This window comes from Phragmites australis, chromosome 5, assembly GCF_958298935.1.
Source record: "Phragmites australis chromosome 5, lpPhrAust1.1, whole genome shotgun sequence".
Lineage (NCBI taxonomy): Eukaryota > Viridiplantae > Streptophyta > Magnoliopsida > Poales > Poaceae > Phragmites > Phragmites australis.
The window spans coordinates 10,213,767-10,285,855 of record NC_084925.1 but is presented as its reverse complement, the minus strand read 5'-3'; the positions used below and the strand labels follow the sequence as shown (position 1 = coordinate 10,285,855).

Below are 72,089 nucleotides of genomic sequence, written 5' to 3'. Positions count from 1 at the left end.
CTTCTCGATGATCTTCTAGAATGACCATGGACTCACCCGTGATCCTTGGAATGATATTCCAACGTTCGGTGAAACACCGGATGAAGTCCCATCATGACTAACCCTGTCGTTGCTTGATCTAATACAAGTCATCCTTGACACATGGCCGGGCGTAGGTCCCCTCGAAGTTGGCAACAAATTGGTCGCACAAGTCCTCCTAGAAGTGAACCGACCCACGGGGAAGCTAATAAGCCAAGACTAGGCTAAGCCGGTCAAGGCAGTTGGGAAATAGTTGGCCATGACTTTCCTGTGGCCTCCCACAGCCTACATCATGGTATTATAAATTTGTAGGAACTCCTTAGGATTGGTCGAGCCATCATATTTTTTGGCTAGAACCGGTCGGAACTTATCCAGCCAGTGCACCTCTCAGAGCCGAGAGGATAGGGTGTTGCACCCTGTCCCATAACGGGGGTTGTTTGCTGATGGGCGACGGCACGTGCTTGGGGAGTGAGATGGTGGTCTCGCGGCCTAGGCGACAGGTTAGAGGAATTTGACGCCTACCTACAAGGGGAAGGTGAGTGGTAGGATTGCTTGCCCTTTTCCAGCTCACGCCGATTGCGATCTCCCTACTCTCGGTCAGCCCTTTGACCCTAGATCACACCACGAAGGTCACGTTGGCGAAGTGAGTCGCACAGGTCGGTGGGTTGGCTATCTCAACGTGACAGGGTCTCCGAGCATTTCCTGCCGTGGAGGGAGCAAGGGATCTTTCCTGCCGCGGGGCATACTGCAAGTCGTGGTGATCATGACCTTCTCCAGCCCTTGCGACGGGTGTGGTGTTTGTCACCACGGTTTGGCGTCGGGAGGTCTCAACTAGGAGTGCGAGGTCGCACAGCCAGGGGCCTACTGGCGAATCTTCCGGTACTGCAACTGGCGGGTAGCTAAGAAGCATTCACACGGTCTATAGATTTTGTGCAGGTGTCATGGCCGAGTGCGGAGTGGCAACATGGTGTGATGGCCTAGGTGATGACACCGCGACAGACTACGCCCTATGCGGGAGTTCCTCTAGACGGCACTATAGTTGCTGGGGCTGTATCGGAGCACCTCCCTGTTCAGTGTCCGACCGGTTTCCCTCTGGCCACAAGGCTTGGGGCTCATTAATAGTACCCGGAGCACGAGGGCCTCCACTACCCCCTACTGCATGGTTAGCTATGCATACTTCACATTGAGTCTCGTAACCTTCAGACTCTTATCCAATGTCCCATGCTTGGAGCACACCGGGCTCATCTGGATCGTACCCTATGATGAACACCTCGCGGCGTCCGGAGTCCTCAGAGCGGGACTTAGCAGTTGCTGTGGATCTGGCCATGGGTAGCCCAATCAAGTTATCAGCACTTACCAAAAATGCGAAAATACGCCCCCTACCTAGCGTGCCAACTGTCAAGAGTTAATCCCTAACAATACTTCTGGGGTATACTGAATGATGGGTGTGTGATCAATGTGTCCGGTGTATGTATGAACTCAAGAACACTAGGGTTATCTAGTTTTAGGCCTCCCATGGCATAACAGCCCTACGTTCTATGTATTCTTTTATGGATAGTATAAAACTGTCTACAGATATGGTCCTCTCTTCTTACAAGCTCGGTCCTCTCCTATTTATATAGCGAGAGTGGTGTACATACAAACAGACTGTGCCAATAATGTGACTAGTCCAACCCTGACGAAATCAACTACCCCTAACTAAGGTAGGTATGTAGACCGTACACTAGTCGAGTGGCCTGCCTTGTCCCATCACCCCACACCACATGCCTGCCTACGTCTTTGTCCTATCTACCGTGCAGCACCACACCTATTTGTAATGCCATCCCATAGTATTTAATGCTATAGGATAGGACACTGCCCATCTGCGCCAACCAAGACTTTGTTGGCTAGAGGAGGTGCCTGGGGAAGAAAAACACTTGAGCAGATAGCATTTAATGCAACTTGATAGGTTAAAATGAAATATCTATCCTGCGACGAGTGAGGCTAGTCGCAAGGCTTACCTTCGCGATCAGGGGGCTGGTCGCAAGAGCCTTGCCTGGTTGCGTAATAGGGCCACAATCTTTGAAAAAATATCTATCGCCAGCTTGCACTCCCTAGTGCGGACTCCCCCTGACAGGGGCCCTCTTATTCTATACACCGACACCCTCCGTGGCTCGCATTCCTCTCCTAGCTCCCTCTGCGGGCGAGCTCGCTGAGGGCTCAAGAGGAGAAGAAGCAGGCAGGGGAGGGAGGCACCCAGTCCGTGTGGGCGCAAGCACTTATATATAATAAAGAGATGACTCGGGCGTGGGCCCGCAATATTAACCCTTGGGCCCATGTAGCCTGCCTATAGATTGCGTGTTGTGCTGAAAAATTGTTGCGCATTTTTCTTCCCTGGGACATGACCAATCAATGGATGGAACATCTACTAGGGTTATTATGGTGGAACTTGTCCGTTTGGGTTTGAGTTCTAGATTTAGCACGGGTGCTCGTATTTTCTTGAGATTAAATTCCGAGATAAATAATAGTCAAAGTATGTGCTCATGCTACGTGAGGTTATGCCTCCAACTTTGTTTAGACATGTGCTAAAACGTACCCATGTGGGTATATGTGGTGTAAGTGTGGTGTAATTGTATATGTGTCCAACTTGTAAAAAAAGGACGGATCATCTAAAAAGAAATCAGTGGGCGGAGCAGGGACCAGCAATGCATTTGGGCCGTCCAGTCCACCCCATGCGGAAGAGTCGTAAGGCAATGGACACCAATGAAAACAGAAATTTAAGTTTATGCCATCATGTCAATTGTAGTTTGAGTTTTTACTATCACTTTTGTGATATTTAGAATTATGCCACTGATTTAAAAATTTATTAGTCTCATGTCACTGATTGGATCAAACTAGTGGCATAAATCGAACAAGGTTCTGATCTAACCGTGCCAACTAGTGGCAAGGACCGAACTAGTTTTCAAAATAAGTGGCACGGATCGAGTAATTACAAAAGAAATGGCAAAAGTTGATTTTACAATCAACACGATGAAATAAACCTGAAATTTTCCCCACTGAAAATGAGCCATGTGCTTAGCACGTCTACCTCTTCTAGTCACTTTCGGGGCGCCCACTACTACCCGCTGCATATGATCGTGACCCCATATGCTGTGCTAATTTTCTCTACCAACAAGCATGCTAGATGACAAATTAAAGAAAATTTAGTAAAGTAAAGCCCAGAATGCGAACAGGTCAGTGAGGCAGGGCCAAGGTTAAGGTTACCGAGCTTCGGCGGTAACCGAAATCTCGTGATAACCGTGGTTACCGGTCAAAAATTCAAAAAATTCGGAGAAAATTCATTCAGCAAAATTTGAAATTTAGTGAAAAAATTGAGTTTTGCCCGATCGTGGACCGGTTACCGAGCGGTTTGCTCGATAAATCAAGCAGTTTGGGCGGTAACCGACGGATCGAAAACCGACCGAATTGATGCGATAACCGAACAATTTTAAGCGATTATCGAGATGTGTGGACGCATTATCAATAATTAAGTAGAAAAATCATAATAAACAAAAAATTGACCACTAAATCATGGGGAAAATAGTATAGAACCATGGTATGTTTTTTAATATCTTCTAAAATTTTGGCATGACCTTTGCTATATTTTTGAAGTTTCGAAGGCAACAAACAGATAGTATTAGCAATTCAAGCACGAAGATATAATTATTGATTCGAATATATGCGTATATTACATATACAGCGTCTGAAATTAATAAATATATATGGAATTGTCGGTAGTAAAGCTAAAAACGCCATTACATCTCATCCTTAGTACTTACCATGGTATCCATGCAATGTGCAGCCTACGGGATGGAAAAAATTAGTGTAACAACATGGTATGAAAATGAAGTAGTTGCAAAAAGTAAATGTGCATCACCTTTAGAACCACCAGCTTGGGGGCCGATTACATTCGGCCATATTGTACTTATCGGTGGACATTAGCATTAGCCGTTGTGTTGATAGCAACTCTGCTTTAAACTCAGCCCCATGTTTGCCCTATCTATGCAGAAGTGGTTGACCATTGTCCTTGCAAAATGGCATAAAACTCAGGGTCTTGCCACTCATAGACCCACTGAATATGAGGTTCTAACTGAGCATCGGGGACATGATAGTGGTACGGATACGATCCAGAACTACTCTCCATGCCATAGCTGCTGGAATAGCTCGCACTATCTTGTGGTCCATCGTGGCCACCATGTATTTTATGCCTTGGTCAGGATGGAGCACCGTGGTCCTGATCCTGCGTGGCATGCTAAAACTGACTCTCACCAGTGAATTGCATAGGAGGAACGATAGATGATTGGCATGGATGAGCATCACCGCCCTGACCATCATCATCACCGCTGTCAGTCTTTGAGCTGCTGTCATTCGATTCTTGGTAAGTTGGGCTCTTTGGATCACTATTTGTGCTCTCATCGCTTTGCACTTGTCTTTTGCCCTTGCCATTAGTCCTCTTGCTCTTCTTTGTATGTGTCATTTGCTTCTTCCTCTTTCCTGTGTGTGTGTCACCAACCACTGTAGCAGCCCATTGTTGCAAGTCAGGTGTGTTCGCTGTGTCTGTCACCAGGTGAGTAGGCAGGGGTACGTCGCTATATGTGTCCTCCTCGTCAAGCTCAGGGGCTGCATTTGATCTCCCGGTCTCCATCCAGTCCCGGAACGGATTGTTATCCTCATTCAATGTGAGCTCCATAAGCCGCTGAAATGGATCATCATCAACAGTTGACCTGATACATGCATCCAAGTTGTTCTGTATTCTCAGGTTGTAGTTGACATATACCAACTTATGGAGCTTCTTGTAGCTTAATCGGTTGCGAACTTTGGTGTGGATGAAAGCAAATGTACTCCAGTTCCTCTCACACCCACTAGATGACGCGCACTGTGACACTAGGTGTCTAGCAAGTATTGATAGTGTAGGTGTAGATGAACCAAACATAGACCACCATTGCGCTGCAAGTAGGTATAATAAAATGACGCATCAGATAGATATGTAAAAAATTTTGTACCAGGATGAAACCTGCCATCACAAGCCATCCGTGCAGCTAGAGGACCTGAGAATAAGAGAGACTTTGTCCGATATGTTTCAGCCTCAATAAGTGCTTCCGTGGCAGTAGTAACATCAGTCATCCTCTCAAATGCCTCACGGAGATCTTCGAACAAGGTTGGACCTGTGCCATACGCGTAATGCGTGCGGGGGTTCAAAGTGGCCGATGCAAGTTGATGATCGAAACATTAGTACTAAAAGCATTAGAAGCACAAACATCAGAAAAGTAAGGTAGCAAGTGGTAGGAGTGTATTACCGGTATTCATGTATGTCCCATTGGCTAGATCATGCATTCTGCGATCGATAATTGCCATGTACTTATCCAAAGAATCTCTATCATTCCGATACAACGCTTCATACTCATGCTTCACAATGGTGTATCTCAAGAGCACCTCACTCAATGTTGGCACTTTGTCCTGATCCGCAAAATGGAGGAATGCATACAATGGCTGGACGAAATCGACAACCATTTTTAGATTGTCCCACTATGGTAAGCTGGATAGGCAACTATGTGCATATCTCCCAATATCAGAACTAATGTATCGAGGCTGCTGGAGCTCACTAGATGCCATCCATTGCATAAACTTATCCTTTCATCGTAGAAAGCTATCAAGAAATAGGTAGTTAGTTCCAAATCTTGTGGCATTCCACCTCACCAACTCTCCACCAATCGCGGCCTTCATCATTTCATGTAGTTTCGAATGATTGTATAGTCATCGTGATATGGCCCTTACACTTTGGATGACAATGTCGTGTTCTCTAAAATCACCAACCGATTTTAACATTAAATTTATTGTGTGCGCCACACAAGGCTGCCACGCGATAGCAAGATATTCCCTTCTCAGAACCTGACATGCCTTCTTGTAGTTGGACCCGTTATCAGTCACAATCTGCACAATATTTTGTGGGCCCAAATCAGTTACCACTACTCTTATCTCCTGCATAAAAGAATGAACCAAATAAATATGCAACATTTTAAATAGTATGTTAGCAACTGAGGAAAATAATGTACATTGTTCAAATATTTTGCATCTTGACTGTAGCTGGTCGCATCTACAGACTTGTGAAAAAATATACGACCATTGCAATATAAGAGGAAATTAATATTACTCATGTGCGTCGGTCCCGTCCACGAATCGCACATTATGGTAACACCATATTCTGGCCATTCTAGCTTCCACTTGTCAAATATTTTCTTTAAAGCATTTTCGTTCTCGTCCAAATACTTACCATTTATATCCCGGCCTGTTGGAGATGTTACACCCTCGCCAGTTACGGAACAAATGATCAGACCTCAAAAAGAAAGAAGTATGACAATAATAAATTCATTACAAAGTTAATCACTCACCCCATTTCTGTGTTTCTTTAACTGCAGTAATAAAGAATACATCATCCGCCCTTCTGCCAGGAATGCCTGAAGTGTGGAAAAATTTGGACCATGCCACACCAATAGCTTCCTTCGCTTTCTTTCCTTTAGCACTCCATGACCCGGTGTCAATCCTCGGTTGCATAGGGGATTTTGCTAAAGGAACATTGTAATCCCGGACACTTGGCGGTGGCTCCCTTGTTGACGATGCTCTCCTAAGTATCCTCTTTAACACAGAGCCCCCTCTATCAGTACCACTACCACCTCCATGCTCGTAGGACTCGTCTGCCCTCCTCCTAAACTCTTCCTCATCCCTCGATTGACCTATGGCACGCTACACCTGTTCCTCTTCCGTGTCCTCATTGTCGCTTGTCAAATCTACTTGAACTCTAGCTGATTCTTGCCTCCGAACCCTCTCGTCTGCCTTTCCCTTCCTCTTATCTCTTGCCCTATCCATCTCACATCTGAAATAATCATGTACATCTGGAGGCACCCTATCACAGTGTACAATATTTGATCCGCCTCCTGCCAAATGTTCTTTCAACCTTGTGGCACCACCGCCTCTCTTCTCCTTATTGCAATAATTACACCTAAAATCCGGGGCCAAATTGTCCCCATGCTGCCACACCACATCTTTATCTGTCATTGATTAGTTTGCAATTTCTCTATAGGAAGAAGAAATCTCGATGGTTAGGCTACTAATACATATGCCCACATGTGTTCAAATCGTTACTCAACTCAATTGAACAAAAATTATCAATTCTTACCCAACTAATAAACTTATTTGACCGAATATTAGCACCATATACACCTAAATAGCCGATTATCTAGCACGAATATTACCATCATTCGCATGTACACGGACTATTCAATGTAATAAAGTCTATAACCCAACGAATCAACCGAACTCATCACCGAACAATGCATTTTACACAAAAAAAAAACTACTACACAGTTCACAACCGAACTCATAATGCAATGCATCATCGAAATAACACGAAATCTATCACTACCGACCGTATTACAATGATTACCGACCGTTAAAATCACAAAATCGAGCTAATAGTAGAGGTTACCGAGGAGCTAGCGACAGTTACTGAGCTTGCGCCATTGTCTGTCGATGAGCTGGGGCCGCTGATCGGTTACCAAAGAAAGGCGGTTGGTAACCGAGCTGCAGACCGCGATAACCGACGAAGCACTGCCGGATTTGCGCCGGACTTCAGCGGATTAGCTCGGGAAGTCGCTGGTGCCGCTCGTGGACCTGCTGGAGTTGCAGTGGGGAAAGTGTTGCGCTGCCAGCAAGCTCCAATCTGACGCCACCTTATCCACTGGCCGTGGGCTACAAACGGGCCGAAAGCGACTGTTCATTCGGCCCAGAACACAGATGAGCCCATTACAAATATATCCAAAGTTTGCCCGTCAATTTGGATGTCCAAACGATATTTGTTTCAAGTTTGGTTTTCACAGATACTCTTGAAATTATCTCTAGTTTTTTATCAGATTTTTTTGGATTTTTTTGGATTTTTTTCAAAATCAGTTTGAATTTTTTGAATTCAAATTCAGTAACCGCTCGACTTTTGAAACCGAGCCGCACCGAGAAGTTTGGTAATCGCGATTTTTGGGCGGTTACCGTCGCATTTGTGAACCGTGGGCAGGGCTCCGCCAGCCAGAAGGGGCAGAGGACAACTAGTGGAAGGTGAAGAAGTGGTCCAATGCTGATCTAGTGGCTAGAGATGGTCGATTGTAAGCAAGTTGATTTTCTTTTTTTTTGTGGGGGGGGGGGGGGGGCTACTAGTACACCACTTCTTTGGTTTCATGGTGTTTCGCGCGAGGGAACGAGCACTTGACGGTTTCATTTAAAGTAAAGTAAAGTGTGGAGGACCTATGTTAACTTGTTGAACTTGTCGACAGATCATATCGATCATGAATATAGAGTTAACTTGTTGGCTATTGATGTGAACTTGTGGTCAAGCTTGGCAGGCAATGAAGGTTAATGAGGGTGCCGGTTCTGGGCGATTTGGCTCAGTTACCATTTTTTTCGCCCCTCCTAAACTTTGGGAGACTAAAAATGATGGATTTCACAGTCAATGGTGATTCGATGAGGTTAGTGGTAGGGGTTTAGCTTCCGAGTGGTTTTTCTGGTGCCAGGTTTAGAGGGATGTCCTTGGATGGTAGCTGGACCGATGGTAGTGGCAGAAGGCGATCGGGGTGGCGAGACAGGGCTTCGCCAACCACGGATGATGGAGGACAACTGGCGGGCATGGTCACCAGCAGAGGAGGCGAAGAAGCTACCGATGCTGATCTAGTGGCTGGAGACGGTCCACTATAAGCAAGTTGATTTCCTTTTTCTTTTGGGCACTACTAGTAAACCATTTCATTTGTTTCATGGTGTTTCACGCGAGGGAAATGAGCCTCAACGGTGTTTCGCTTAAAGTAAAGTGCAGACATGCCAATATACTCACAGTATAAAAAGTCAAGAGACAAGAATATAAAGGAAAGCACTGATCTTTATTCATTCATTTGAATTCATAAAGTACAAGTTTTTCGATTACATTTCATATGCCACATGACACGCGCATATCTGACTACATCTCTGACGACTGCGTCTTCTGGTTCCCTAGGCTTCATTAAGTCCTCCAGTTAATTATGTCTATCTTCATGAACTGCCTCCAATTAAGTTGTGCTAAGATGGTTATTGTATTTGATGAGGACATCACTCCCTCGGATACATACAATGATCCTCCATTGAACTTTCAAGGTCCAATCACAAGGGCTCGCGCACGACAATTAAATTTAGAGTTGAGCTCGTTCCTAAGCAACTCTTTATATAATTTTGAAAATAGATTACTACCTAATGATTATGTGTTGTTTAGGAATCATAGAGAGGACAAGGAGACACATAGAGGAAGGCTTGGAGGCGTGGAGGAGCATCTAGGACGTCCAACAACAGCAGGAGGTCCAGTCCAACTCGAGTCCGAATCAGCCTCGACCTCCAGGACCAGCGAGCAGTAAAACGGATGCCCAGGACGCATCCGGACTCCGTTTTCGACGATTCACATATGGTTGGAAAGATAATTTCATAAGGAAACCAATGGCGTTGGTTTGAGGTCCAAATTCCTTCTGAGTCAACGGGAAACGTCGAAACAAGTCAGCGTCCAGAATCTGTCCCGGTGCTGCGTCACCGTTTTTGGTCCGTTGGGCCATGTATGGTGTTGGAGTCCATTAGGGACGCGTCCAGGGGTCCTTGGCCGACCCTAATCCTTTATATACAGTAGCCGCCGCCCTAATTAGGGTTGAGTTTTGCTTAGATTATTCTGTCAAGAATAGTTTCGTCGTTTCGTCGGTTTGTGAGACCCCAACTCGTGAGATTAATCATTCATCTGCAATTTGGTTGCATTCTTCCTTGTTCTTGCTTGTGTTCTTCGATTCGCAGGCAAGGATTTTAGCCTTCTTGGCGAGGTCAACCGTGCAACGCCGGTTGATAACCAGAGGAGACGTGGTGCTGCGATTGCGGGGTTTCGGATCGTGTTGTTCGGAAGCCGGATCGACTTGTGTCTCGTTTCCACCAAATCGAGAGTTACCAGAACCTTTCGGAAGATCGGGAACCCTTGTTCATATTAAGTGGTATTCAGAGCTTCAGGTATACCGTCAGGTTCATATCTACCCTTAGTTTCGAGTGTTTTCGCCTTCGTTCCATAGTCCACTGCCATATCATTTTTTTTTCCTATCCTACAACCCTTCCGCGCCTTTAGCTTTTGCATATTTCAGTTTCAGAGTTCGTCTTGTTGAGTTTGTGTCCTGGTCAAGGTCTTGTTGCTGGTTAGGTCGTGTTAGAGTCCAGTTCGTGTGTTTTTCCCCACCGTTTCCATCAAACCCTAGCCTCCGTCGCATATTTTCCCCACTTTCTTCCCGTTTTGTCCTCTAATTCGGAGTCGTTTCTTAAATCGGGCATAACTTTCGCGTACGAACTCCGTTTTCAGAAAAGTCACAGAGTTTTTCGCATTGAAACGGTGTTTCGGATCCGTTCGTCCCCGGCTTTGCCGGGTTCGGCGAAATCAGAATTCCCGAATTCGCCTCCGAAGTTTGAGTTTTCAATTTCCAAATATTTTTCTCATTTTCCGGCTGAACTTCAGAAAATTCTACAGGCCACGTCTTTCACTTGTTTAAGCTCAAATTTTCTGTGGTTCCCTCTTGTGTGCTCCTAAGTGAAAAAAAAATATCAAAAAAATAAAAAGAAAAAGTCGAATTTTCCCAAAAAAACAACGACAGCCCAAAAAAATAGAAAAAAGAGAGGGGCAAAAGAGGAACAATATCTAGAGGAGCACATAGAGAAGGGCAAAGTGAGCTGTGTTAGCGTGTGCTGTTTAGTTCTTTGTTTCTGTTGCTCTTGCTATCCATCATACTTGTTTCTCCACCTTATTTATCACACATACTTGGTACTTGCAACACTTTAGGCCAGCAGCGAGAACAAGTACTTGGGACTATAATTCAGCATTACTATCTGTTTCTGATTTGTGTTCCACATATACATATTTGTTCTCTTTGTGTGCCTTCCAAGCTCCACAGATTCTTCTGGACAGCACTGGTTTGCATCCCTGCAATCGCTCGCACGCCTTCCAGGTATCCTTTGCTTTGCTGGTAAGAACCCTGGTAAGAGCTTGGTAAGGTGTCTACCTATGCTGATCTTGATTGAGAGGCACCACTCCACCTTTGTAGTACGATTATTAGGGATAACCTTCACTGTTTGTTGTTGTGTTTTTTTTCCACAATGTCAGTTGAAGGAGATAAAACGCCAAAGGACTTCAAGGAGTGTGTCAGCCAAGAGCAGCTACAAGCTGTTGTAGACAATGCTCAGAAGGAGATGAAGGAGACAGTCATCAAGGCTGTCACTGAAGCGATAATTGAGATGAAACTCGCAAACGCGGTTGAGCGGGTGGACAAACGGTTATCTGAGCTCACTGACAGGGTAAATGCTTTGGAAAACCGTCCTGGGCACAACGAAGATGTGAATGGAAGCAACACCGGTGATGAGTTGTATGATGATGATGTTAATGTTGATCCAGCGGCGACATTGCAAAACAGATTACGGCGTCGTCTTCGCACTAACACCACAGGTATGGGTGGCGTTCCACATCACCACCACCATCGAGGTATGTATAATCGAGCTCCTGAAGATCCTTATGCTAAGGTTAAATTTACTATACCTTCTTTTTCGGGACATTATGATGCTGAGGGATATCTTGATTAGGAGATGACAGTAGAGCAAAAATTTAGTGCCCACCAAGTACTTGAACAACATAGAGTTAGACAAGCCACTAGTGAGTTTAAAGATTTTGCTATTATTTGGTGGACTGGTTTAGCTGCAGATGGTGCCACACCTCGTACATGGGAAGAGCTTAAGGTTGCTATGCGTGATAGATTTGTTCCCCCATCTTATCATAGAGACCTGCGTAAGAAATTGATGCGCTTAGAATAGGGAGATAAATCTGTGCAGGATTATTATGGTGAGCTTCAAAAGGGCTTGATGCGTTGTGGCATAGTAGAGGGAAACGAAGATTCTATTTGTCGATTTTATTCGGGTTTGAGACGTGAAATCCAGGATATTATTGATTATAAAGAATTTAACAATGTCAACCATTTGTTTCAGTTTGCTATGCTTGCAGAGAAGGAGTTGCAGGGGCGTGAGCAGCAGGGCAAGTACAAGGCCAGCACCACATACACGCCGCGCACAGGACCATCCTTTGGGCTGTCCAAACCATCCACTTATAGGGCTCCCTCACCAGCGAGCAAGCAACAAGCAGCTACGGCACCAAATCCGGTCACTACACGACCTTCAGGCTCAGGTAAAAATTCTGTTTTGCAGGGACCTTCCAAGAGTGCTTCCTCTGTTGCATCAACGGGACGCACCTCTGGCATTCAGTGCCGTCGCTGCCATGGATTCGATCATGTGCAGAAGGATTGCCCAAGTCAGCGGGCATACATTGCAACGGAAGATGGGTACATCAGCGCCTCTGACATTGAGGAAGAAGAAGAAGAAGAACCAGTTGTTGAGGAGAGCAACGAAATCTTGGGCAGTGATGACACAGTGACCTATAGGAGCATCATTGTGCAGCGGGCGCTCAGCACAAAGGTACAACAACCAGAGAAGCTGCAACGCCATAACTTGTTCCAGATTTTCTTCGTCATCCAAAATCGGCGAGCACGTGTCATCATCGATGGAGGTAGTTGTAATAATTTGGTGAGTTCAGATTTGGTCAAGAAGCTTGGCTTGACCACACGCCAACACCCCCATCCATATAACCTTCAGTGGTTTAATGATGCTGGAAAAGCTAAGGTAACACAAACTTGCAGAGTTTCTTTTTCCATTGGTTCCTATGCTGATTATGTTGACTGTGATGTGGTACCTATGGAAGCTTGCTCACTTTTATTGGGTCGACCTTGGGAATTTGATAATGATGCTATACACCATGGTAGAAGTAATACATATACTTTTATGAATAAAGGAAAGAAAATTACTTTGGTTCCTATGACCCCTGCTGAAATTGTATAAGCTGATAAAGAACGAGCTGCTAATTTGCGTGATACTAAATCTGAAAATCAGCAAGTTGCTAATTCTCTTTACCCACCTAAAAAGGATAAGTCTGCACCTAGTTCTAAGGTAGAGGGCATAAAATTGAAGGGTGGTGTTATGCTTGCACTAAAAAGTGACCTTGCTGAAATTTCTAATAATGATATTTGCTGCACCTTGGTTTGCAAACGAGTTTTGTATTCGCTTGATGATGTTATTAGTTCGATACCTCCTGCTGCCACTAACCTTTTGCAGGAGTATGAGGATGTTTTCCCAGCTGAGATACCCCCGGGACTGCCACCTATGAGAGGGATAGAGCATCAAATCGATTTGATCCCGGGAGCAACATTGCCAAATCGTGCTGCGTATCGAGCCAATCCCGAGGAGACTAAGGAAATTCAGCGGTAAGTCCAAGAGCTTTTGGACCGCGGGTATGTACGTGAGAGCCTTAGTCCTTGTGTTGTTCCTGTGATTTTGGTTCCTAAGAAAGATGGTACTTGGCGTATGTGTGTTGATTGTAGAGCCATCAATAACATTACTATTCGATATCGCCATCCTATTCCTAGACTTGATGATATGCTTGATGAGTTGTGTGGCTCTGTAATTTTTACAAAGATCGACTTGCGTAGTGGTTACCACCAAATTAGAATGAAACTTGGAGATGAATGGAAAACAGCTTTCAAAACTAAATTCGGATTATATGAGTGGTTAGTAATGCCTTTTGGTTTAACTAATGCACCTAGCACTTTCATGCGTTTGATGAATGAGGTTTTAAGAGCTTTTATTGGACGATTTGTGGTGGTTTACTTTGATGATATATTGATTTATAGCAAGTCTTTGGATGAACATATGGATCACTTACGTGCTGTTTTTAATGCTTTACGTGATGCACGTTTATTTGGTAACCTTGAGAAGTGCATCTTTTGCACGGATCGAGTCTCTTTTCTTGGCTATGTTATTACTCCACAGGGAATTGAGGTGGATGAGATGAAAATTGAAGCCATAAAGAGTTGGCCGGTGCCCCAAACCATCAAACAGGTGAGAAGTTTTCTTGGACTTGCAGGTTTTTATCGTCGTTTCGTGAAGGATTTCAGCGCCATTGCTGCCCCCTTACACGAGTTGACAAAGAAAGGTGTGGTGTTCCATTGGGGTAAGGCACAAGAGGAGTCCTTTGACACTTTGAAGGACAAGCTTACGCACGCGCCATTGCTGCAACTTCCAAATTTTGGTAAGACCTTTGAGCTAGAATGTGATGCTAGTGGAGTTGGTATTGGAGGTGTTTTGATGCAAGAAGGTAAGCCCGTTGCATACTTTAGCGAAAAATTGCATGGCCCTGTTCTTAATTACTCTACGTATGATAAGGAATTGTATGCACTTGTACGTTCTTTAGAGACGTGGCGTCATTATTTGTGGCCTAAAGAATTTGTTATACATTCAGATCATGAATCGCTTAAGTATCTTCGTTCTCAACATAATCTGAATCGTAGACATGCTAAGTGGGTTGAATTTATTGAATCTTTTCCTTATATTATCAAACACAAGAAAGGGAAGGATAATATAATTGCTGATGCTTTGTCTAGACGATATGCTTTGTTGTCCCAACTTGATTATAGAATTTTTGGACTTGACTCAATAAAAGAACAATATGTGCTTGATCCTGATTTTAAAGATGTATTGCTGAACTGTAAAGAGGGACGTACGTGGAACAAGTTTGTGATCAATGATGGATTTGTGTTTAGAGCTAACCGTCTATGCATTCCAGTTGGTTCCGTTCGTCTTTTGTTGTTGCAGGAAGCACATGGAGGAGGATTGATGGGACATTTTGGTGCTAAGAAAACGGAGGATATGTTGGCCACACATTTCTTTTGGCCAAAGATGAGGAGAGATGTTGAGCGGTTCGTGGCACGCTGTACCACATGTCAAAAGGCTAAGTCTCGCTTGAATCCACATGGTTTGTATATGCCTCTTCCTGTTCCTTCTATTCCTTGGGCAGATATTTCGATGGACTTTGTTTTGGGATTGCCTAGGACTAAGAGGGGGAGGGATAGCATTTTTGTTGTTGTGGATCGTTTTTCTAAGATGGCACATTTTATACCTTGTCATAAAAGTGATGATGCCGTTTATATTGCTGACCTCTTTTTCAAAGAGATTGTTCGCTTGCATGGTATGCCTTCTACTATTGTTTCAGATCGCGACGCTAAATTTTTGAGTCACTTTTGGCGCACTCTATGGAATAAGTTGGGTACAAAACTATTGTTTTCTACTACTTGCCACCCACAAACTGATGGCCAAACGGAGGTAGTGAACCGCACTTTGGGTACCATGTTGAGAGCTATTTTGAAGAAAAATTTGAAGATGTGGGAAGAATGTTTGCCCCACGTGGAGTTTGCTTATAATCGGGCAACACATTCTACCACCAAGGTAAGTGCTTTTCAGGTAGTGTATGGTTTTACCCCTCGCGCTCCTATTGATCTTTTGCCTTTACCTACCACTGAAAGAACACATAGTGATGCTAGTGCACGTGCTGATTTTATTCATAAGTTGCATGAAACAACTAAAATAAATATCGAAAAGATGAATGAAAAGTATAGAATTGCTGGTAGTGAAGGTAGGAAAGAAGTCAAACTTGAACCGGGTGATTTAGTGTGGTTACATTTAAGAAAAGATAGGTTTCCAGAGCTGCATAAGTCTAAATTAATGCCAAGAGCTGCTGGTCCTTATAAGATAATTGAGAAAATAAATGATAATGCATATAAACTTGAGTTGCCACCAGAGTTCGGGGTTAGTCCTTCTTTTAACATTGCAGATTTGAAACCTTACTTGGGAGCCGATGATGAGCTTGAGTCGAGGACGACTCTAATTCAAGAGGGGGAGGATGATGAAGACATCACTCCCTCGGATACATACAATGATCCTCCATTGAACTTTCAAGGTCCAATCACAAGGGCTCGCGCACGACAATTAAATTTAGAGGTGAGCTCGTTCCTAAGCAACTCTTTATATAATTTTGAGAATAGATTACTACCTAATGATTATGTGTTGCTTAGGAATTATAGAGAGGACAAGAAGACACATAGAGAAAGGCTTGGAGGCGTGGAGGAGCATCTAGGACGTCCAACAACAGCAGGAGGTCCAGTCCAACTCGAGTCCGAATCAGCCTCGACCTTCAGGACCAGTGAGCAGTAAAACGGACGCCCAGGACGCATCCGGACTCCGTTTTCGACGATTCACATATGGTTGGAAAGATAATTTCATAAGGAAACCAATGGCGTTGGTTTGAGGTCCAAATTCCTTCTGAGTCAACGGGAAACGTCAAAATAAGTCAGCGTCCAGAATCTGTCCCGGTGCTGCGTCACCGTTTTTGGTCCGTTGGGCCATGTATCGTGTTGGAGTCCATTAGGGACGCGTCCAGGGGTCCTTGGCCGACCCTAATCCTTTATATACAGTAGCCGCCGCCCTAATTAGGGTTGAGTTTTGCTTAGATTATTCTGTCAAGAACAGTTTCGCCGTTTCGTCGGTTTGTGAGACCCCAACTCGTGAGATTAATCATTCATCTGCAATTTGGTTGCATTCTTCCTTGTTCTTGCTTGTGTTCTTCGATTCGCAGGCAAGGATTTTAGCCTTCTTGGCGAGGTCAACCGTGCAACGCCGGTTGATAACCAGAGGAGACGTGGTGCTGCGATTGCGGGGTTTCGGATCGTGTTGTTCGGAAGCCGGATCGACTTGTGTCTCGTTTCCACCAAATCGAGAGTTACCAGAACCTTTTGGAAGATCGGGAACCCTTGTTCATATTAGTATTGATAGTCTCATGAACCCTGCATAGCTGTAAACATAAACAAAAGACAAAACATAGCGATGATAATATTCCTATAAGGAATAATTCTTTGTATTTCATTGCAATTTTATACAATCCCTTATTTGCCACTGTCAGTGACACAAGTGGGTCCCACATGTCATTGACACATCGATGGCAAATAAGGGATCAATTTTTTTAGTGGCAAATAAAGAATTGCCCCATAGTTAGAGCAAAGAAAGGTTGGTCTCAGTGCTAATATCATCAATCGTCGATAACCAAGAGCATTCTCGGTCTCATATCATCGATCTCAGCAATATATATATATATATATATATATATATATATATATATATATATATATATATATATATATATATGTATAATCACTCATCACCGACCTCATATCATCAGCCTCAAGCGATATAGAACGACAGAGGGTGGGAAAGACTAGGCGCACGATAGACTCGCGTAGCTACGATTGACAATGGGAGTCTGGCGACCTACACAACGTCTACTAGACTTTCACAACTACCCTAGACCTCAGCCATAACATCCTTGGTCACGGCGACAAGGCAACTTTGGCCTAGGCCTCAATCTATCATCAGCCATGAATCCCAAGGCAACAGGCAAACATATCACACCCAATATTACAAGACCAAATCGAATGTGACAGAAGTGGTATCAGAGCTATATGTCGGCTATAGGAACGTGACCTTAGTTAGAAAGGACGTTTGATAGACTTCTCGATAACCTTACTGGAGAAGACGGAGATCCACTTCGGAAGCCTACCCTTAACGATTAAGATATTCCACTCACTTATGTGCTTTTTTCTGTTTAGTGAGTGAATGCCCATCGTTTTATGCAAAGAGTTATTAAACGTTGCAAGGTATTTTCTTAACAAACATTTTTTAAGAGGGTAGCTGATCGCAAGACAAACCCTAAGGCCACATGCTCTTTCTTCTGACCTCTCTAGCCCACCTAAATTTTGAGGCGAGATTTCTTTCAAGGGGTAGGTGCCACACCCCAAAATTTCAATTTTGGGATGTGAATAGTTTAAAACAAAATAATAGCATTTTATTATTTATTTAGAAGTCTTTCCTAACTTTTGGCATTTTAAAAGAGTTTATTTCCGATGATATAATATTTTATTTGGGTTCAAATATTTCCAAAATGCCTCTATAAAATTTTCCTGCATTTATTTGAGTGTAATTGCTATTTATTTGGATTTTATTTTTGCTTTTATTACTTTCTCTGAAATGATTTAATTCCTAAAACCTTAAAATCCTCTTGGACTGAATCTTAACCAAGCCCAGACCCAAGTCCTAAGCTAAGCCCAGCCCACAACCTATCTAACCCAACCCAACACTCACTCATCACCCCCTCTTTTTCTTCCACCTGGGCCAAAGCCCATTCCCTCGTTCTTGGGCTGAGACAATCAAAGCCCAGCCCGCTCTCCCTCTCTCCTCTCTCTGTTGTGCTGGGCCCACTCATCAGCTTCTTCCTCCTCCTCCCGCTCTCTCCCTAACCGCCGTCGCCACACGTTCTCCACCCCACGCTCCTCTCCACAACCTCCCTCTCCCGCCTATAAAACCCCCACTCTACTCCCTTGTTCAGTTCCGCACCGCATCCGCCGCCTTTTGCCCTCGCCCCTGCATCCAGTCGCCTTCTTCACCTCCAGCAATCGAGCACCGTCACAGCCGTTTGTCGTCACCGAGCTACCCCCATCCGCCCGGAACCCCTCCTCGGCATTGCAAGCCATCGAGCAGCCTCCCTGATGGCTCCTCATCCACGATCCATGCCACGAGCACCCTCTTCGACGAGCATCTTTGCCGGTGATCGCATCTCATCATTGTCCCGCCTCTCCGCGCCACATCTGCATAAGACGAGCCCGTCTACGGCTTCCTCAAGTCTATGTAGTGCCAAGGCACTTCTTCCCCGCCAACCCTGACCACCGCAACCCAACTGCCATCGGCCGCAGTGCACTGTCGCCCGCCATCCTTGTTGGCACGACCATCTCCGAGCGCCACCGCGTCGGTCTCCACCTAGATGAGCTCTCCATCTTCCCCTCTCTTTTTTGCGTCATTCCCCCATCAAGGTTGGTGTCCTGTAGCACTTGCGCGCGTTACTCCGACAAGATCCGAGGCGACACCGCCGTTTCCGTCGCCGCCGGCCGCCAACACCCCCCAATCACTATAGCCATTAGATCTCGCATGGATGGTCCAGATTAGATCGGGGCGTACCCCTTCTTTTGATCCTAGTCAGTGCTGCCACGTGTGCATGCCACACGTGCGTTTTCGTCCCACGTGGCACGGCCACATAAGCAACTAAGCCCGGTTAGCCGCCTAGTAAGCTAGTGACATCAACATGACATAATAAATAGGATTTTCAGTAAAAAGCAAATCCTTTTATTCTCTAAAAATAGTTAATTTTATATTTAGGCCCCTAAAATTTACTATTTTCATAAATAAACCCTTGTCAGCCCATATTATTTTACTTATAACCCCTATAGTTTGTTTATTTGTATATAGGTCCCTAAACTTTTACAAATTAGTCCCTAAAAAATTTGTTTTTTATCAAATAGACCTTGTTCTTTTATAGAAAATCCCATGTAGCCTAAAACCCTTATAACTTTTTTTATAGCTCCGTTTTAGATCATTCTTGCGCTCCCGCGATCGTAGCAACGAGTTCTCTCTATTAGTAAGCTTTTATAGTGTTTTTCTACTGTTTGGTATATTATTCTTAGATGTTTGTGCTTTCTTGTTTCCAGTTGTCGCAATTGCATTAAGAGACGAGCAGTTCGTAAATCTGTAGGACCAAACTTTCGAGGAGTTTGAGCAACCCATTGTTGAAGGCAAGTGTCCTTGATCACATTGACCCTATTGTAGGGAAATGTATATTTTACTTTCTAATTGCATGCTTTGTCAATATGAATCTCATATTTAGGGTTTATTAGTACTTTTCATGATTATCCTTGTCGCTGATGTTTTTGTTTACGTGTCAAGGGTAGAAATGCTTAGTTGTGCTATCAAGTTGAGTGGGATAAATGTTAATTTGATTAATGGTCTATGCAACATGAACCAGTTTGGGTAATCTTTTGTAGCAACATGAGCCATAGGAATCTAGGTAGGTTTGTTTGGTTGGTATGGCTTCTGTGTGCGCATTGGGTGATGTGCAAGTACCTGCTTTAGATCCTAAGAACCAGTTTGTGAGCATGTAACCCGGCTAAACAGCGCAACCACGAGACTTATATGGGTATGGCCTAGCCAATTAATTTGATGTACTACTTATTCTGTACGCACCATTTGGCTATTCAGTAGTATAAGAGGGGGCCTCTGCAGTGGATAGAATCCTTGTTAGTGGTAAAAACTTAGTGAGTGCATATGGATTTGGAGACGCATTATAAAAGCCTTGTAGTGAGACCTCGACATATGGGAATCACGACTCCTGGGTAAAGTATGCAACCTCTACAGAGTGTAAAATTGATATAGTAGTCATGCTCACGGTCAAGAGTAAGTTTGGACTTCTTCATGATTAGTGAGGATCTGAGATGGTTGGTTCTGGTAGTCGGGTGGTGGTAACCCAATGAATTAGTAGCCAAATATTGAATATCTTGTGAGTCTGTTAGTCAGATGGAATCCGATGAGCTACTTCTCTTAATGTTGGTATCGTCACACATAGTAAATAGGACTGTTATGTCTTTTGAGTCTAGATTAGGATGGTATAGATGTAGTAAATCTGAGTCAAGTCTTTCTTGTCTTAAGCTTTCATGTCATGCTTTCGCATACTTGTAGAGTACGATATGTACTCATACTTACTATTTCTAATAATAAATGTTGCTTAGTTGAAGAAGAATATGAAGAGATCAAGGAAGCTAAAGACTACAATAAAGACAGTTGTCCCCAATCGATTGTTTGTGATGTACCCTGAAGTTTTTGTTGGAGTTTTCTCTTGTTCTTTCGCTGCTGTTTAAAACTTTGGTATTTCTTTCAATAAAACTGTTTTTATTTAATATAATATTATTTATCACTGATGACGTTACTCTGTGTATGATAAACTAATCATATTATATATATATATATATAGTTTACATCCGATTTTACAAAACACAGCTGCCTACTATCCGGACAGAAGGGGAGTACGTTATCATCACCAGCACTCATCACAAAGGGGAACAATATCACCGTAGTCATCAGCATAGGCAACAGGATCTCAGGAAGGCCTCAATATTCATCATCGGCCCATCTCAAAGGCAACAGGCAGCATTATCCTCTTTCATCCCCAATTATCATTATTGGCCATAGTAACCATCAAACAACAGTGCCACTATTAGCTATGAGCAACAAAAGGGCGGAACCACCAACAGCCAACCGTCATCCACCAAGGCCAATCAATATGACCAACATCAGACAAATAGACACCACCATCCTCGGGCTATCAGCCTCAAAACCCCAGGTCCATATATCATCAGGTCATAAAAAGCAAGCTACCAAAGAGAGGGCACCCAAGCAATAAGGTCGAGACTGGTGATAGAGGGAAGGCATCATCAACAGCATTATCAGACAATAAGGAGATCGACGACAGGGTAACTGTCGACAACAACCAACTGCAACATAGAGCCGGCAGCATCACTTCAGCACAACTCGCACCAATCCTATAATGGGAAAGATGGCGATGCATTCCTAGCAGAAACATACCAAACTGATGCCAGATCAGAGTAACAGGGACCTGGAACACAAAGCTAGCCACTATGCATGTACTCGACAATAACCTGGGCACTGGTGCTGCTCTGGCATATCCAACGACTGACACGCAAGGCCGGCAGCCCCAAAGTGCAATGCCGTCTGCAGCAGATCAGAAGACAATCGGTCGGCGAGGACACATAACACCCGCGATCCCAATTACCCTGTCTTCAGCATCAGATCAAAAGAACAAAAGGGCAGCGCACAAAGGGATAACCGGCGCACCAATCTGATGACAGGAAACAAAGAAAAGGCCAGGGGGGCAGCTCGCCACGCCGGCGACAGAGCGCCGCACGATGGCAACAGATAGACATAAGCATGCGCGGCTGAAGACCAAGCCAAAGCTGGCACACACGCATCAACAGAGGAAAAATCAGCAACATCACGCCGAGCGCACACCCACCGATGACTGGGAAACAGAGCCAGGAACTCGCACGGCTGGGGAACGGCAACAGCAACACGCCGGCGACTAAACGGCACTCCGGAGCTCAACAGATCGTCAAACGTGATGACAGATCAGCGCACACCACCCAGGACAGCATCCCGCCATGCCAAGATGCACGCATCAGCGGCAGCACCGGAACTAGGCCGGCGGCAGCACTCACTAGCGGTGGCATCGGACACACGGCACGCACCACGGCGGAGCAGAACATAGCAGCACAGATCGACAACACACACGGCCGGCGGATCACAACACCACAGACGGCACCTCGGCGGCACGTGCGCCAGCCTACCACCGGCACACGCGCCTCCCGGGCTCAGAGAGAAGACGACAAGCTGGGCCAACATACACGGCAGCGAAGAACAACACCCACCGGCACAAAGATACTCACGTGCACGGAGGCGACCAGCACGCGCCAGCGGACAAGCCACGGCACGACGGCGGCGGATAGCTCGACGGCACGATGGCAGGCGACACACCTATGGCAGTGGAGGAACAACAAGCGGAAACATGTCGGCGGCGGTCACGGAGGGCACCAACGCAACGGCAACGCATAGCTCGACGGCACGACGGCCGGAGACACACATGTGGCAACTCAACGCAGGCGCAGCAGATCGGGCCATGCACCCACGGCGGAGATCAATCACAGATCGACGAAACATATGGCGCTTTCATGACCCGGGGGTGAACGATTGGATGCTGAGATTCACTTCGCGCGCACCGGACGACTGCTGCTGCTCTCAGGTCATTTACACGGAAGGAGATAGTTAAACAGTGATTTTCGTTCAGTAAACAGTAGTTATTGCCGGTTAATTTTCAGTTAGCAGCTGGGACCACTCTTGTTTACTTCTGATTTGCTGATTCAGGGTGAACTGTATCCGAGCTAGGAGGGATATAACCCAGCTGGCGTAGGCTTCCAGAAGTCATTCCATTATATGAAACTTTGTAACAGAACTAGTAGTTCACAGCGAATATAGTAGATGTTCTTCCCCAATTCTCCACTCCCCTTTGAAATTGACTGCGATTTCTTCCGTTCTTGTTCGATAACTCGTCGGATTCACTAGCAGGTTTGACAATTGGTAGAGCCCAGTTGATCCTTGGCTGTGACCCTCGTCGGAGATGGACATGTGGAAGCTAGACGAGCTCATCGAGAAGTTGGCGGCGATGAAAGCTTCCGACGAGGCGTTCCGGGCATCGATGCGTGCTCGGGAGGCTGCAAGGCGCCGCGCGCGGGTATTGCTGGGCATCGATGCAGCTTCTGTGAGCTCGCGTCCCAGGTGAATCGGGCAAGTCTTTGGGGGGGGGGGGGGGGGGGCATAATGACAAATAATTAATCCTTGCATATTCAGTTGTAGTCTGTTATGGGGGGGGGGGGGGGCATAATGACAAATAATTAATCCTTGCATATTCAGTTGTAGTCTGTTATGGTAGTAATGGGCGGTTAGTGGTAGCATGACAAGGGAAAACAGCCGTGTGAGATGGCACACGATCTTCCTTCATGTAGTAGTTATTTCAGCCTTCATGGTCTGTCTTTGTTAGTTTATAATTTCCCTTTAAATTGATGTTCAATCAAAGGAAAAGCTGCACTGTGTTGCAGCACAAAAATTATCCGGGTTTCTTGCTCGTGTATGTGTTCTTAGCAGGCTTTCCAATATTTGGTACCAGAGCCTGAGTTATCGATCCAAGTGCAGCTATATCGTCGTAGGCTCTTATGGGCGCGCAGTTGAGGACTCCTCCGCGCCGAGGCCGCCGTAGCTCACCGACACCTCCTCCGCGCCGGCCACGGCACCGTGACGACGGTGGGTGCGAGATGGTCGTGCAGCGCGTCATCAAGGAGGCATCGGGCTTGGTGGTCTACCCCACGCTCACACGGACAAACTACACCGAGTGGGCACTCGTGATGCGGGTGAACCTGCAGACGCAAGGCCTTTGGGAGGCAATCGAACCCGGCGGCGGTGACTACTGCGACGATAGGCTAGCGTTGTCCGCCATTCTCTGCGCTATGCCATCGGAGATGCTGTCCATCTCGCCGTCAAGGACACCGCCAAGGACACCTGGGACGCGATCAAGAGAGGCGAACGCACAGAAGCTGCGATGCGAGCTCAGCGAGATCGAGTTCAAAGATGGCGAGTCTATCGACGACTTCGCCATGAGGATCACAAGCCTCGCCAACAACCTCTGAGTACTAGGGAACGAAGTCACTGATGTTGAGGTGGTGCGAAAATTTCTGCAGGTTGTTCCAGAACGTCTCCAGCAGGTCGCCATCTCCATCGAGACCCTCCTTGATCTAAGCACGATCTCGATCGAGGAGGTGACCGGTCGCTTGCGCGCTGTGGAGCAGAGGTACAAGCTCAGCTTTTCGAGCGGCCAGGCAGAAGCTACTCCTCACTAAGGAGGAGTGGCTAGCTCGCATGAAGAAGCGCGATGGCGAGGGAGGATCCAGTAGCAACGGCAATGGCGGCTCCCATCATCGTCATGGCAAGAGCTATGGGCGCGGCTGCGGCAATGGGCCGCGTGACGGCAACGCCATCACGTCCAGCCCAGGAGGTGGTTGGGACAAATGTCAAAACTGTGGCAAATTTGGCCATTGGGCGCCGTGTGCGCTACTGCATAGCGATCCCTAAAATACTTGCATGTCCCTTGAAGTATGAACTCTACAATCCCCACCAGCACCAACTCCCTCACACCTTTCATCACCCAGTTGTAAACCTCTGCTAAATTTATAGTTATAATATTGTACCTAGCCCTGTTTGTGTCGTAGAGAAGAGCCCACTTGTCCTTAGGCTCATTCTCAATCCACTCGCTAAATGACCTGGTAGATGATCCGCTCCTCCGCGTGATGCCAGCTTCATTATCATTTTGCAGGGACTTAAGAGGTACTGGTACGTCCTTTGCTCCCGTCACGGGCCTCCAGGCACGCTCCTGTGTTTTCTTCTTCGTGAGCTCATCCAATATCTTCCAAAGAGCATCAAACATTTGCTGCTGGTTCTGACCGCATAACCTCTTGAACATGTTCATGAGGTTCTTGTTTTGAATTGGTGGAAGAAGTTTGCACCCAAATATCTCATGCACCACCTACTCTGTAGGTCTGACAACACAGGTCCAATTAAGACACCGTCTGTTCCATTTTGCAGATCCAGAATTGCCTTGAGTATCCCAGCATGCTAGTCATGTATAATGCACACGTTCGGTCGAGCAACAACAACTATCATCCTCACACGGTATAGAAACCAATACCAACTATTGTTGTTCTCACTCTCCACAAATGCAAAGGCCAACAGTAGAACTTGATTATTCCCGTCAACCCAAATAGCAGTCAGGGTCTGTCCCATGAACTTGCCGGTAAGGAAAGTGCCGTCGATGCACAGGATAGGCCGACAATGCTTGAAAGCTTTGATACATGCCCATGCCCCTATTGCGAAGAAACATCGCTTCAGGACGTGCTTGCCAGGTTTGGAGATCGATGGGTACTTATCAATATCGTAATACATCCCCGGGTTCCTTCGAGCAATAGTTTGCAACAAATGTGGTAGATTCTCATATGATGCTTCATATGTTCTGAACCTCATCTCAATTACCTTCCTCTTCACCCTCCATGCCTTGTTGTAGCTAATAGTGTACTTGTACTCCTCCTCAATTTGTCTGATTATGAACCTTGGTTTGTAGTTCAGGTTGTCCACAATCTAGGCATACATCACATTAGTGACAAAGCCTGAGGTGATGTTCCTGTGGCTGCTCTCAAGTTCGTCCATCATACAATGGTGTTCAACCACAATCGACACCTCCCAATAGTCAACTCACTTCCCCTTAAAGCCGTGCACCCGCCACGTGCAACCCTTATTCGCGCACTTCACATCATATTCCTTCTTGCTTGACTTGACAGCATAAAATTACCGTCGAAGGGAGGTCGCCCATTGAGTCATAACATCCTTCATGGCCTAACTGGTAGGATACCTAGCCACCTTGGGTCACCTCATTCTGTGTATACTCCCAGACCACTTGATTCCCCTCATTCACCACAAGGTTGTTGAAGTTTGGATTGTTCCAATCTGCGGGAACTGGAACATCGTCCTCATCATTCGAGTTGTCATACTCAGGAGTTTCATTATCCGTCGTGTCAATAGCAACTCTACCTTAAACTCAGCCCATGTTTGCCCTGTCCATGCAGAAGTGGTTGACCATTGTCCTTGCAAAATGGCATAAGATTCAGGGTCTTGCCACTCATAGACCCACTGAATAGGAGGCTCTGACTGAGCATTGGGGACAGGATAGTGGTACGGATATGATCTAGAACTACTCTCCATGCCATAGCTGCTGGAATAGCTCCCACTATCTTGTGGTCCATTGTGGCCACCCTGTATTATATGCCTTGGTGAGGATGAGGCACCGTGGTCTTGATCCTGTGTGGCATGTAAAAACTAACTCTCACCAGTGAATTGCACAGGAGGAACGACAAAGGATTGGCATGGAGGAACATCGCTGCCCTAACCATCATCATCACCGTTGTCTGTCTTTGAGCTGTTGTCATTCGATTCTTGGTAAGTTGGGCTCTTTGGGTCACTATCCATGCTCTCATCGCTTTGCACTTGTCTTTTGCCCTTACCCTTAGTCTTCTTGCTCTTCTTTGTATACGTCATTTGCTTCTTCCTCTTTCCCGTGTGTGTGTCACCAACCACTATAGCAGCCCACTGTTGTAAGTCCGGTGTGTTCGTTGTGTCTGTCACCAGGTGAGTAGGCAGGGGTATGTCGCTATTTGTGCCCTCCTCGTCAAGCTCAGGGGCTGTATTTGATCTGCCAGTCTCCATCCAGTCCTGGAGTGAATTGTTCTCCTTGTTCAATGTGAGCTCCATAAGCCACTAAAATGGATCATCATCAACACTCGACCTGATACATGCATCCAAGTTGTTCTGTATTCTCAGGTTGAAGTTGACATATACCAACTTATGGAGCTTCTTGTAGCTTAAACGGTTGCGAACTTTGGTGTGGATAAATGCAAATGTACTCCAATTTCTCTCACACCAACTAGATGAAGCGCTCTAAGACACTAGGCATCTGGCAAATATTGATAGTGTAGGTGTAGATGAACCAAACATAGACCACCATTGCGCTGCAAGTAGGTAAAGTGATATGAGGCTCGGAAAAGTAGATGAAATGATGCAACGGATAGATATGTAAAGGTTATCGTACCAGGATGAGTCCTTCCGTCACAAGCTATTCGTGTAGCGAGCAGACCTACGAATGAGAGAGACTTTGTTCGATATGTTTCAGCCTCAATAAGTGCTTCCGCGGCAGTACTAATATCGGTCATCCTCTCGAATGCCGCACGAAGATCTTCGAACAAGGTTGGAGCCGTGCCATATGCGTAATGCATGCGGGGGTTCAAAGCGGCCGCTGCAAGTCGATGATCAAAGCATTAGTACCATAAGCATTAGAAACACAAGCATCAGTACAAATAAGACAGTAAGTAGTAGGAGTGTATTACCGGCATTCATGTAGGTCCCATTGGCTAGATCATGCATTCTGCGATCGATAATTGCCATGTACTTTTCAAAAGAATCCCTATCATTGTGATACAATGCCTCATACTCTTGCTTCACAACAGTGTATCTCAGGAGCACCTCACTCAATGTTGGCACCTTGTCCTGATCAGCAAAGCGGAGGAATATATACAATGGCTGGACGAAATCGACAAGCATTTTAAGATTGTCCCACCATAGTAAGCTGGATAGGCAACTATGTGCATATCTCCCAATATCAGAACTAATGTATCGAGACTGCTGGAGCTCATTAGATGCCATCCATTGCATGAACCTATCCTTTTGGTGTAGAAAGCTATCAAGAAATAGGTAGTTCATGCCAAATCTTGTGGCATTCCACCTCACCAACTCTTCACCAATCGCGGCCTTCATCATTTCATGTAGTTTTGAATGATTGTATAGCCATCGCGATATGGACCTTGCACTTTGGATGACCATGTCGTGTTCTCTAAAATCACCAACCGATTTCAACATTAAATTTATCGTGTGCGCCACACAAGGCTGCCACGCGATAGCAGGATATTCCCTTCTGAGAACCTGACAGGCATTCTTGTAGTTAGACACGTTATCAGTCACAATCTGCACAATATTTTGTGACCCCAAATCATTGACCGGTGCTCTTATCTCCTGCATAAAAGAATGAACCAAATAAATATGCAACAATTGAAATACTATGTTAGCAACTTAGGAAAATAATGTACCTTGTTCAAATACTTTGCATCTTGACTATAGCCAGTCGCATCTACAGACTTGTGAAAAAACATACGACCATTGCAATATAAGAGAAAATTAATAATACTCATGTGCGTCGGTCCTACCCATGAATCGCACATTATGGTAACACCATACTCTGGCCATTCTAGCTTCCACTTGTCAAATATTTTCTTCAATGCACTTTCGTTCTCATCCAGATACTTACCATCTATATCTTAGCCAGTTGGAGATAGTACACCCTCGCCTGTTACGGAACAAATGGTCAGAAGTCAAAAAGAAAGAAATATGACAACAAAATCACTCAATCCATTTCTGTGTTTCTTTCACTGCAGTGACAAAAGAATGCATCGTCCGCCCTTCTACCAGGAATGCCTGAAGAATGGAAAATTTTGGACCATGCCAAACCAATAGCTTCCTTTGCTTTCTTTCCCTTCGCACTCCATGACCCGGTGTCAATCCTCAGCTGCATAGGGGCTTTTGCTAAAGCAACATTGTAATCTCTGATACTTGGTGGTGGCTCCCTTGTTGAAGATGCTCTCCTAAGCATCCTCTTTAACACAGAGCCCCCTCTGTCACTACCACTCCCACCTCCATGCTCGTAGGACTGCCTGGCCTCCTCCTGAACTCTTCCTCATCCCTCGACTGAGCCATGGCACACTGCACCTATTCCTCTTCCGTGTCCTCATTGTCGCTTGTCAAATCTAGCTAAACTCTTGCTGATTCTTGCCTCCGAACCCTCTCCTCAGCCTTTCTCTTCCTCTTATCTCTTGCCCTATCCAGCTCATGTCTGAAATAATCACGCACATCTAGAGGCACCCTATCACAATGTATAACATTCGATCCGCGCCCTGCCAAATGTTCTTTCAACCTTGTGGCACCACCGCCTTTCTTTTCCTTATTGCAGTAATTGCACCTAAACCCCGGGGCCAAATTGTCCTCGTGCTGCCACACCACATCTTTATTCGTCATCGATTAATTTGCGATTTCTCTGTTGGAAGAAGAAAACTCAATGATTAGCCTACTAATAAATATCTCTATACATGTTCAAATCGCTAGTAAACTCAATTGAACGAAAATTATCAATGGTTAGCCTACTAATAAACTTAATTGAACGAATATTAGCAACATTTGCACCTAAAATCGCTATTAAATGGCCGATTATCTTGCACGAATATTACCAACATTCACATGTATACAGTAACCGATGTAATAAGGTCCATAACCGAGTGAATCAACCGCTACATGTTCCTAATCGACTACACGACAAACTGCTGCCCTTCTAACACCACTTACCGATCATAATACACGAAAGAACGCTACTAAACGGTCGACAACCGAACGCATCACGCACTGCATCGTCGAAATACCACGCAAACAACCCCTCCGACCCCATATCCACGATTACCGACCGAGAAATACGCTAAATCGTTGAGTTTTAGCGGTTACCGAGGTTGCTTCGTCGGTTACCGAACTGTGGCGGCGAGGGTCGAGCAGCTCGGTGGACACGGTCGGTTACCGCTGTGATGCGGTTGGTAACCGAGCTCCACTGCTCGATAACCGCTCCTAGGACGCCGGATTCCCGCCGGAGAGCGCCGGATTTGGTCAGGTGGTCGCCGGCCCTGTGTCTTCGGTTGTGAGAAATGGGGTGGGGATTTTCTGCAGTGCACAACACCCTCCACACCGACGCAACCTTATCCATTCCACGTGGGCCGAAACGGGCCACACAATACTGTTCATTCTGCCCTTTTAACAAATCGGCCCATTTAAACGAATTATGAACTTTGCTCGCCAATTTGGAGCTGTAAACGAGATTTATTTTGAATTTTGTTTACACAGATACTCTTAAAATTAGCTCTAGTTTTTTATCGAATTTTTTTTTTAGATTTTTTGAGTTTTTTCAAAATCGGTTTGAATTTTTTGAATTCAAATTTAGTTACCACTCGAATTTTGAAACCGAGCCGGAGCGAGAAGGCCGGTAATCGCGATTTTTAAACCGTGGTATGGACGGACTAGCTCCCATGGCGTTGTCAGCTTCTCCACCTGCTTCGGATGCTGCGGGGCAGAAGTCAGTTGTTAGGCCTAGCAAGGATACGCAAGGATTTGCTTATCGGATTATATGTTTTCGCTTATAAGAACGCATCAAGTTGCTTATCGTATTCAACCGATCTTCTTGCTAATTTTATAATTTTGGCAAAACTTAGTTTTCACAATTTTTTCACAAATTGTTCTCATTTGTAATTGAAAATATGTAGCAGCTAGATTTGATATTGCCTTTGAATTGCTCTAATTTGTTTACAAAATTTGTTGAACACCAGATCTAAATTATCTTAACCTGTTCTTAAATTGCTCATGGATTCATTCTAATTTACTTATGATTTTTTTTCATAAAATTACTTACATAACTACATTTAAGAGGCAAACAAACATATGAGTTTTTTATCAAATGTTTCCTCTGTTTGACTTTTTTTTTGCCATGCTTTGATGTGGTCACAGGTAAGTGTTGCAAATCTAGATATTAAAAAATTCAAAAATAAAATAAATGCTTATGTTCAAACATTTTTTACTAAAAATATATGTGTATACTATAAGTCTAAAGTATATATGTACAGTTTTTATATCTGTCGCAGCAAAAAATGTGTGAGGGCAAGGATCCGGATGGCCCAGTTGTAGGCGCCTCTGCTTTGTGAGAACCTGTACAACGTGAGGAGAGTAAATTAAATTAAGTAGATTAGTTAGAGGAGGGGTGAATGAACCACCACCCACCATCACCGCTAGTTCTTTTTAAATAGTAGAGATATAATTCACCCCTCATGTATAACACTGGAAAATCTCAATTACAACTTAGAAAAAAAAATTACTTCAAAAAAGTTGTAGAAAATTAAACTGATAAATCAATCTTCAGTAATTTTGATTGGGCCAGTCATGCCATGCATGTACGAACTGATGGGCATGGCCCGAAGAAGTACAACTATTGTGACTCCTTGTAAACTGGCCCATCAAAGTTGTTGCACTCTACAAATTTCAGAATTTTTTTTATTTTTACATTTTTAACTAAAAAAACTAAATAAATAAATTCCGGATAAAAAATTTTACAGGAATAGACGTCTACCGCCCTCTCAAAGAGTTGTAGCCCTTTCAAAGGGTGGTAAGTATGCCATAGTAGCAAGTGTTGCAGCCACCTGGCACTTAGCCCACTATTCCCGTGGTGGACAGTATTTAGATGCACAATTTTCTCTTCACATCTTCTCTGTTCAAAATAATGGCGTTCTATTACTCCAAAAATTCTAAACTATTTTGTACATGTTTCACAATCTATGTGCAACCTACTTTTTCTAAAATTATTTTCATCCCTAGGTTATATGGTGAAAAAGTGAGTTCCTTTGTAATGCTCCATTTATATGTATTTTTTATAATTTCATGTGATATTCTTCTTTTAACTCTATTTGAATTCAAACATATAACAAATAGGGCTAAAAATAATTTTGGAAATTATTCCATCATATAAGAATAATATTAGTGAAAATTTCCAAATTTTTTGGAATTTATTTGATGCCCTAACAATATCTATAAGTTATAAAAGTACCTTTTTTAGAGAATTTTAGTTTAAATTCTACACATGCTTTTTAGGTGAATCCAATTAAAATGAGTTGCATATAGATTATGGAACATGTACAAAATGTTTGAGGATCTTTTGAGTAACAGAAGACCACTATTTTGAACAGAGGAGATATGAAGTGAAAATTGAGCGGCTAGGTACTGTTCACCACGGAATGGTGGGCTAACCTCCCTGTCAGGTAAGGCCTGTGCTTGTTACCGTAGTATCTTTATTGTCCTCTGAAAGGGTTGTAGCCCTTTGAGAGGGTGGTAGACATCTATTTTTGTAAAAATTTTCATTCGGAGTCTATTTATTTAATTTTTTAAGTTAGAAAATGTAAAAATAAAAAAAGGTCACACATTGTCGGACGCTTCCACCAATTAAAGTAGGTTTGATGGTTTCGATTACTAATATGATGACTCATTGAAATTATAGCTAGATGTGACCACGTGTCAACATAGATAGATATATGCATGAGCCACAAAGTTATGGCTGGGCATGCAAAAGTGTCGGAGTAAAGAGTATTCGAAATTATCCACGTAATAGAAACAAGTGTGTCATACTTTTGACAAAGTATATTGTTTTGTGTGGTGTAAAAGGAAAAAATTGTTATATTGAAATGCCGGTCATAACCTTACAAGTTTGTTACTGCGAAAGAACACCGAACACTTATCTAAGAGAAACTTTACGATCGAGTGCAAGGACAAATAGCCTACGAGGAACAAGCTCAGAAACAAATGGATAGACATGGTTTGAACAACTTCCTTTGTATTTATCAAAAAGTAAATTATGTGGCAACACGAGTAATGCGTGTTTTGTACTATGAACAGATCTATCTTGCGAAACTAGTTTAACTCTAGAGGCTTCTTCGGACCACGGAGCATGCATCATATAGGCAATCCATTGTAAAGGTGTTAACAAACTTTGACACTACCTTGGATCAAAAGTCACTTATATTGGCTATAAAAGCCACCTTGTATGCTCCGGAAATCTCATATCCATCAGTTTTCCATTAGCTTCTCTCAAAACAGCTATGGCGACTACTACCTTCTCTCGATTTTCTTTCTATTTTTGCCTTCTTCTCCTATGCCATGGATCGATGGCCCAGTTGACCAGTCAGTGGCAAAGCCCCCGTCAAGGAGGTTTTAGGGGGTGTAGATTTGATAGGTTGCAAGCATTTGAGCCACTTAGAAGAGTGCGGTCAGAAGCTGGGGTCACTGAGTACTTCGAAGAGACAAATGATCAATTTCAGTGCGCCGGTGTATCTGTCATCCGTCGAGTTATTGAGCCTCAAGGCCTTGTGGTACCTCGGTACACCAACTCGCCAGGCCTTGCCTACATTATTCAAGGTGTTTGTGAACCCAACAGCAACCACATTCAGATAGTTATCATGATTTTATATGTGTCAGATCGAACAAATTAAACACATATTTTGTTTTGTGATGCTGACATTTACATGCTCATTTGCAGGAAGAGGTTACGTGGGATTAACTTTACCTGGTTGCCCGGAGACCTACCAGCAACAGTTCCAACAATATGATCAGAGTCAAGGCCAACAATATAGAGATGAGCACCAAAAGGTTCACCAATTCAGGCAAGGGGATGTTATTGCACTTCCGGCTGGTATCGCACACTGGTTCTACAACGATGGTCATGATGCACCTGTTGTTGTTGTCTATGTTTTTGACGTACACAACAATGCCAATCAGCTTGAACCTAGGCAGAAGGTAAGTAACTTTTCAGATAGCTGCTCATGTTTTCAAACTAATTAAACTTCATTTGGTGACACGTTACGCATATTTTCTATTTGTTACAAATGTTTAGGAATTCCTATTAGCGGGCAACAACAAAAGGGAGCAACAAGGATTTGAACAATCATCGCAGCAGCACTCTGGGCAAAACATATTCAGTGGATTCAATGTTGAGTTGCTTAGTGAGGCCTTGGGCATCAACAGAGAGGCTGCTAGGAGGCTTCAGAGTCAAAATGACCAGAGGGGAGAAATCATTCGGGTGAGGCATGGACTTCAATTTTTGAGACCTACTATAACCCAACAGCAAGAACAGCAGGAGCAATACCAGCAAGCCCAATATCCAAGTGGACAACGCAACGGATTGGAAGAGAACATTTGCGCGATAAAGGCAAGAATAAACATCGAAAATCCTAATCGCGCAGATACATACAACCCACGCGCCGGAAGGATCACACGCATCAACAACCAGAAGTTCCCGATTCTTAACCTAATTCAAATGAGTGCTACAAGAGTGAACTTATACCAGGTACGGTGTAAAAGGCAATACTAGCTAACTGCGTTACAAAAAGTGCTATTTTCTGGTTTGTGACATAGTTACACCCATATAATTAGCTTTGCTCTTTCTTTCTCACTGCAGAATGCCATTCTTTCACCATTCTGGAACATCAATGCGCACAGCGTGGTGTATGCGATCCAAGGCAATGCCCGAGTGGAGGTTGTCAATAACCAAGGAAGAACAGTGTTCAGTGGTCAGCTTCGTCAGGGCCAACTGTTAATCATACCACAGAACTATGCTGTTATCAAGAAAGCGGAGAATCTGGGATTCCAGTACATTGCCTTCAAGACAAACCCAAACTCCATGGTGAGCCGCATCGCCGGGAAGAGCTCCGTCCTGCGTGCCATGCCGGTAGACGTCATCGCCAACGCGTATCGCATCTCGAGGGAGTCTGCCCGGAGCCTGAAGAACAACAGGGGAGAGGAGATCGGCGTGTTCGCTCCCCGTTTCCCTCAGAAGAGTTCCCGGCAGGGTTATCAGTTCCTGGCCGAAGAAGGCCTCTCTTTAATCGGCCTGTAAAACCTCATAGTTTTTATGAGTTCCAATAAGAAAATAGAGTAGCAAATAAAAGACTGCAAGCATTTTGCTTCGCGGTGGTTCTATATATGTGTATCTTGAGCGAATATTGATGAAGGCTTTTGATACTTTTGTGTTCCTTCCATCTGGAATTTACAATTACTAATTGGTGCAGAAATATTGCTAACTAGGTGATATCCAATAAGTTTTATGTACTATGCAATTAACTGCTTTCGCTCGCTGTTGTAAAAAAAAACAAACTTTCGCTATCTGACCTATCGCTGTCATTTTTCTTGATCTGATTCTGCAAATTAAGGACACAAACATGTTCGAGAAACACGTCAGCTGGGACGTGCTGTAGCCGGCGTTCAGACGCAATGCACGGTGATATAATCATGTCACGGCAACACGATTAATATCATCTCGCCCCGTAATCTAAACATGCTCCGCACCGACCAATTGCACTTAAAAGCCTAAGACGTGGAATAAAAAGGAAGGCAATTTGTTTTAATTAAATTGTATCGGTAGTATTCAAACTCGAGATTTCTGACTCTAAAACCATGTTAAACTGCATGCACCCTCCAGTTGAGATGGACAATTTAGCTATGATTTAATTGGCGGCAACGGTCAAGTAGCATAGTACGCTCTACCGATCATGTTAAGCTTGTACACGAGGTTCTCGGCGATCTCCGGCGCGGCTGCGGGTGACCACAACGATGTTAAGCTTGTACGCCTGAGCGTTGATCGTCCTGTCCTCTGTGCTCGCCTCGTCCGTCATCATCTGGGGGGGGCATGCGCCTTCGCCGCCATGGCCGCGGCGCTCGTTGGCGCCGCGTGGTGCCTCGCGCCCCGGAGCAGCGCGGGTGGGAGCCGGAGGCGCGCGGGCACGGAGCCTCCAGCCGCCGCGCCAGCCGGCGAGTTCGGGCTCTCCGATGCGGCCATTGAAATCGTTCAGGAGTCGCATGATTATTAGTGATCCTCATCCTCTATGTTCTGGTACGAATCTATTGCTACTTATGATCCTCTTTTCGCTGCACCATACAATTCACTAACTTCAGCTTCCTAATTCAGCATTATGTAGTCCGGACATATATAACCTGAATCTTCTTGCTGCTTTGAATATAATTATCCTATATGCTTGACTTATTTCCATTCTGATTAGTTCATAGGTCACTGCGTCATCTGAATAAACAAATCTTATATGCTTTGATTTTATTGTCCGTCCATTCTCATGTTTGTTAACTAGGTGATAGCAGCACCTTCATTGAGAAGATAAGTGACATAGTTTGTGCATTTTTTTTAAAGATAAGTGATGCGTGTTCTATCCTGTAATGCTTTGGATAGAAAATTGGATACATCGTTTGGTAGTGGATAGACGAGACTGAAAATGCAATACACCAATCCTATCGCTTGGTGATTAAATCGATGGTCACCAGGACTTTTTTCATAACACTGCTTCAATGACATAATCGAGTTTCTCAAAAGAAAGTCTTAGAAAGAGTGCCATCACTCTTTTTTGGTTGTATTAGTCTTATAAAAGAGCACCACATTTTCCATTTTCTAAAAAAGAAGAGCAACATATGGTGGTACAATTACATGTGTCATTTGGTTTCAACTATGTGCATCTGAACATGTTAATTTTCCTTTACATGTTTCTTTGGTTTCAGGTACTTTGTGTTTGAAAGTGTTTCACGGTACGGAATTCCTTTCAGCAGTCATGTACAAACGACAATTAAACAACAATTTAAACTACTCTAAATTTATATGGTGTGATAAATCACAAGACAGCTGAAGCATGTTTTACCTTCTGATTTCTTGTGCAGAAAAAACAAAGAAAAGAAAACTAGTTTTTTACTATTGATAAATGAATTTAAGCTATGTTTGGATTGTAATTTCTTGAATGAACAAATGAGTGATATTTTCTTTTCACTTTCTATGCCACCTCAATTATCCTTTTCTGGTTTCATTAAAATGAAAGTTGGCTTTTGGCACTTTAGGATTAGCTTAGATTCATGCAAATGATAGGAATGATTGTCAATACCATGTCCTTTCTATTGTTCATTCATGTTCTCGCGTGTACTTTCTGGAGGTAGAAGCTACCAATTCCATATAATCTACAATTCCTTTCTTTTATCTTGGTCTATGCAGTTTCCTTTGAGTTAAAGCAATAGGGTTTTTACTGAATGAAATAGTGGTTTAGCTGATCAGCTCTATGTTGTGTGTTATCAGTTGTGCAATGACATAGTTTGTTATTGCAAACTATGTTTCCTAAAATGCTGATGTTCACTATAGATATTTTTGGCATTTGCAAATCGAAAAGGTGCATATACTCATTCTCATTCTCCCTTCCATTCTCTATAGCTATACTTCTGCTCTCTTTTTTGTTTTGTTGCTCAACAATTGCTGAGAATTTGAGCCTCTCAAGGTATGTTTCCAACTTATTCTCGCTCAGTCTACAATGTGTTCATATTCTTACCTTACCTGTCTAAATTGCAATCACCTTGAATGGCATGTAATAAGCATGCTAATTTCAGAGATAACATGTATTCTGATTTGCTGATGTGATGTGTTAAATAAATTGCAATTGCCTTAAATGACATGTAAGCATGCTAATTTCAAGACTATTTTTCTTTCAATGATGTGTGAGATGATCATAAATTAGTTTTTATTTCCTTGCGTGCACCTTTTTGAAGATATAGCTACTAAATCCATACTCTGTAGTTCCTTTCATTTTTCTGATTCCCTACAGTAATAGTATTTGTTCCTTAATATCTCTACCCCTGAATGCTAATGGGCTCTTCTGAAAATTAACTACCCCACTATACAACAGTGAAAAGTGGATTTCTATGCCATAGCTTGGTCTAGTCATGGATCTTAACCTGTGCCTGCAATGAAAATATTTTTTATGAGGCATGAAGCGCAAACCTGTCAAGTAGCAACCAAAATGAGCTTAGGACATACCTTACTTGCAGTTTTTGTACTCTTGTTGTTCACTTGCACCAAGATAGACAATTGCTTAATTGAGCTGTCTTGATTTGCTATTATCACTTTGTAGCCTAGTTCTTAAACTGTTGTGGTGTGGTTGTGATAGATAATCTAGAATATTTGGTTGTACATAGGAATAGTTAGGAGTAAAATTGGATTTGACTTCTAGTGTCTAAGTCACATGCATTGGCATAATTAGAAGAAACATAGGTGGCCTTATGCAAGAAATTCAGAGTTTTTGATTTTGTACCGCAGAAAAGAAGAAAAGGGAAAATAGTTGAAGTTTGGAAGTAAAAGGGGACATCACAGCAACCACCAAGAAAAATGTAAGTTTCTCAAATTTGGACTACTGAGTGGTATTTTTTGAATGAACTATATTGTTTGAGCAAAGCTGATCAAATCTGTGTCATCGAATCAGTTCATTTGTGTGTTGAGTGGCATACGTGGCCACCATGGTGTGAACTACTTCTCCGTGTGTTGGCTAGAAGCGCGACTCAACGTCAGTTCGTAGTTTAGATGCTAGATATCAATTCTGCATGTTAAAATGGATGTTAATTTCCTTAACATTATTTAAGACACATCCTTATTTGTATGTTTTCATGGATGTTTATTGTGATGTTTTTGTATGTGTAATATATCCTCAACGGTATTAGTGATATGTCGGCTTTCATGTTATTATCTTTGATTTTTTTTTTCACTGTGATTTTTATTAGAAACTTTCAAATTAAATCTCCTTATGTTTATGTTTTTATTACTCATCCTCTATATACTTCATGTAAAGAGAATGACAAAAGAATTCTATATGTAACGAAGTTTCTAATTATTATCATTCATCTATTATTTTTATATGTTTCTATGCATTCGACCTCAATAGCACACCTATATTTCTAAGTTATAATGTTTACTAATTAGCAATAGGATACCTTTTGAGAAGAAAATAAGCCTACAGTACCACATCCTGTCACGAGCAATTGCTAGGAGCAATATCAAAGTACTTGATGTGCCGAGGTGCGCCGAGAAATGAGGGGAGTGTCAATTCAGCCTGCCTGCGCACTCACTAAGAATATCGTCTACAAAGAAGTTCTCACCTCGTAGATACGCTTTATACTTTGTTATTTGTATTCACGTCATGTTCAACACATAATAATTTCATATTTTTGTTTGTAATCATGTTGAAGGCAACACAATTGGAACTATCACTAAACCGTATCTTATGTTTAACTAATGTAATTTGCATATCACATTCTTTTTCCTTTTTTTATTCTATCATAAATAAACCATGAGTTCAAAACATATACGCCGTAGCAACGTACGGGCACTTAATAGTATATATAATAGCAGCATTATTGCTCAGTTCACCAGGTTGCTGACCCTCTCACGTTGCTGTCATTTTCCATTGCATAATAACACGAAGTCGGCGAACACACTCCGTCGATCTCAACTGTGCCGCCGTCAACAAATCATTCTACAACGAGGGAAATTAGCAGACGGCCAGCGCCGGAAACTTGACCAAAATCGGCACCTGAACCCTCCGTTTCCGGTCAAACAACCATCGTATTTGTCTACCGCGCGCCAAACAACCATGGCCCCGCGGCTCGGGCGACGCGCACTCCAGAGGTGAACGCCGCCGCGGTAATGCACGAGCTCGAGCAACGGTCTCCGACAAGCTCCACCGCCGCTTGAGCCGCCGCTGTCGTCTAAGTCACTGGAACCGAGCAGGACAGAACATGAGCCACCCGATCTAAGCCAACCACCGAGATTAGAAACAGGGTAACCCTTCCATTATAATCCGAGTCAGCAGCAACATTATCAGTCATGTCACCAATTTTGTTGATGTGTCAGCCCAATCAGCTTTTATTTTATTCTTTTATTTAATATTCCTGCTGACATCATGCTTGTATCATGGTGAAACCATAATTAGAATTTTCTTTGTAAAAATAGTTCTGGGCAATCCGAAAATAATAAATATCTGATGACGACATGCTTACATCATGCTGGCGTTATAATTTAGAATTTCCTTTAGAAAAAAATAATTCTAGAGAGATTAAGGGAGAATAAGGAATCTACACCGCGACGTAAAACAAGCCAAAGGAGAGGCTCACCCTCAGTTGATGCGGGTTCACTTGTCTGTCGAAGAAAAATTCGAGGAGAACAGGGAATCAACACCGGGATGTGAAGCAAGGCAAAGAGGAGGCTCACCACCGCGCATTCAACTGATATAGTCTTAAAAGAATTAAAAAAATATTCAAATTTAACCAAAATTTTTGAACGATACAAAATTTTTCATCCACTGCTAGAAAAATTGAAATTCATAAAATTCCGCAAAAATTTAAATCCCTTCTACCGAAATTCCCTGAAATTAGTTTGAAACCGATTAATTGTCGAGACTGATTGAAGGTTAGTCAGAAACTCTTTTTGAAAGCCACAAAGTGGACGATTATATTAGAAGAAGAAGCAATTGTTCTTACAACATCACAAACGAGAAAAAACTCGCCGGATGGACTAAGGATAAGGAAAAACAAAGCTAAACAAATGTCGTCTAAAACGGTCGATTGAGAAGAACACAGACAGCAAGACCGCAAAACCACATCACCGCCCTAGGCACCAACGTGACGACGTAGCCCACCACCTATCATCATTGACGAGCTCATTGCCAAAGCAATGCAACAGCTTCGACTTCACCACGGTTGCCACGGCCACATAGCTAAAAACTAGGCCCAAATAGCAACACTGAGACCTGATGGAACATAGCAACAACCTACCACCTAGCTAAACTAGACCTATATGGGCAAGACTTGCACCGATTTGCGCGACGCCATACACAGAGCCGAAAGCCACCAAGACATGGGGAGGGATCGCTAAGGCGACGTCTCCAGGGAGGTCATGACATCAAGGACACTGTCGTCACCCGTACAGAAGACCAAACTGAGTTTTCACCCAGGAATCCCCCCAAGCGGCAAGGGCAAGGGGCAGTACAACGACGCCTCCAACGAGGGGAGTGGCACCCTAAGGCGGCATTGGCAACAAGCCTGGCAAAGCTTTCGCCCAGCACCCTACACCCCACAAGGCATGAGGAGCGAACCCTGCGCAACCAAATCGCACGCACCACAGAGTGACAGGACACTGTGCTGTCGCTCGCATGGCCCTTTGCCATGGCGACCCATGGCATCACATGCCAGCACTCCAGCGACATGACCCTAACCGGGGCCCAATCGAGACTCGGTAGAGACCTGCCGCCAAGGCTACAAGCCAATGAGCGCCGTTGACATACCTACATCGTAGAATCCCTCTATCCGCTTGAGCAAGGCCAGCCGCCATCGCACGAGAGGAGTAGATCTGCCTCTAGACGCCACTCGCAAGTACGCACTACTTCACTGCTGGTGCCTTTGTCTGCCTCATCGCCCATCACGCCGTGACCGCATCGTGCTGCCCTGCCGGACGCCGAGGGCCGCAAGGAACACGGCCACAACCCATCCTTAGGCCGAAAGGCCCACCTGAGAGTGTAGCCCGGCCGGAACCGGTCGTTGGGAAAATGGGGTGGGGTCGGGGCAAGAGCCCAGACGGAGAGCAGCACGGGAGGCGTGCGTGGCTACTAGCTACGTCATACCATCACCAAGGGCACCACTACGGCGAGGGAGGCACGACCAGCCACTCTGATCCACTACCGGGGAGAGGGCGGCCCGCAACTACCCATCCCCACCAGATCTAGGTGCCTAGCCAACGGATCCAAACGGGATAGCCGGTCTAGAGCCCAGAGCCACCATCAAGACCATAGATCCGTGTGAGGGCCTCGCCACACAGCCACATCGATCACCAGTGGGGCCACCGCCATGGCAACTAGAGAAGCCATGTAGCCTCCCCGTCCGACACAGGGAAGGAAGTCCTCACCGCCACCTTCATCGGCAACCGCACGGCGAGATCCAACAGAGTCCTCAAGCGGCGACGAGGGGAGGAGATGGGGGTAAGGCAGCAACGGCTAGGGTTTGAGTCGCTCTCGAGTCACCCGAGGGAAGCAACTCGAGAGCCCGTGACTGAGTTCCGCATCTTTTTACATGCTCAGTCGGAAACTCAAATTTTAACATTCTTGATACTTGAAACACCACCTGAAACGTGACCGAAACATCACTGAACTAAACTCGACTTTAGCTTTGACACGTGTTATCCCGTTGAAGTTCCATTGGGATACCGTGCACTAGTAGTACTCTCCATTTATTTTAAATTTTAGTTGCTTGTGTCTTGTGTGCAATCGAGGAGAGGCTTTTCGGACCTTTGGATGACTTCTAGGTGACAGGGCTTGTAATGACGTGTGGCACACTCATTGCTTGTGTTTTTCTCAAGGCTTGAGAAAGACTACAGATTGTGTCCATGCAAGGGAGCAAGTACCAGTTATTTTCGAAGTACTTCTGAGTAAACATTGCTATCTTAGTACCAGTTATTTCTAAAATCATTGTTATCTCAGTACCAGTTTTTTCTAAAATCATTGCTATCTCAAAAAAAAAAAAAAAACTCCTAGTAGGCAACTACACATTGCTATCTCAGTACCAGTTATTTCTAAAATCATAAGGTCGCCATAGAAAATGCCGTCGACCAGTAATAGTATATACCAATCAGTGGGCCCAACCAAAATATAATACGGAATCGTTGCTTCTTCTAAACGAAGGAGAGAATCCGAGAATGCTTGGCCGACGACCCGAGAGGCTGAGACTTGTGAGGCCTCCTGCCCGCGGAAAAAGCACACGGTTTCGACCGATCTCTCCGTTGCCATTTCGCGAGCGAAAACGAGTAAGGACCTTCAGAAATTCCCGAGGAATTCCTGTGCTGTTTACAAGTTCTTTCATCTTATCATGCCATCCGCCAGTGAAGTAGGTGACCAGGCAAGCAGCAGTGGAGCATCCGGCTAAGCCACAGACAAGTCGATCGGCGCGCGAGCCATGGATTGCTGCTCCCGCGTGTACGGGCTGGCCATCGCCAACACGGTGTGCGTCGGCGGCACGGCCTTCCTCGTCTACACGCTCGTCCGGCTCTCGAGGACGCCTGACAGCACGGGCGGCATCGTCGTGGTCTCCATCTTCCTCGTCTTCTGGGTCTGCGTCAACGCCAGCATCTACCCGGCCTTCTGCGGTGAGTTCTTCCCATGGTCCGCGCTGGGGCGGTGCCTGGCCTCACCTCTCCGCGGGATCCTGTGGTGCCTGCGCGGTGTCGGATGGCTGTTCTGCCTGCCGTGCCGGTGCGCGCGCACGGCGCGCGCCCGGCTGCGGCGCCCGAGCGGCGGTGGCGCTAGTGCCTTGCCACAGTTTGCAGTTCATAGACAAGACCATGTCATGAACGTGCTTCCCCGGGAGCCGCCGGCGCGCAGCGGGGCGCGGGTAGTTGCCGCGGATGACATCCTGGCGTACGAGCAACGGGAATCCGCGTGTCCGGACGGTTCGTCCGAGTGCGCAGTGTGCCTGGGCGAGGTGGAGAAGGGGGAGATAGTGAAGCGGCTGCCGGTGTGCCTTCACATGTTCCATCAGCAGTGTATCGACCAGTGGCTGCACGACAACTCGACGTGCCCCATCTGCCGGTGCAATGTCTTCGCGCCGCTGCCGATGCAGATGGTGTGACGATCTTCTTACCTTTTTTATCTTGTTTCTTGATGCTGAGAAAGAAATGCAAGCTGGTTCCGTAAACAGTCAGATTAGGCTTGTCTCCTACGGTTTCTTCGGATAAATATCTCAGACGTGTCAAACACGTTTGGGATGAATATCGTCTCAGATGAGTCCACACTAGAAGCGTCTAGAATATTCTGGAAGTATGGGATACCGATGCTAAGTTTACTTTACATGGTTTCACTTCCAACCGTCGGTAATAAATGCTCTTCGTCTCATACACCGCCTCCATTATTCACCTGTCGGCCTCCCTCCCTCAGAAAACCCCATCCGCAAGCTCGCATTTCTCCACCACCGACTCCTTTGCTGCTCCGATCACTAAGGCTGCACATCTGCTGCCATCATCGTCCTCCACTCTGCCCTATCCTCTGCTCCAAACATGGGCACCAATTAGTTTGCCCTTGTCATAGGCAGAGGAAGAGACCATCTTCGACCTCTCATTCAATGACAACGAGGAGGCATTGACGATTGGCTTTGGCGGGATGGCAGTGGACTATCGCCATCCTCTAATGATGAGAAGGATGAGGTCATCTCGAGTGATGACATCGAGGGCGGCGAGGGCAACAACATTGAGAGAAAAGGCACCAAAAAGGAGGTTGGCTAGGGCAACGACATCGAGGAGGAGTTTGGTGAGGGAAAAGGTGCTGAGGGTGAGGGCGCCAGGGGCGGACCTATGGCCTGTGCTAGGAGGGCTCTAACACGGGCTTGGCCCGAGTAAGTAATAGATAGTACCTTCTGAAGCCCATTTAGCACCCCTCCCTCAAAGCGATAAAGACCAGGCCGTGAGGCTGTGAGACCATCATACAACATCAGTCCGTGCTCATGGCCCCTATGATTGCGAGCAGCGAGCGAGTCTGCGTCCCTACCACCGACAGACCACGAGACGGTGCCCTTCTCGTGTTCTCGATCTCGGCTGGAGGTAGTCGGTAGATCCCGTCGGCCCCGGTCCCAAAGCTATCGCCCGCCTGTGAGAAACTATCCAAATAATATTCTAGTTAATCACCAAGTCGATCATTTAAATAATCATGACTTCAACGATTAACCAGAATATCATCTCGATAGTCTCGGCACATATTTTGTGCCCAAGATCGGAACACATGCTTAATAAAGAGAGAGCAATTAAATTATATTACAAGATCTTAAATATTAACAAGTTTAACAATTTACATCAAAAGGGATCTAGGATGAAACTAAAACTGATCAACTCTTAGCCAAAAGAGAACTACGCAGCAGAAACAGAAGCTATAGACCACAAATGATGGGTGAAGCCACATGCCCTTAGGTTTCACCCCAAAAGCGCGATCACCGAGTAGTTGCCTACTCATACCCAGCACCATCTGCAGGCGTGAAGTAGCCAAACACCGCCTCTCCCTCACCTTAATCTATATATGATACATATAAATATCCCGACTCCAAGGATCATGCATTGAGCCATTAGCAAAAAAAATACCACAAGATTAAGTACATTAATATGCTTAAATAACCTAGACATATATGTATGAGCACCTATGCTTAACCAACATACCCTGTAACCAACAACTTACACATAAATGTAAATGGAAACACAACAAAAACATCAGCCAACATCAACATTTCCCAACAGACCATCCATACCATCGTCCCACAATCGTAGCTCTACGACCGATGAGAATGGACAGAAGCATGCTCATGACCGAGAGCGCGACAATTCAAATTATTTTTACACCCTGTAGGGGGTACTCCTTTACCTATACAACTTGAGGACCATACGGCTCACATGCCTACACAGGCCCACGCAAGGGATACTCGAGTCAACCTTTTCCAATAAGCCCTAACCGTTTGCTTATGCGCCGATAGGTGTGGGGGTCATCCATAACTACTCCCAGAGCAAACTGGATACCCCTACAAGCCCGCCCGCTTATACCATCGACTCACACGTCGAAAGGCCACAGCTACAAAGGTATTCAGCTTGTCGTTCCCATAATGCGACATGTAATAAGTATGGAAAGTGCTAAAGCTAACGGCACCGACAGACGGTGCTTAAATGATGCAAAGTGATCTACGGTGCTCGGGCTTCTCTCCCGAACTACCCTGAGGAACTTCTCCGGGGTAGAAGACATCCCTAACACTGTCCACATATCGTCTCATCCTCACCACTCATCCAACCAACATCATTAATATTATCATAGTGAACCGTAATTAAACATATAGCTCGCAAGTGATGGAACACTCCACTACTCAACTTCTACCGATGACCTATGCATCACTAAGCATTTCGAATGACCTTGTATATAAGACATCAATAGTATTGCCAAGGCTATAAGGATGTGGATATTCAGCAACTCAAGGTAGAGGTAATGCAATCAATATAGATTCTACCCACATAAACCCGACATTGACTCGCTACACATGCAAACATATATAGAGCATATCTTATCATTTTAGACTCCACACTTCAATTTAAAGGGTGTAATATGCTTAGATGCTTACCTTGCTGCTTTGGTGGTTGTCTGATACTCCCCGCACAATACTCATAGAACTTCAGGAGGTTGGTATCGCCTTCAACCATGATCGCGCCACGCTCTAGTTATTCATTCACTAAAAAAGAACGCATACAATGATAAGCATGAATTAAGTGCAACAATACATGCTATAGTATGTATATGATGAAATGCCATAAAATATACTTCATAATGCATGAAAATGTTTTTCCTAGCTAGAAAAATTCATAAGAAGACTAGAAAATTAGTTTCACAATTTTTGGACTTGTAAAGAATTAACGATGAATTAATAAAGCCTCAACCTAATTAATTTATCTCAGAAGTTTAATTAATTATTTCATGGATGGGAATATTTGTAATAGATAAATTAGGGTATTATTAAACCAAAAAAATTACTTTCATAATTTTTGGAGCTACGGAGAATTTATTATGAATTTTACTAGTTTTAGTAAACAGTGAACTACACTGAAATGGTACTGTATGAGTTCACTGTGGTCAGACTGCCAACATGGGCAGTCAAACCGTCGGGAGTAATGGTCAAACCGTGGGAAAACGCGGTCAGACTGCTAGCATGCAGAGAGATTTGAGATCTGGCGGTCAGACCGGCCCGAGGGGCGGTTCGACTCTTGGAACGGCGGTCAGACCGCTGTGCATGGCCGGAGGAACTTGGTGAGCTCACAGGTGATGATTTCGGTGGCTTTTTTATGGGGATTTTGGACCTAAAGCATCATTTTGACTTCCTCTACCACATAGGATAACAAGCACACGACAAAAATGACTGAAACTCGGCTATTGCCTCTATTGGTGGTGGAGGCCATTGTTGAGCTCGATGAGCTCAAATCCGGTCGATCTAGCCATGGGGAAGGAACGGGAGGGGGTGTAGGGTACTCACCGCATCCTAGCAAGCCTGTGGTCTGGTCATGGAGAGGTTGGGGAATGGTCGGAGCTCGAAATCACCGTCGGGGAGGTGGTGGACGACTTGAGGAGAAAGAAGACGTTGTCAAGGAGCTCGGGCTCGACAGGAAAAACTACCTCCAGTGGGGGAGCTCACCGGAGACCTCCTCCTTGACCTCCCCTCCTTGCTCCTCCTCTCCTCCTTTCTCCTGTTTGGTTGGGAGAGCAAGAGAGAAAGAGAGAGCACGTGAGAGAGAGGGAGTGGGTGGGGGTGAGAGAGAGCAAATGAGGTAGTGAGAGAGTGAGAGAGGCAATCGATCACCTTAAGTCGAGCCTCTGTGTGCTGGCAGTCAGACCGCGACTGGCTTCGGTTGGACTACAGGAAATCCATGTGGTAGCCTACGTGGAAGCGTACCTGGTGGTCAGACCGCGGATGACCCCAGTTAGACTGCGAGGGGGTTCTTTTGCTGAATTTTTTCTAAGTCTCCCCTCATCAACCTCCTTCTATTATTTTCCTTCTCCAAGGTATTTAGGAATTCTCCAAAGCACTCTAAACTATCTTTAAGGTATTTGAAACATGTTTAACTAGTATTTGATAGGCAACACATGTAAGCACATGCGATAACAATTACACATGCTTATTTATATAATTAGCATTTTTGGGATGTGACACCGCCGGTCCCTGGCCACCCTGCAGCCTTTGTTGTGCGCCCTACGGGCCCCTGGACCCAGATCTTCTTCGCCTATCCCTAATTCCCAATGCCACCCTGCAGCCTGTAGGCTCCCGGATGTCCTTCACCGGTCCGCTCCAAGCCTCCCCTACTGCCCGACACCGGCTTGCTGGCTTCCCTCCGCCCTGGCGCCCCGAGCTCCCGATGGCTGACGCCGGCATAGCCCCCGCAGCTGCAGGTTCCCCCGCAGGTGAACTGTTTGTTTGGGGGCAAAAGAGAGAAAATCCTAAGGGGGAGAAACTGCTCATCTTTGATTACATGCCCAAGGGGAGCCTCTCCACATTCTTGCATGGTCAGACTTCAATCTGCTCTGCTCTTTGTTCTGTACTTCTGTCCAGCATTGCTAATTTCTGATGAGTGGTTGCGATATCATCATAGCTCATGCTGTAGCTAGCTGTTAAGCAATTGGTATGGCATTTTTGCGTTGCTTACGAGAAAGTAGTTAATTTCCATGTGAAAGGCTTGTGAACTGTTTTAGCAAATGCTTGTTTGAACATTTACTGATTCAGAGGTTCCAAAGAGATACAACTGTAGTTGTGTAAGCAAGTAGAACTGAGAACTTACTGAAGTTTGGATTGCAGTGCTTTTGATTAAGCTACCAAAATGAATGCCTTATGTCAGTTTATATCTTAACATCTGAAAAATCTTATGTTAATTTCAGAACATTTCATGTTTCTGACCATTGCAAAAAAGTTCAGTAGTATGAATGAACTGCTCGTGTTAGGTTCAGTGAAAACAAACTAGCACCTTATGTAATTTTGAGCCTAAGAAGTGATGAACATTCCTTTTTCCATAAAGGACATTGTACTTTGGGTAGCATATCTTTAAATTGAAAACTAGTGAAAAATTTAGTATGTAGTAATTAGCACCCCTTGTTTCATTCCTGGGTTCACCAGTGGAGGGTGCTGAGGGTGGTTTCGAGGATGAAGGTGGTGATGGTGATGACAAGGAAATGGAGCCTAGGATGGCACCGACTCTGATGACTCTAGCAATGACGAGAAAAGCGGTGCCACCAAAAGCTTCATCACCATCGGCCACCCTGGCACCCTTGGCGGCCCGGTGATGAAAAGGAGTAGGTGATGCAAGCTAGTCCGAATTTAGCAATTTGGATTTAGCCATTTTGCAATCTGGATTTAGTAAATTTGGTTTTTAGGCTTTTGTGGTCCGGAATGGATTTTTTAATCCAGATGATGCTGACCATCAGCTAGGTTCTAAGCCTAAAATATGTAGTAACCATGTAATGATATTTTTTATAAGAAAAGATCACTTTGTAAATTAAATTCTCTCTTGTGTTTAAATTCCCTTATGTTATATTGGAAGTATTTTTTTTCCTTGCCCTCTTTTGTGTAAATGAATATCAATTCACTTCCTAGCCTAAATTGCTACTTTCAAGGTTAAATTGCTAAGTGTTTAATTATTTCTTGTGCTTAAATTTGCCACCAATTAAAGCATTACTTATAGGTCAAAATGAATATGTCATGTATCCCTAACATGAGACACATGCTAGCTTAGATGGTAAGATGGGTCGCCCACAGACATGAGGTTGCAAGTTTGAGTCCTTGACGACGCATTGGCGAAAATGTTGACACCTGGTGATCGTGGCGATGCCTGGGTGACCTAATGATTGTCCAATTTTTTCTTTACTAGTCTTCTTTCAACCTTTTTTGCAATTATAAGGTGACGTGCGCACACCACTACGTATGCACTCCATACTGACACACACGTGAGTGCGTCTCTATCACACATCCACTGATAATACTGCTAAAAACACTTGTGTGCGCGTAAATCAGGGGCATCAGGATTTAAACCTTGATGGATGGAGTTATGCCCTCACACCTCCACAACCACAACAAGTGGTGATTCCCTTTTCTTTTATTTTCAGACTTATGGAGCCAACTATCATAAATGCTTTGGAAAATTCGTTTCAGATATAGCACAGTATGATATCTGAGATGGCTTTTTACTTGTTTGAGGTAACCGGCTATTATCACTTACACAATTACTGTGACGGCTCAAAAGTCTTAGATGAGAGTTTTTGAGCCGTCTGAGATGATACTTTGTGTGGTACTGAATTGACATGTCGGAGATGGCATGAGCTGAATGGAGTGCCGCTAGCAATAAGATGGGCAGCGATGGCAGTATGGTACTGCATTGACGGAGAGGAGGGAAACAACGAATATGCTCGAACGAGGAGTGGGTAAGTAACAAGAGGTGAAGGTAAGCGCCATGGCTGAGAGAATCGAAGCGGAGGAAGAGCGATGATGAGAACAGCTATCCGGCCATCTGCTCTTCATTTGATCGATGTTTACATGTGAAGGGATGCTAAAGAGAATGTAAGAAGATCGAGTTGAAGAACGAACCACATTGCCGGCTATTAAGCTCGGCGCGCGAGGCCAAAACAGCTTTTCTGCCAGAGCCGAGAAATTATAGATGGCCGTGGTGGGACCAAATCGGGGATACAAGGAGTTGCCTTAGATCCAAGTCTCCCTTGTGATGTTTGCCTTCTCGAATAGATAACGACTCAGTAATTCTAATCCATGTGCACGAGAAACTGGTGATTGCAATGGATCTGTAATTATAAAAAAGTACGAGTTCAAAAGCACGAGAACCTATATAGTTCTGAAGATTCATATGTTAAGTTTAAATATTATGTACATTGAAATTCTTCTTACCTTTCAAATTTAAATAGTTATAACATATTTTAAAAAATAGTCATAGACTTTTGAAGATTTGTCCTAAGTAAGAAGTTTAATATCGTAACTATATTACTGCACCTCATCCACATTGAATTTTAGCAGTGTTGGTCATGGTATCTATAACTCTATATTGTGACGGGTCACGCTAGAAAAGAGGTACGTAGGCGTGGGATAACACTTTTTTTTTAGCCTTAACACTAGGTACAATGTATAGTATTCTAACACACGTCTAAACACACATAACACTCTACACACCTTAAGATACACACTAAATCTATAATATATATATATATATATATATACACACACACACACATATTAAAGAGATTCACGAAACCTCCAGTTGTAATTACACTTAAAACTGTTCAAAAGAAATCTATTTTCGAAGGCAAGCCCGGTACAAAATTGGAAGTCAAACTCGTGACCGGTACTGGCGAAATGACCAATGCATTCACCGTGTGGTGGCACTTTGTTGTGTTGATTCCCTGGCGCATGGGCTATGTCTTGTGTGGTTCTTTTGTCGTTACGTGGACCAAAGCAAAGGGTTGGTCGGAAGCAAATTCTATGAGACCTTTAGGAGAAAGATCCCCATGAGACCTTCATCTGTATCATACACTTTGGATCCAACGGCTTACGCACATGCGTGCAGATATGGTGAAAGACACGTATCATGTGAGACCCGATCTCACATAATTTGCTTCTAGGTTGGTCAATGAAGCGCAGGGTGACTTTGGGAGGCATGACGTCGGCAAGCAAAAGCTAGTACTCCAGTAGATTTGTTGTACTTGTTTGTTTGGTCACTTTTAAGCTATGATAACTCTCTTATCCGGCATCTATTATTTGCACCGTTGTGTTGATTACAGTGAGTCTAACAAAATGAGACTCATATGGAACATGATTTATAGATTATTATGTGCAGTAACAAGTTATATGTAAACTTATTAATAAAGTCTCTACATAAGTTGCTAATAATCAACAATTGTTAAAGCCAATTATATAAATACTTATTTAAAGTAGAAAAATATGTTCATTAACTGTACATATAGAAGAGGGAGGCATGTGATTTTATACAAGTTTAGATCTTTTTTAGATAATTGCCCTATATCTGATGCCATCTTTATTAATCTCAGGAAAAGACAAATATAATGGGGTATGTCTAGATCTACTCCTACGAATCACAGCGAGTTCTCTCGTACTCTAGATCTTGAAGCTCTTGTCGGATGAATCTGATCGTGGCTTAAATTCGTTGTGAATCTTAATAAGTTGTTTCTATTTTCTATCAAACCTCCCTCCACCTCTCTCCATCCCTTCCTTAATAGTCCAGTCGGGAAGGCCTAACATACTCGGAGTCCTAAGTGCAACCATCTTGGATTGTGTTATCTGCAGATTTTTTACTAATCCGGAAATAGTTTTCATGTGGAACACAATGAACCACCTAGATTATCCATATATGATTTATTTACTTACCTCATGGTGGTCATTAATCATATCGTACAAGTTAACAGATATGTATATGTTGGTACTCTATTCTCAGGATATATTGTATTTCTAGGAAATCCTTACTTATTAATTAGCAAATCTTCAATAGCAAGCACTTACACTCTACTTAGAAGAGGGCAACCCGATTATATATAATCGGGGATCCAACCGTACTAGAACTTATCTAGTAGGGAAAGGTTCTTGGGAAAAAAATATTTTTCCTAGTTGATAATTATCTCCGACTCAATGGAACTTATTCTTATTGAAAACCAACTCTAACCAAATGGAGTTTGACTCATAAAGGCTACCTAGTTAGGAATTATATCCAACCACAGAAGCCCAAGGGTTACCTTCTCTTTTCCTATATCCTCAGAGATTATAGCATTAAATGTGCATGACTTCTGAGGAGATTTGAAGCAATCATGTAGTCTATAAAGGTAACTTTGAAATTTGAACCGTGTTAGTAACGTCGTTAATTGCAACAATAATACTGGCGCCTATTACGGAATAGTTCCCAAACTATTTTTGGAGAGAAACCGACGTTATCTTCTATTTCATATTTACACTCTCAAAACATCCGCCTTTGAGAAACAACCTTTTCCCTATCGTAAGCTTCTAGCACCAAAACCTCCAATGTTGTTTTCCAGCAGCACGTGGACCACCTCATAGACCTCAAGGGTGTGATTGGTTACCTACATGAATCTTACCCGCATGGACCGTATGTGTAGGTCAAGGGGAAGCAGGCTGAGTGGAGTCATATTTGTTGAAAAGAATATTGTTTAGTTGATTGTATCTGTCTGTACAGGCTAGGCTGAGTTTTTATTTGGTTGATCGAATCTGAGGCTACATGATCGGATGCAAGAGTTGAGATTGTGATTGACTGCTATCATGAAGATTATTTTGTTACACTGACAGGTAGACCCTTCTGTACGAGTGGATGTAAGAGCCTACATCTGCCGGGTCAGGCTGCAGAGGGAAGCTGGAATCGAGCTTTCCTCCCGGGCTAGGCTGTGGGTGTACATTTGCATGTGTTTGGAACAGTGCATGTGGACAACCAACCACGCTTCTCCCTGAGAATATACACATCCACTGGGTCAGGTTGCTCTCATGTAGGCAACCAATCAGACCCCAAATGCTCATATCCAACAGCTAGAAAAAAAAGAACTGATTGCCCCAATGGTCTGATTCCTTGGAGACAAGCAGAGGAAGAAGAGTTCCGAAACCGAGCACCAAAGAGATCGTGGTATTTGATGCTTTCTTCCATTACGGCTTTTGTCTCTTCCTACCTTGAACTTCTATGATCTCAAACTTATCAATCTCAATTCAACTTCCAGTACAATGTTGAGCATCTTCATTCACCTTTGAGAATTCTTTGTGTAGGTGAAGTTGCTCCTGCTCTTCTTCCGCTATTTCTAGCAGCTGAAGCAGATTTCAACCGCAAGAATGGCAAATTTTGCTAGCTTCCACCTCTACTTAGGTCGCGCTAGCGAGTACATTAACATCATGATGAAGTTGTCTGATGAGACCAGGTTCATCATGGATGCAACCCTAGCTGGACAATCGATACAAACCATGCAACCATTATATTTTTGTGTGTATGATTTTGCAGGTTTACATGACGATAAGCTTGTTGCAAGAAGAATTGTAGCATGCCACTACTTCCCCTACTTCGTGGTGATCATGAAATGGTGCTGCAAGGCCACAAATATGACTACTCCAAAATGTACAATTGCTTATACTACATGGCCAAGCCCACCTCTACTTTCCATATATCTATATGACTACAATCACTTCGGGACAGCATGATATCACCGCCTTTTGAATGCCATAGTTATTTCATTCAGAGTCCGATAGAGGTGCATAAGTACTTGATGGAAAACTTATTTCATTGTCTTTCAAATGGATCTAGTCCCAAATCAAAATTCGTCTAGGATTGCCTTCAAAATGTTGCAACAAGTAGCTGCTATTTCTACCAGGTGTTGTGTCACCTTTTATCGGACCTAGGGCCTTGTAATTTCGTTTGGTACCCAAGCCCAAGTTGGTCTACACCCCACCACCATGAGCACGCCCAAGGGGTGCCCTAGTACTTTGATCGCCTTGGCTGCCTCCCCCTCCATGGTTGCTACCACCACTTTTAGACGTGAGTGTTGCTTAAATTACATCTACACACATTGCTTGTGAGATATTTGCTTCTGTACCAGACCAACTAGGCTGCTAATTTGTTTTGTGGAACTCCATTTTTCACGTGCTTAATATTATTCACAATTTCATATTACATATTCTGTGTTGCTTCTGTTCTCGACTCGCATGCATGGATCAATCTTATTGGTGAGTTTAGTCATGTTTGTATGTGGTTGGTAATCAACACAGCCATTGTGTAGCGATTGCGATGGTTGCATTTAGTTCTGATCAAAAGCCTTGGATCATCAACATCGAGTATCCACAAATTGACTTATCATTTCCTGTCAGAAGATCGGGCCAAAATCCTCATCATCGTCATGGTCAGAAAGACATAAGCAGTGGTTCTACTGTAAGTGCCCTTTCCTAGATGCACTCATCCATAAAATAATATCAATACATGACTACTACATCTTAGGTTTCACCACTACACAAAATAAGATTGGTATATGATTAATTTAACAATTGATCTTTTCACCAAAGTCGTTAGAGTTGAGCCATCTTCTCCTCTCTTTCCCTCACTATCGGTATCATCCTCAGCCTCAATGACATCACCCACGGCCTCGTTAGCATTGACCTCTCCATTTCTAGTGTTTCCCTCCTATTCGCCCTCCGCATTGGTGTTGTGCTGCCGGCTTCCTCCTCTGAGGGTGAGTTGTACCAACCTCCTCTAGGATTAGGCTACCCTCCTCCTCCTCTTCCTCATCCTCTTCTTGCTTTTCCTCCTCCTCGTTGATGTCCATCTCCTCCTGCTCCGAGCCCCATAGTTGGAGAAGGCCCCCTTGGAGGAGACACTATGTGAAAAATGGACAAAGGTGACGGGTCCTGCACCCGTCAACCCGAACGCGTCACTGATGACATGTAATAAGTGACGGGTAAGGACCCGTCACCAATAAGGTCATTGGTGATGGGTCAAAACTTGACCCGTCACTTATTAAGGTCATTGGTGACTATGACCCGTCACTTATGACTTATTTGTGACCCGTCACTTATGACTGATATACGGTTTTCGCGCTTTTTGGACGCGAAAAAAAGTCAAAAAATTATTTTTCACCCAAGCCAATCTAACTCAGGCCTATCACCACTCACCACGTGTCTCTACCTATTTTTCAGGCTATTTTTAGAATGTGCGTTCCGTGGGAATCGAACTCGCGACGGCCCCTCGCGCGCGTAGCTACCTAACCACCTCAACCTCGCGTGCGTCCTGAAGGGACTCGGATAAAAGATCCTTTTAACTATTTTGCCAAGAGTCATAAGTGACGGGTCACAACTGTGACCCGTCACTTATTACAAGTCATAAGTGACGGGTCACACCAATATTAATTTTACGATAGACATAAAAACCAGTTGACTCGGAGTATCTTCGGTTAAATGGCCATAACTTTTGCATACGGACTTCGATTTTGACGTTTTTTGACTCTACAGACATCTACAGAAAAAGTTACATCCGTTTCTCCCATACTTTGTTGGGTTCGATGAATTTTTGAGGCCTAAAATGGCTTGGAAGATTGAGTTCTTGCCTCTGGAAGTTTCTGCACCATTTTCGGAATGAGCGTTTCTATCCATAGCCATTACCCCTTACATCAAACTTGAGCAGAAATGTACAATAGTTCATATTCTAGTACTTCTGAAGTGAGAAAAAATAAGAGAAAAATAAAATAAAAATAAAATAATTTTTTTTGTAATGTTTGGATCATTTTCTGTATTTCTGAATAACGTTATTAGTGACGAGTCATAACTTGACCCGTCACTTATGACAAGCCTATGAGACCCGTCACTGATGAGTTAGTCATTGGTCACGGGTCAAAACTTGACCTGTCACCAATGACTGGCCTACGATGACCTGTGAGTGATGAGTCGTCATTGGTGACGGGTCAAGTTTTCACCCGTCACCAATGACTGGCATTAGTGACGGGTCACAACTATGACCCGTCACTTTTATCATAAGTGATGGGTCATATTACGATCCATCACTTATGTAGTGTCTTCTTTGTCTGTTTTTCACGTACTGAGACCACCATATGACCGCCACCTTATCCACCTACAACTTCGATGAGGGCCAGGGAATTGGTGACCAATGCACATGCAAAGTAGAGGGTGGAGCAGTGTCACGCCCCGAAATCCGTAATTGCATAATTAAGCATAAATATGCTTCTTAAGCATTATATTTAATTTTGTGTGATTTTGTTTTGTAACTATAAAGCAATTCATTTAAAATCATTTGGATAAGAGAAAGAAATTTGGGAGAGAAAAGAATAGAAATCGCATTGAAAATACCTCATTTCTCTAGCAAATGGGGCCCACATGTGGGCCAACCACCCCACTATCCCAACCACTCAAATGGGCAGCCTCACCTGCCCTATCTCTCTCCTCCTCACTCCTCACGCCCCCACCCATGCAGCACACAGCAGCTGCAGCTGCTGCCCCCTCTCACTCCCCTCTCAAGCTCTCTCACTCTCCCTTGGATTTCTCTCTCTAGGAGCAAGGATTTAAGGTATGCATGTGGTACCATTGCATTCTATAGCTCATGAGCTACTCATCTATCCAATTCATTTTTGTTTTTGTGGAAAAATCAAGTAGTTCTTGAAGTTTTTGAGCTTTTTCGAGCAAAAATAGAGTTTTGGGCAAATATGAGCTCTAGAGTCGTGTTGCTAGTTGATGAGTAAGTTGCAGGACCCTTGAACTATCTCTAACATGTTCCCTTTAGGCTTGGAAAAGATCACAACTCGAATCGACCAAAAATCCACTCGAGAGCAGTTTTCTGGGCTGACCCGGATATTCTGGCCTCACCCATATACTCCAGGTTCAGCAGAAATCGTCCGTCGAATTGTGTTTAAAATTGGTTAGGGTTTAGGGTGCAAGTTGGGTTTAGAATCCTTTGGATATGGCATATACATGTTTGTGTAGCACAGATTTGTAAAGTGAGTCGAATCGACCGAGGGAAAAGTTGTGGAAGAACCCAAGTCTGCATCACCCGGATAATCCAAGTAATCCCGGAGACTCCGGGTAACTACGTTAACGGTTAACCGTGAGCCTCTCCCGGAGTGTCTGGCATAGCCCAGATAGTCCGGAACAGCCCGGAGGTTCCGGGTTAAGTTAGAATAGTGGCTAACCGAACACCTTCACTGAGGATGGCTCGGAGGCTCTGGAACCCGGATACTCCGGATTCACCCGGATACTCCGGGCCAGACAAGCAAAAAGGTAGTAACCGAGCGCCTCTTCCGAAGGCGGAAGGTTCACCCGGAGGGTCCGAACCCGGATACTCCGAACCAACCCTGATACTCCTGATGGCTGTTAGTTTCCAGATTTCATTTAGATCGTTTAGTGTTGCATTGATTCGCGTGTCTTGTATTTCTAGCATGTTGTTAAGCATTGTGGCATACTTTGTTGCATTCATTCATGCTCATCATTGCACATGTTCTTGTTTAGTGAACAAGGAGCCGGAGCGGGATATGACCATGGTCGAAGGCGACTCCAATCTTCCGAATTTCTGCGAGTGTTGCGTGGGTAATTATAGGCAACCACTTGAGCAGCAAGGCAAGTAACTAAGCATATTGTACCTTTGTTCAATTGAATGAAGTCTAAAATTGATAAACTATGCTTATGTATGTTGCATGTGTCGAGTCGAGATCGGGTACAAGTGGGTAGATCCTATGTTAAATGCATTACTTCTACCTTGAATTGTTGTTTATCCTTTCCTTGTTGCCTTGAGTATGTTGTTGGTGTTTAGATTACAAGTTAAATCTACATGCTTAGCAATGCATAGGTCATTCGGTAGAAGTCGAGCGGTGAATTGTCTCATCATTCACGAGCATAGGCGTTATTTACTTTTGCAATGATAACAATGTTGGATATGGGATGATGATAGTTGTATGAGTGGTGAGTATGAGACGAGATGTGGGCGGTGCTAGGAGGTGTTTATCCTGTCCGGATGTGGAGTTCCCTTGGGTAGGTTAGGAGAGGAAATCGAACACCGTAGACCGCTTGCATCGTTTAAGCACCGATCATCGGTGTAGTCGGCTTTAGCACTTACCGTACTCACCACATGCCGATCTAATAGTAAGGCGAGCCGAATACCTTTGTAGCTGTGGTCATTTGGGGCCTGAACATCGACGGTGTGAGCGAGCGGGCTTGTAGTGGTACTAGTTTGCTCCGGGAGTAGTTCATGTTTCAAATGATCAGGGCTTATTGGGAAAGGTTGATATGAGTACCCCTTGTATGGATCTGTGTGGTCATGCAAGCCGTATGGTTCTCAAGTCGTGTTGGTCCAGAAGTATCTCTCTGCAAGGTGTAAAAACATTTCGAATGCCGCGATCTCGGTCATGAGCATGCTTCTGTCCATCTGCATTGGTCGTAGAGTTTTCGCTTGTGGTTGATGGTTGGATATGTGGGATATGGTTGAGTTGGTCTTTGTTACATGTATATTCATAATGGTTCCATTTATTTATGTTCAGTTGGTTATGGCAGAGTAGAGTTATGTTGATTGGTTAAGTTAGTTGCTCACACATATGTGTCCAGATTGCTACCCTCTTATATTCAACTTAACCATGTGGTTTTTTCTTACTAATGACTCAATGCATAATCCTTAGAGTCGAGCTATGTATATGTGCTCTATATGGTTTAAGTCTTGCGAGTACCTTCGTACTCATGCCTATGTTTTTAGGTGCTGCTGGTGAGGAAGAGCTGGTGTTTAGCTACTTCGTGTCTGCCGATCAGGGTGGCGGGCAAGAGTAGTGCATACTACTCTCGGAGGTCGTACTTTTGGGTGGAGCCTAAGGGCATGTTGCTTCACTCTCTTTTGTTGTATAGGTTTATGTTTCCGCTGCGTAGATGTTGTTACCTTTTGTTGTAAATTGTTAGAAATGGTTACATGCTTAAGAACTTGTAATATAGATGTTAATTACTTGCTTTTTCTTAAGCTATATTGTGATGCTAAATGTTGGAAGGCATGTGTTCCGATCTTGGACACAAAACACGTACCGGGACTACCGGGATGATATTCTGGTTAATCATCGAGGTTGTGATTATAAATAATAATCCTCCTAGTGATTAATTAAAATAATATTTGAATGGTTTCTATAAGCAGGCACTAGCGATTGCGGCGGCAGAGTTAGTTGTGGCGTTCGAAGCGACGAGGTGTGACATTTATTTCTGATAGGTGGTTGGATGGAACCGAATGTGATAAGCTTGACATTTAGTATTCTGCACGATTCTAAAATATTCCACGAGGTTTTACAATAGAACTACCCATGATATTATCCTAGATGACTCCACACTAGAGTCATGTGGGATATTATGTTATCTCTAACGGCTCCAGCTGTATGATTTTCTCAGACGGCTTGAAACTGGGATACCTCACACGGTCCAAAAAAAAGTCAGAGAAGACATCTTATATGACTCTTTGTGTGGTAGTATTAGTTTCTTGTTTTTAGGTTGACCTCTTCTAGACCAAATAGCCTTGCTACCGTGACCTCCTCTAGACCAAAGAGCCTTGCTAGCGTCGATCAATATTCTATTACGAAAGAACCACCCCCCACCCCACCACCATTTTTTTCTACCAAAGGATTTGTTCGGATCTGTCCACCAAAGAAAAGCAAAAAAAAAAAAAAAAAAAACACTAATCAAGCAAGGGACCATGTATATTTGTTCAACTTATCCCTTTCAACTTGCTTCACCAGGTTCCACCACTGTTCGGCCCAATCTTAATCAAAATCTGAATTTGATCCTGGCTCAGAAGGAACGGTCCACAAGACAGGCAAAAATAGTAATAGGATCCACTTAATTTCAATTAAGTCAAAATAAAATAAAAAATCAAAGACAATTCTTCGTCGAAAGAATTCATGGAGCGAGAGAAAAATAATACGAGGCTATACTAAAGTAAAAGAAAAAAATCTATCAATCTTTCTTACTTAAAAATACGGCGAGATGCTTCAGGCGAGATCCTTAAAAAAAGGGCTCCCTGATAATTGCTTTTCTTTTGTACAACGGAACAGTTGACATGAAAAACGAGTAAAGACACCATTTCAATCGATCTCCCTCCGCCATTTCGCGAGTCCAGGGAGTAAGGAACCCGGAAATTCCCGGAGAATTTTTGTGCTCGATCTCTACTCATATCATCCTGTCACGCACATACGCCAGTGAAGTAGTACAAGGTCGCGAGGCAAGCAATTCATGTTCAGCATCCGGTGCAAGGCGAGCCGTTAAGTATCCAAGCCGGAGGCGAGGCGAGCGCGCGCCGCAGCCATGGACTGCTTCTTCCGCGTGCTCGGGCTGGCCATCGTCAACACGGTGTGCATCGGCGGCACGGGCCTTCTCATCAGCTCGCTCGTCCGGCGCGCGCGGAAGCCCCACAGCACGAACGACATGGTCGTGCTCTCCATCTTCATCGTCGTCTGGGTCAGCATCAGCACCTGCATCTACCCCGCCTTCTGCGGCATCCTCTTCCCGTGGTCTGCGCTGGGGCGGTGCCTGGCGCCCCTTCTGAGCCCGCTCCTCGTGTGCCTGCGCGGCGTCGTCTGGCTACTCTTCCTGCCGTGCCGATGCGTCCGCGCCCGGCTACGGCGCCCGAGCCGCAACGGGGGCGCTGCCAGTGCTTTACCACAGTTTGTGGTGCAAAGACAAGGCCATGACATGAACGTGCTCCCCCGGGAGCCGCCGGTGGGCGGCGGGGCGAGGGTGGTTGCCATCGACGACATCCCGACGTACGAGCAGCGGGACGCCGCGCTGCCAGATGGCGGATCGGAGTGCGCGGTGTGCCTGGGCGAGGTGGACGTGGGGGAGATGGTGAAGCGGCTGCCGGCGTGCCTTCACATGTTCCACAAGGAGTGCATTGACCCGTGGCTGCGCGACCACTCGACCTGCCCGGTTTGCCGGTGTAGCGTCTTCGCGTCATTGCCGACGCAAATGGTGTGACCATGTGACGTTCCTCCTGCGCTTTTTATCCTTTATTGATGCTAAGAGACGCAGGTAGTTGGGTGCTAATTGGTGATCTGCGAGCGCCGGTTTGTTTTATCAAGACCGGTAAATGTAAATATGTTAATGTTTTCGTTCCAAAACAATCTGTGAATGTAATTGCAACTGCATCTCCTCCTCGCCGCCGCCGCTCATGCGTTGTAGCTGGGCGCCACGCCCTGCGCGTGCAGCGGCACTGCTGCCCGGGAGGCAGAGCAGGCAACTGGTGTTCTCCTCAACGCGGCGCCTTCACAATGTCAACCTTCATCTGCGGCGCACGTCTTGCAATGGCTTCACACCACCATGGCGCCGCCAACCCCAACTCACATGGAGTACATCCACGTTGCCACAGCCTGATTCCGGCGCATGCAGCTGAGGGCTGTACACCACGCAGCCGGGCGTGAGTCCTCCTGTTCTCTGCAGGTGTTTTTAATTCAGATTCAAAAGGATTTTAATTGTTAGTTGGAAGCTTAATTTAAAGGGTATGTCTAGTTATCTGCTGACACTGTATGTTTTTAGACCAATCAGGTGCTTCCGCATTGTGCTATCAGGATTTTTGTCCAGTCAAAAAACTCACAATATTGAAGCACAATATGCTAACGGGTCCATACAAAAAAACCCACAAACCTAGTACCAAACGGGTGAAGAAATAGGCTCAACAGTAGACCTTCACAAAAAGGAAGGCTTAAGGAAATTTGTAAACTTACAGGGCATCCAGTACAAGAACAAAATAGGCCCAAGTAAGAAACTAACGCCCAAGCAGAATACAGGCCACCACATGCGCACACAAGGCATCAAAGAAGAGGACGGATAGCCCGTGTAGAGATCAACTTGGAGAAGGGAACGACCCAAAAAAGCAAGAAAAGAACACTAGCACACGACCACCCTGCAGCGGAGGATGCACGAGAGCACCAAAAAAGATGGATCAAGGTACGCACCTGTATCAAAACTAGACGTTGATTCATTCTCCTGCCCCCCTCCTCTCTGATTCCTTCTAGTGCCTGCGAATTCCAAAAGGCATCATATAGATCAAGATTCTGGAACTGAAAAGAAAATTATATAGACAAACATAAAAAAAACTGAGGCAAAATTTCTAAGAAATTTTCAGAATGTACTTGTATAGAAACATCCAACAAATTCACCCTCATATCATGGGTTGATACCAATCTAATCACACTAAATGACTTCGGATTCCATCAAACTGGTACAATTACTCCCAAACAAGGATAATTGCTTTCATCACAACGTAACACCAAGTTGGATGCTAATGAGCTATTTGAAACAGTGTAGTAACACTTACAAATGGTTCACTACGCAACTAGCTAGATAGCTGGTTGTGCATGTCTAACTACTAGTCCCTTAGATCACATGAATCATATAGATCATATAATATACCCACATAAATCATATAGATAACATACACAATAGATCACACATATACACACAATGAAAGTCAAGATTATGGGGGTGTAAGGCCATCTCCAACAGCTACATCAAATTTTCATTCCTAAAAATACTATTACAGCATCTCCTATCACTATTACAGCATCCCTTATTTTTTCATCTCCAGCAGCTACCTTATTTTCTACCTTCTACTCCTTTTTTTCTCTCTCCGGTCCCACCGTCAGCCTCTGTAAACAGTACAGCTATGAACATTGTTGGTACAGTGTTTCGGGTGCTACAGTACTCCACAGATTTGCAGGTCCATATTCTCTCTCCGCAGTACTGTACCAACACTGTAGTACTGGGTACCGATTCTGCTGGAGATGCTAAAGTATTTCTTTGTGGGGTATCCTAGGGAAACCAAAGGATATTGTTTCTATAATCAGGAAGAAGGCAAAGTGTTTGTCGTTTGGAATGGTGTCTTTCTAGAGAAAGAGTTTCTCTCGAGGAATGTTAATGGGAGCACGGTGCAACTCAAAGAGATTCAAGAACCATTAGAAAACATTTCAGCTCCTACTAAACTACAACTGAATGTTGGAGAACATGTTGTGGAGATATCAGCCCCACGTCAGTCGGAAAGGGTCAGTTGCGCAGCTGAGAGATTTATGTTCATAACCACGGAGTAGAGCAATATATTATTGTTGGACAATGATAAACCTAAGATCTAATCGGAAGCGGTGGTGGGACCGAACTCTGAGAGATGGCTTGGAGCCATGAGATCCGAGATAGAATCTATGCACGATAATCAAGTTTGGAACTTGTTTGATCCACCTAATAGTGTTAAAGTAGTTGAGTGTGAATGGGTTTATAAGAAAAAGATCGATATTGATGGAAATGTTCATATTTATAAGGCATGATTGGTGGTGAAAAGTTTCAGAAAAATTCAAGCTGTTAATTATGATGAAATATTTTTGCCCGTCGTAATGCTAAAGTATATCCAGATCATCCTAGAAATTGTCGCATATTATGTCTACGAGATATGGTAGATGGATGTCAAAATGACTTTCCTTAATGGATAACTAAGTGACGATGTGTACATGATATAGCTTGAATATTTTGTCAATCCAAAAAATGCTAGGAAGATATGCAAGCTAAAAAAAAATCCATCTATGGGCTAAAGCAAGCTTCTCGGAGTTGGAATATTTATTTTGATGAAGTGGTCAAAGGGTTTAGTTTTATCAAGAATGAAGAAGAGTCTTGTGTTTACAAAAAGTCTAGTGGGAGTGCACTTGTGTTTCTAGTCTTATATGTAGATGAATATTATTGATCGGGAATGATATTCCAATGTTTGTTGCTATCAAATCTTCGTTGAAAAAAAATTATCCATGAAAGATCTAGGAGAGGCAGCATACATATTGGGCATAAAGATCTATATAGATAGGTCAAGAAGGCTAATCGGATTAAGCCAGAGTACATATATCGATAAGGTATTGAAAAGGTTACATGCAAGATTCCAGGAAAGGTTTCTTGCTAATGTCACATGGCATTACTCTCAGCAAGAGTCAGTGTATTTCAACCATTGATGAGCCTGAGAGGATGAGTGTGATCCTATATGTTTCCACTATCAGGTCTATCATGTATGCCATACTTTGTACATACCCAGATGTTTCGTATGCTCTAAGTGTTACGAGTAGATACCAATCAAATCCGGGTGAAGGTCACTAGGTAAATATAAAGAATATCCTTAAGTACTTAAGAAGAACTATGGATAAGTTTCTAGTCTATGAAGATGAGGAGGAGCTTATTGTAAATAGTTACACCGATGCTAGCTTCCAAATTAATAAAGACGATTCAAGATCGCAATCTAGTTTTGATTTTTGGCTCAATGGAGGAGCAATGAGTTGGAAGAGTTCCAAGCAAGAAACGGTGGCCGATTCCACGGCAAAGAAAGTTTGTTTCTACGTTAGGTGTGGTGGCTGGAGCTTCTAGTCCAATGGATCTCTATTGTGATAATAGTGGAGCCATTGTGCAAGCCAAAGAACCTAGGTCGCATCAGAAGTCCAAACACATACTGTGACGCTATCACCTCAATCAAGAGATTTTAGATCGAGGTGATGTGAAGATATGCAAGGTGCACACGGATTTGAATATTTCTGATCCTTTGACAAAGCCACTCCCGCAGCCCAAGCATGAGACGCACATGAGAGCTATGGGTATTAGATACTTACATGATTGTCTCTAGTGCAAGTGGGATATTGAAGGTGATATGCCCTAGAGTCAATCATAGAGATGATTGTATCATATGTCTATGTTCATGTACTTCTGAATAATGTGTTATTTCAAGAATGACTATCATTAACATTGATTAGCAAGTATGTAACTTGTTCTTGGAGCTCTTTGTTTATATCAGGATGTTATTCTAATTTGATCTCTGGTCACATATCATTGGGATGATTTAAAAGACCAACACATGTATTGATTGATGATCACGTTTCACAGATCATAGGCATAGAGATACCGAATCAATAATACGGACATTTATGTTAGATAACATGATATTGGATAGACACATTTTGAGATTCTGTTGGGATTATTATTTATAATGTGCCATCAGTTGTTATCTCAGATGGTGTACCTGCAGGATCCTTATACCTGAGATCATCATTGATTCATAAAATGTTTAGTGACATAGTTTTGACTGCCAAACGCTATTCTGTAACTAGGTAGTCATAAAGGTAGTTTTTAGATTTGTTATGAAACATGCCGTGGGATGTGAGCGATCAAGATGAAATTTGCCTCTCCTTTATAACGAGAGAGATATCTCTGGGCCCCTCGAGGTAGTTGGATTGAGAAAGTGTATGGCTATGCCAATATGATTAAAGAGTTAATCATGATGAATCCACTACTTGATCGAGTGAATGGTCGGGCTATCACAAGGGTGGCACGTATCTCACCTTAAGCTTGACTGGTATTGTGAGTCGAAGGGATTGGTGCATGTGTATATCAAGGTTCAACCGATATGATCTTTGTGTATACTCGGAAATCAATATGTCTAGCTACGGACGCTATTAACTTCTATTTGGAAAGGGTTTCCTAGTCGAGCTATTTTTACATGAACCTAATGGGTCACGCACTTACTGAGTTGGAACAAAACATGCAAAGTGGATTCGTATATGGATTTGATTGGATTATGATTCATGAGGTGTTAGAGTTCTAAAGGGCTTCCAACATGGGAGCCCATTAGCGAGCTCTATATAAGTAGAGGCGTGGGGTGGGGCGTTCAAGAAATAAGAGAACCACTTTGAAACCCTAGCCACAACCCTCCACACGATCTCCTCAAACCCTAGCTACGTGTGCCCTGCTAGCACATCGGTGCTTGGTGATTCTGCCCAGTACGTGTAAATACCATAGAGTCGCTGCTACTGTTGTGGTGTTGATCTCTTCGATGTGTAGATCTTAACACTATTGTTCATCTGGTTGATGCCTACTCGGCTGGTCGATATATTTGCTTGGCGCTGGTCGCAGAGAGTGACGCGACCACTCGTAGTTAGTTGAGGAACTGGTCGAGGAGCACGACCACCTTCTCAGAACTGGTCAAGGAGCACGACCACCTGCTTGGAGTTGGTTGGGGAGTGTGACCACCAGCTCAGGGCTGGTCGCAGATCTGATTGAGAAGCTGCTCAAGGAGTTTGACGGACATGATATTTGATCGGACTACTCTAACTCTTCTTCTGTTGCACTACGTGTCAACTGGTAATGATCTAAGATGTCCTACTTGCATAGTTTTCTGGGTGAACGTGGTAGAAATTTTTTTTTAGGCTAGCATAGCCAACCCCTTCCCCAACACTATGGACCTACTCAAGAATTGGCATGTACTCGATTATCATGTCCCAAAATGCTAATTACGTAATTAAGTATGCATGATCATCATTGCATGTAATTATACATATTTGTTTATCAAGTTGAGTTGAAATGTGTTTCAAGTACTTTAGAGATGGTTTAGAGCACTTTAAAGAAGCCCTAAATACTTAGAAAGAGGTGGAGAGTGAAGATAAGGGGACACTAAGAAAAATTCAGCAAAAACCACCCTCGCGGTCTGACCATACAGCGGTCTTACCGCCAGCATGCCTATGTAGTCACTCAAGTCGTATGGTCCTCGTATTGTGTGGGTAAAGTTGTAGCCCCCTGCAGGGTGTAAAAACAATTTGAATTACCGTGCTCTCGGTCGGGAGTATGCTCATGTCCATTTGCATCGATCGTAGAGTCATGAATGTGGGATGTTTGATATGGTTTTGTTGGGCATGGTTATAGATGGTCGTTGTTTACATGAGATGGTTCCGTTTACATTTTCGTTCATGTTGTTTACAGGTTTGCGAGGTTTGTTTGGTTAAGTATAGGTGCTCAAACATATGTCTATGGGTTGCTTACGCATATGAATTTACTTAACCTTGTGGCCTTCTCTTTGCTAATGGCTCAATGCATAATCCTTAGAGTCGGGTTATCTATATGTACCCTATATGGATTAAGTCTTGCGAGTACATTCATATTCATACTGCTCTGTCAGGTACTTCTGGTGAGGAGGAGCTCATTTTTGGCTACTTCACACCCGCCGATGTTGATGGCGAGCCTGAGTAGGCAACTACTCTCGAGTGGCGAAGCTTTTAGGGTGGAGCCTAAGGGCATGTGGCTCCACTCTTCTTTTGTTGTCTATAGTTTTGTTTCCGCTGCATAGTTGATCTAATCTTTTGTGTAAATTGTTTTAAATAGTTGAATGCTTAAGAACTTGTAGTCTAATGTTAATTACTCGCTCTTTCTTACACCTGAGCTTTCGCTCTTTTTGCACCCTTGTCGGTCAACTCAAAAAGCTCTTTGACCGTACAGATCTTCCGAGTAGCTATCTTTCCATGCAAATTCGTGTCCTGAACACCTCATTTGAAGGCGATGAATAGCGACTCATCGGAGATGTCTGGGATAATGTTACGCTTGTCGCTGAACCGACAGATGAAATCTCAAAGGGATTCATTGTCGTCTTGGTGCAGCTGGTGAAGGTCATTCTCCATTCCTGGGCGCTCAAATGTGCCTTGGAAATTAGCTATAAACTGAGCCTTAAGTCCTTCCCACAAACGAATCAAGTTGGACAGCAAGTTTAGCAACCAAGACCTTACGGGTCCATCTAGGACGGTTAACACGTAGTTGGCCATTACTCGGTTGTCACCAACAGTTGCTCAAATGACAGTGGTGTAGATCTACAACCACTCATTGGGAATGATCTTCTCGTTGTACTTCTGGATTGGATCTGCTTTGAACTTCTCGGGCCATCGAATTGACCAAAGTCCGCGTATGAAAGCCTCGCAGCACCCGTCAAACTCTTCAGGAGGAGGTGGTGGGGGACTGTCACGCCTATCTCTTCGAGCATGGAGTCATGTCGATCATCTCGTCCTGTAGATCTGCGGTCGTAGTAGTGACAATCGTCTTCACGGCGTTCCTCACGACGGTTTTCGATCGCCGTATATAGATCATGCCGGTTGTGAGGAATACAGTTCCTCATGTCCTCCTGATTTCCGCTCCTATGGATAGGGCAACTACAGTTTTACCCACAGTGTCGTGTTCAGGCTCGACCACCTGAGCTTCCTGTTTGAGATTCCTCTACTCGAGAGCGTTCCCACCCATTGCTCTTCGAGCCAGGACAGTACCGACTAGGGGGCCTAGAGTTGCAAGGATTGTTTGCTCGAGCAACTTGGATCTGAGCCGCATCGAGTAGGATCTCGACTTGATTGACCATAGGAGTTAGTGGATTCACCGGATCCAATTCCGGAAGGGATTTGAGAATTAGATGAGCTCCTTGCACGTTAGCGTTTGGAGTACTGAATACGTCGCAATCGAGGCTCGGTTGCGGTCGAGCTGATGAAACCTCATGATGATTGTTCGGAGGGAGCTTGTCCCTTTAGCCGTGGACTGTCACGGGCGGAGGCACACCGACCGGAAGTCATCGGGAAAGGCCAGGAGACATCTTCCTTCCTGCGGTCCGCCGATGGAGGGGTCGTGTTGGGTGCACGTAAGGCTCCAGCTGCAGATGTTTCGGGTGGTAACTCGGCACCAGTACCGTTGGCAGCGATAGCTGTTGTCAAATCTTCAAGAATTTCCACGCTATTGTCGACCACGGCGTTTGGATCCACCACCATTGGGTCAGCAAGTGGGGGTCGTCGCCTCTGGCCATAAATACGAATCGATCTGTTCGGTTGCTCTGGTTAGTGTTGGAGTCACTGTTGCCACCCTCGTTGCTGTCGGTGTCCATGCAATGGAGAACATTAGGCTCCGCAGGATCCCACTCGAGATGTCCCACCTTGCGGTATGAATTTAGCACGTCACACTATATTGCGAATAGGAATGGGACGACTTCTATAACACAGGAGAAAAGGGAAAGAGGAAAAAGGAGAAGAGCTGTGAGATGTTATCACATTAAATGGACAAAGTTGATGGCGCTACTTATTCCTAGCATTAGAGTGGCAGGCAAAATGGACTATTACTCACAACGAAACTTAAGTGGCATATTAGTCGTTAGGCTTTTCCTGATAACAAATGTGTAAAATCAGAAGTGACCAGTAGCAAATATGTAGATCACCGTACGGCGCGACTTAGGTACACTGAAAACCGAATGTCAAAGATGAACTAACCATTCTAAATATAGAATGCATGCATGGACAATAACATACGTAAGCAGTTTTCTGCCTACTACATAAAAAAGTTAAACTTGATAAGTACAATCCCTAAAATACATCTAGCAGCTGATCATTGTGATAGCTACTTCGTGCTCCGAGAATTAAAAAGGGCAGGAGGAAAACACACAACTCAAAATATGATCCAACAAACAGTCCAAATTAAACAATAGGTCGAATTAAAAAATTGCGCTCTTCAAGCGCACAAAGGTCATCGTTTCCATCTCACAAGTAAGCACGCAGCGTTCCATATCTTACAGGGATGGACACTGACATGTGCTTCGTCCAAGCCGCTCAATTACTTACCGCGCGCGCCTTTGATTAACTCACGTACGCTTCGTTCCGTGCAAGGCTAAAGATGAGCTAATCTGTCTGCCCAGTGAGAGTTTACTAGTTTTCAGCTCACCTGAGGGCTGAGGCCAATCAAGCCAAGCAAGCTCGGCTGCGGCGCGCGCATGTCTGTCTCCGTCGAGGCGGACACCTGCTACCGGTGGAGCTGCGACTTTGTCGTCGCGCACGTCATCTTAGCCAGCGGGTTCATCACGGCGCCCTTGGCCGTCGTCCACCTCGTCAACCGCCCGCACTCCGGCCGCGCCCTCTTCTTCGGCATGTTCGCCGTCTTCTGCACCACTATCAGCCTCATCCTCTGCTGCCGCTTCTACGCCGAGCTCAAACGCCCGCCGTGGCCGCGTTGGCTCTCGGCGGCATCGCCGTCCGGCGGCCAGCAGCAGCAGGACGGCGGTGGTGGCGGCGGCCAAGAATCGCTGGGGAACATGACAACGAGGGAGGTCTCGCACGACCTCCGACACCCCGAGCAGCCGGTGATGGTCCGCGTGGATATTCAGGCCGTCCTCGCCGTGGACCGCATCCCGAGCTACGAGCACCGGGACGGCGCCGCCGACTGCGCGGTGTGCCTGGGCGACGTGGAGAAGGGGGAGACGGTGCGGCGGCTGCCGGCGTGCCAGCACGTGTTCCACAGGGAGTGCATCGACCTGTGGCTGCACGCACACGCGACGTGCCCGGTTTGCCGCTCCAGCATGCGGCCGGCGCAGCCGGAACGACCGCCGGAGGTCGTCGTGAACATCGGAGCCCGGCCAGGCATGATGTTCCCAGGCCAGGCCGGGCCGGGCTTGTGGATTGGGCTGGACTCTCGCCTGAATTAGCAGCCCAGTGTGTCTGCTGTGTATTGTGATTTGTGAATCATGAGACATTCGGGTTTTGGGCACGTGATTCGGTAAGCGCGGTTTTCGGTTTGTTCCGTTTTCGGTTCGTTTCGGTTTTGGGTTTTCTATCTTGACCGGCTATTCTGTATACCAACTGTCGCTCACGCGCTATTTACTATGTGAAAAACACATAATAGATTTACTATGTAAAAAATAGATAAAAAAATATAAAATAAGACATATTGATGGATCCTACTACGTATTATCATTAATGTACTTTTTGGTTGGGACTAGATATAGATCTATCACTAATAAGTGATTATTAGTGACAGGTCGTAATGTGACCTATCACTAGTGATAATAATTGTAACTTGTCAATAATGATCAGGTCATTAGTGACGGATCATCTTAGACTAGTTATTAATGACGAAAAGTAGTTGTGATCCGTCACTAATAACTAACTTATCAGTGATAGATTATTCTAGACTAGTTATTAGACAGGTTAAGTTGTTACTCGTCACTAATGATAGTATTTATCAGTACAGAATTTTGGTAAAAACTTTGCTTATGGTATTTGCCATTGATAAAAAAAAAATGGAAATGAAATAATACGACTCTTTTGTAACATGCTAATCTTCATCTACTCAACATGTGTTCCCTGCTGAAATAAAACATGTTATTTTAGCTCTCCAATTAAATGCATATCAATGCAAATATGATCTTGAGTTATTTACAAATATTTATTATTATTTTTTTGTTTTTCCTTATTTTTGGGACCTCGGCAACACTTAAAATAGGAACTATTATACATTTCTGATCAAGTTTGATATAAGGGGTGACAGCTATGAACATAAACACATGTTTCAAAAACGGTGCAGAAACTTTATGAGACGAGAACTCAATCTTACAGGCCGAATTTGTCCTCAAATTTTTTTATGAATCTAATAAAGTCAGAAGAAACAAATGTAACTTTTTCTGTATATATTCGTAGAGTTAAAAGAAAAGTTCAAATCTGAGTCCATATGCAAAAATTATGCCTATTTTACCAAAGGCATTTCGGGTCACCAATCAAATTGTGATTGTTTGCATGAGACATTCAGAAATTAATCACATATTAATACAAATTTGGACGAAGAATCTTTTTATGTAAATTATAACCCTCAACGAAATTTGGCAAAATCAATCATTAGTGGCGGGTCAAGATTACGACTCATTATTAATATTCAGTCAATAGTGACAGATCATGGTTCTAACTTGTCACTATTCTATTATTAGTGACGGGAGCAGAGTGCCACGATTCTGACCCATCACTAGTGATCCTCGGCAAAAGGATAAAATATCGTTTTTATTATAATTATATGATAAGAGAGGTGGTAAGGGGCTATGCGCGCGAGGGGAAGGTTGCCAGTTCGATTCCCACATAATACACTTTGAAAATAGTGTGAAAAATAGTGTGGCTTGTGGAGTATAATGTGATAAGCTTGCGTTGAGATGGCTTAGGTGAAAAATATATTTTTTGGTGTTTTTTGGTAAAAACAAAAAAAATATTCATCAGTAATTAGTGACAGATCAATATTACAATCTATCACTAATAATAAACTCATTACTAATCGGTCATGATTACAACCCGTCACTAATAATCTCTTATTAGTGACATGTTTAAGGTAATAGGTACGAGACCTGTAACAAATAACCGTTATCGCTCTTCGCTTAAAGACGTTTTTTCACGTATTAATTGTTTACTTCAAGTTGTCGCCGCCCATCCTTTGTTGAACTAATTAACTTGATGATATGAGTGGATTAGGTTCCCTATGGAAGCAACTTGGTCGATCATTGTAAAATTTTGAAGCAAATGGTAGTCTTCTAGTCTAAACTATTGTTCAGAAATCGCATTATATTCGTCCTGTGACTAGCTAACCCAGTCCGCAGTAGTACTCAGTTAACAAGCAATCCAATGCAATCACTATCCGGTGTAGGAAACTAATCAAACCAAGGTCAGAAAAATTGCAATCCTTGCAATTAGATTATGGCGACACTGATTGATGGACGACCGGCCGGCAGCTGCTCGAGCTAGACGATGGCCGGGAAGGGGTTGAGGCGAGCGGCGGGGGCGGAGCAGGAGCGGATG

The 72,089-nt window shown here is 44.2% G+C and overlaps 4 protein-coding genes across 4 annotated transcripts; all 4 read left to right on the top strand.

The window, feature by feature from the left end:
- Positions 1-32,867: 32,867 nt before the first annotated feature.
- On the top strand, positions 32,868-34,660 carry LOC133917434 (glutelin type-B 5-like). Its single transcript, XM_062361337.1, has 4 exons — positions 32,868-33,183; positions 33,305-33,561; positions 33,659-34,111; positions 34,223-34,660. The coding sequence occupies exons 1-4, from the start codon at positions 32,868-32,870 to the stop codon at positions 34,658-34,660; spliced, it is 1,464 nt and encodes a 487-aa protein (XP_062217321.1).
- A 7,538-nt stretch (positions 34,661-42,198) lies between these two features.
- On the top strand, positions 42,199-43,317 carry LOC133917433 (probable E3 ubiquitin-protein ligase ATL45). The gene is made up of 2 exons (XM_062361336.1): positions 42,199-42,424; positions 42,501-43,317. The coding sequence occupies exon 2, from the start codon at positions 42,574-42,576 to the stop codon at positions 43,243-43,245; it is 672 nt and encodes a 223-aa protein (XP_062217320.1). The 5' UTR covers positions 42,199-42,424; positions 42,501-42,573; the 3' UTR covers positions 43,246-43,317.
- Positions 43,318-59,765: 16,448 nt separating this feature from the next.
- Positions 59,766-60,862, top strand: LOC133917432 (probable E3 ubiquitin-protein ligase ATL45). The gene has a single exon (XM_062361335.1). It carries the CDS (start codon positions 59,992-59,994, stop codon positions 60,658-60,660), a length of 669 nt encoding a protein of 222 aa, XP_062217319.1. The 5' UTR covers positions 59,766-59,991; the 3' UTR covers positions 60,661-60,862.
- Positions 60,863-69,046: 8,184 nt separating this feature from the next.
- LOC133917431 (RING-H2 finger protein ATL34-like) lies at positions 69,047-70,120 on the top strand. Its single transcript, XM_062361334.1, has one exon. The coding sequence runs from the start codon at positions 69,254-69,256 to the stop codon at positions 69,959-69,961; it is 708 nt and encodes a 235-aa protein (XP_062217318.1). The 5' UTR covers positions 69,047-69,253; the 3' UTR covers positions 69,962-70,120.
- Positions 70,121-72,089: the final 1,969 nt, after the last annotated feature.

Coding starts and splice junctions, on each gene's coding strand:
- LOC133917434 (XM_062361337.1), top strand. CDS start 32,868: ATGGCGACTACTACCTTCTCTCGATTTTCTTTCTATTTTTGCCTTCTT. Junction 33,184..33,304: donor CCTTGCCTACATTATTCAAG/GTGTTTGTGAAC, acceptor GCTCATTTGCAG/GAAGAGGTTACGTGGGATTA. Junction 34,112..34,222: donor CAAGAGTGAACTTATACCAG/GTACGGTGTAAA, acceptor TTCTCACTGCAG/AATGCCATTCTTTCACCATT.
- LOC133917433 (XM_062361336.1), top strand. CDS start 42,574: ATGGATTGCTGCTCCCGCGTGTACGGGCTGGCCATCGCCAACACGGTG.
- LOC133917432 (XM_062361335.1), top strand. CDS start 59,992: ATGGACTGCTTCTTCCGCGTGCTCGGGCTGGCCATCGTCAACACGGTG.
- LOC133917431 (XM_062361334.1), top strand. CDS start 69,254: ATGTCTGTCTCCGTCGAGGCGGACACCTGCTACCGGTGGAGCTGCGAC.